The 72,089-nt window shown below is 38.8% G+C and overlaps 2 long non-coding RNA genes across 2 annotated transcripts; one reads left to right on the forward strand and one right to left on the reverse strand.

Annotated features, from left to right (window-relative positions):
• The first annotated feature begins 14,771 nt into the window (after positions 1 to 14,771).
• On the forward strand, positions 14,772 to 17,817 carry LOC144990096 (uncharacterized). The gene is made up of 2 exons (XR_013654042.1): positions 14,772 to 16,798; positions 17,540 to 17,817. It is a non-coding gene; the product is annotated as an uncharacterized LOC144990096 (long non-coding RNA).
• A 3-nt stretch (positions 17,818 to 17,820) lies between these two features.
• Positions 17,821 to 20,669, reverse strand: LOC144990105 (uncharacterized). The gene is made up of 2 exons (XR_013654052.1): positions 18,263 to 20,669; positions 17,821 to 18,184 (listed from the first exon to the last, which is right to left on the reverse strand). It is a non-coding gene; the product is annotated as an uncharacterized LOC144990105 (long non-coding RNA).
• Positions 20,670 to 72,089: the final 51,420 nt, after the last annotated feature.

Below are 72,089 nucleotides of genomic sequence, written 5' to 3' on the forward strand. Positions count from 1 at the left end.
TCTGTAAAAAGTGTAGCGCCACCTGCTGGCAAGAGGAAATAACATGTTTTACTTGGAGCATCACTACTCCGAGTAGGATGAGCCGACACACCTGAAAATGACATCCACCTGTTGAAAAGCCATTGAAGTTTACTCTGACAAAAAAACATAACTTTCAATGCGGGGGTGTGGTCGTGACAGAGCGGCAAAGTTGGGCATCTCGCTATGCACACAAAAGTTGCTCTCACGTGCACATTCCTTGTCCAATCTCACTGAAATTCAATGGATATGATGAAGCTTCTATTCTGAACCCATGGATATGACAATCTTGGACGAGCTCTATAGCGCCACCTAGTTATTGCATTGGGCACATTCTGCCCTGTATTTTCTCTTTGCTTTGTCCGATGTGCATGAAATTAAAACTGGAGATACTCAGAAGGGTCCTCTCTCATCATGTAAAGTTTCATGGGTGTACACCTGACGGTGCCTGCGTAACAGGAAGTGGTCGATTATGTGCACCCAAATAATAGAAATTTATTATAAATCAGCCGTTTGTCTCAGGAAGCTGAGATTTCAGAATTAGATGCCTTTAATAACCTCCAGCTTTGATATGTAACACTATAGGGTCTACGAGAAACTTCATCACTTGATTTTTTTAATGAAATTTTGGACTGAACAAAGATTTTTAGCATAAATTCTGTTTAGGTTATCAGCACCAAGAATTCAACTTTCATAGGCATTTATGTGCTACTGCTTCCTAAAAAAATTCAGAATGATTGAAGTTACAGGTGAACTTTTATTCAACATTTCATCCAAAAAGGTCCGAAAACGTCTTTTTAGGCAAAACTACAAACACCTATTTTTTTTCATAACTTAATCATCATATATCAACACCATTTATTTTTTTAAATGTAGGGATCTGTGTTTGCTGCCTTCCATATTTTTTTCAGAAGTCCAGGTGAAACAGATGATTTTAAAAAAATCCTGATTCATCCCAAAACCTGTGCTTTTTCCGTCTGGACTCCAAACAAGTGTGTTTTAAAATTACTTATGCTTCAAATATCCACACCAAGTTTCACACGCATATAGCTGAACATGTCTAAATGCTTATTGAATATTCTTTACAGATATAAAATGAACTGGTCAACTGTAGGATGTCATTTCCTCTTACATGCTTCAGTCTTTTCCTCATGCTGCAGCTTGTTCCTCAGCCTGCTCTGTTGCTGGAGTCAAATTTCACCCCCCCCCCCCACACACACACCAGCTGCCTGTTTATATGCTAACTAACCCAGAAGTGAGGTGACAATAGTTTAGACACAAGAGGGAGGGCAGACTGCTTTTTCATTTGTTTTGTATGTCTTTCATAGATTTTTATGAATAATCATTGCTTTTCTAGTCATGTAAAATGCAATTAACTTAATATTTTATCTTTTTTTTTTTTACAAACAAAACATATGAATGTGCTCCAAAACAAAACCCAACTCTCAGTACAGTTCTACAGATGTAACATAAGACTTAGACAGTAAATGTCTCTTTTATCCTTTTTTAATCAATGCTGCAACTTCTTTTCCTTAATATAAATCCAATGAAATTAAACTACAAAACCAAAAAACACAACGTATAGCAAATTTCTCTAAATAAATTATGTGTATATACAATATGTAGCACTTTTAAACAAAATAATAACAAATCCTTCCAATACAAGCACAGAAAAATGGAACACAAAATTTAAAACCCAAATTTGAAATGGCAATTTTAAAAAGATAATTTTTTCAGCCTGCTAAAAGTGCACAATTGTAAAAGCTCTTTTATATAGACAACTGTTTGGTTGCTTAGAGCTCTAAATATAAAAACAATGCATTTATGGACGTGGCACGGATGGCACGGATGTTCAGCAGGGTAAACCCCAGGAAAGCGGCGGGACCTGATGGAGTTCCCGGAAAGGTTCGGCGGGCCTGCGCCGATCAACTCTCCCAGGTCTTCACAAAAATCTTCAACCTGTCGCTAGCTCAGGCTTTCATCCCTGCTTGCCTGAAGTCATCCACTATCATCCCGATACCCAAAAAGTCCTCATCCACAGCCTTCCTCACGGACTTCCGCCCAGTTGCACTCACTGCTGTCATCACAAAGTGTCTGGAGCGGCTGCTCCTGGGACACATCAAAGACTCCCTCCTTCCAATCTTCGTCCCCCACCAGTTTGCTTACAAAGCAAACAGATCAACGGATGATGCCATTTCCATCACCCTCCACACTGCGCTGAGCCACCTGGAACACAGAGACACCTACGCCAGGATGCTCTTTGTGGACTATAGCTCAGCCTTTAACACAATCATTCCTGACATTCTGGTCAACAAACTGTCTGAACTAGGACTCCACCCACTCACCTGCTCGTGGATCAAGGACTTCCTGACAAACAGACCACAGACAGTCAAACTTGACCCCCACCTCTCCTCCACCCGGACGCTGAGCACAGGCTCCACACAGGGATGTGTGCTGAGTCCTCTGCTGTACACACTGTACACAGCAGACTGCAGACCAGCCCACACCAGCAACACCGTGGTGAAGTTTGCAGACGACACTACTGTGGTGGGGCTGATCTCTGGGGACGACGAGACGGCCTACAGAGACGAAGTCCTGAAACTCTCAAGGTGGTGTCAGGCTAATAACCTCATCCTGAACACCACCAAGACCAAGGAGATCATCCTGGACTTCAGAAAAAACAGAACAGATCCACCCCCACTCTACATCGATGGAAACTGTGTGGAGAGGGTCCACAGCTTCACCCTCCTGGGCACCACCATCTCTGCTGACCTCACATGGTCTAACAACACCATGACTGTCATCAGGAAGGCCCAGCAACGCCTGCACTTCCTGAGAAAACTTAGGAGGAACGACGTCAGCCAGGAGCTGCTGGTAACGTTCTACCGCTCAACCATTGAGAGCATTCTGTCCTATGGCATCACAGTGTGGTTTTCCCACTGCACTGAAGCAGAACGGCAGAGTCTCCAGAGAGTGGTAAAGACAGCGCAGAGGATCATCGGCTGCCCCCTCCCCTCACTGAAGGACATTTACCAGTCTCGCTGCATCAGCAGAGTGACTAGCATCACCACTAACTCCACCCATTCTGCTTTCCCTCTGTTTGAACTGCTGCCCTCTGGAAGGAGGTACAGGTCCATCAGAACCAGGACAAACAGACTAAGAAACAGCTTTTTTCCATAGGCAATTATCATACGGAATGCACATACGTCCACCAACCACACCTCACTCTAATTTTACTACAATGCGTGCAATATCCTGACTGTCTAACCGGGTCACTGTGCAATAACTTGATATTTATTAAGCTGTGCTCACAGCAACTCATGTAATTCCTTTCTATTTTATTCACAAATATTTAATATTTAACAGTTTCTGTCCATATTGTTCATTTTTTGTTAAGAGTTGTAAATACAGTATTTCTTTTTCTATTCTATTTTTATTTTTATTTTATGTAACTCCTTCACTCCAAGGCTGCTGCAATTTCATTGTATCCCCATGTACAATGACAATAAACGATTCTGATTCTGATTATATCACTTAGACACAGATGGAGAACCATATCAACTGGATTGGTAACAGCAACAACCACCGACCAAGCCGGCAAGCCCTGGCAGAAAAGATCCCCACAAGAAACACTGCAGGCTGTTCCATAAAAAATATAGTTTTACCATTGCCTTGCAGATCACAGTTGAAGTGGTTTAGTTTTCCTAAAAAAATTCAGAATGATTGAAGTTACAGGTGAACTTTTAGACAACATTTGATCCAAAAAGGTCCGAAAACGTCTTTTTAGGCAAAACTGCAAACACCTATTTTTTTGCATAACTTATCTTTCAAATATCAGCACAAAAAAATTAAAAACGGTAAGGATCTGTGTTTGCTGCCTTCCATATTTTTTTCAGACTTAAAAGTGTAACAGATGATTTATAAAAAATCCTTTTTCATCCAAAAACCTGTGTTAAATCTGTCTAGACTCCAAACAAACATTTTTTTATGGTAACTTATGTTTCAACAATCGACCCCAATTTTCACAGACCTATAGCTGAAGATGTCCCATAGCTCCCTGAATATTTTCATAGATATAAAATGAACTGGTCATTCTAACATCTAGCATTCTAACATCTAACATCTTACATGTCAAAGCCTCTCTCAGCCTGGCTCTGCTGAAGGAGTCGTGTTACAACCCCGCCCCCTCCTGCTGGGACCCCTGCTATGTAAATTAGCAAGCAGTGAACAGAGAGATGAGAAGTAAGAATGGCCATTACTCAGGCATGCATAATCCAAAGACAGCCAGTTAAACACTGAAAGACATATTTTTTCGGTATGTCTTTCATACATCTTTAGTATTAAAAACTCTCCAAGATGAATGTGCCTGACTCCACCTGCAGGTGGATCACAGACTTCCTGACGGACAGACAGCAGTATGTGAGGCTGGGGAAGCTCGTCTCAGATACTCGGACCACAAGCACCCGATCCCCCCAGGGCTGTGTCCTTTCACCCCTGTTACTCTCCCTGTACACAAACAGCTGCACAGCTGGTCACCTGTCTGTCAAACTCCTGAAGTTTGCTGACGACACCACACTCATCGGCCTCATCTCTGACGGAGATGAGTCGGCCTACAGGAGTGAAATAGCCAGGCTGGTGTCATAGTGCAGCGCTAACAACCTGGAGCTTAATGCTCTGAAGACAGTGGAGATGACAGTGGACTTCAGGAAGGCCCCAGCCCCCCTCCCCCCTGTCATCCTCTGTGACTCCCCGGTGACCTCTGTGGAGTCCTTCTTCTTCCTGGGAACCATCATCAGCCAGGACCTCAAGTGGGAGCAGAACATCAGCTCCATCACTAAGAAGGTCCAGCAGAGGATGTACTTCCTGAGGCAGCTGAAGAAGTTTCACCTCCCTGAAAAGATGCTGGTAGACTTTTACACCGCCATCATCGAATCCACCCTCACGTCCTCCATCACAGTCTGGTTCGCTGCGGCCACGGCCAGAGACAAGGCCAAGCTGCAACGCGTCATCCACTCAGCAGAGAAGGTGATCGGCTGCCACCTCCCGTCTCTCCAGGAGCTGCACATCTCCAGGACCTGGAGGCGGGCAGCCAGGATTGTAGCCAACCCCTCTCATCCAGGACATAATCTCTTTCGGCCCCTCCCTTCTGGCAAGAGGCTCCGGTCCATCAGGACCAGGACCTCGCGCCACAAGAACAGCTTCTTCCCCACTGCAGCCAGCCTGCTGAACAGAACCCCAACTCCCCCAGGTGACCCCCCCTCCCCCCCCCCCCCCCCCCGCCCACCAAAGGACTGTCGGTGCCACTTACAGGCCCCACCATCCCAGCCCATCTGTGCTCCCACTTTAATTCACCTTACTCTACTGTATATAGTGTGTTGTTGTTGTTAACTTAATTTTTAACTTATTCTTAATTGCACTATACACCAAGTCAAATTCCTCGTTTTGTAAAGTGCGCTCTACTGAACCTGGCAATAAAACTTTTTCTGATTCCTGATTCTGATTCTGATTCTATTAATCATTGTTTTTTATTCATTCAAAATGCAATTAAATCAATATTTTATCTTTTTTCTTTTCCTTTTTCTTTTTTTTTTATCTCTTATATCCTTTTTTATAATCAATGTTTGAACTTCTTTTCCTTTCTATTGTCATGGTTTCAGTTTGTTGTCTTTTTTTCGCTTTAGTTCTTGTTCTGTCTTGTTTGGTTCTGTTTCCTGTTTTATTTTGAAAGGTTTCCTGTCTTGTCATGTTTCTTGAGTTTTACTTCCTTTGGTCCCCATCTGCCCTAATCGTGTTCACCTGTGTCTTGTCTGCCCTGTCTGTATATAAGTCTTGTCTCTGCCTTCCTCCTGTGCTGGTCCATTAACTTCTGCTCATGTTGATCACGTCTTCTTGTCTGGCGTCCATGTCCCTTGCCATGCCACAGTAAGTTTTTGTTTTTAGTTTTGTCATCCTGCTCTGCAGCGCTTTTTGTTAGTTAAATAAACCCACTTGCCCTGAAACCGTTTGCCTCCCGTCTCTGCGCCTGGGTCCTACCTGCTCTCGAGCCTCCCCCCCACACGACATCTATACATCCAATGAAATTAAACTACAAATCAACAAACACAACTGATAACAAATGTCTCTAAAAAATGATGTGTATATTTGCAGAACCTTAAAAACACCAAACAAATAACAAATGCTTCCCAATTAAAGCACAAAAAATGGAACACAAAATGTAAAACCCAAGTTAGAAATTGCAATTTGAAAAAGATACTTTTTTCAGCAGCTTTTCAAAATCAATCACCAATTCTACTCTTCTGTGGATGAAACAAAGAACTCCAGAACAATGAAGCCATTTCTCTAAGTCTCTCTCACCTTCAGTTTTAAACAAGGTCTGTGAAAATCCACCATACATTGGTCACATGAACTCAGAGACCTGCTAAAAGTGCACAATTGTAAAAGCTCTTTTATATAGACAATGTTTTGTTTGCTTAGAGCTCTAAATATAAAAAAAAATGCTTTTCTATCACCTAGACACAGATGGAGAACCATATCAACTGGATTAATAACAGGGTGGCATGTTTAGACAACATGAAGCTGTCCATCACATTTTTGACCTAAACATGTAAACACATCCTTGGCTCTGCGGTTAGGAAATGGTATTTGGGAATCTCTTTATACCAGGAGCCAGCCTGGCCATTGGAACATCGCCACAGTGCCCATCCAGACTGGGACAGCAACGGGGTCCACTTCAGAGCCGTGAGCTGCTGTGTTTAACTCCAGCTGTCCCAGCAAGGGAGACAACTGCAGCAACATCCACTGACCAAGCTGACAAGCCCTGGCAGAAAAGATCCCCACAAGAAAAACACTGGCTCAGGCAGGCTGGTCAAAAAGAAATAGTTTTGCCATTGTCTTGCAGCTCGCAGATCAAGTGGTTTAGTTTTCCAGTAATGTCAGTCAAGAATGCAAGTTCAGATTCACAATGTTCATATTCACCATATTCAACAGACATCTCCTCCAATAGCACCTTAAAAATCCTGTGCTGTTTTGCTTTGCAGCTGAGGTTGTTTACGATTTTCAGAATAAGAGTCATTATATGTCCAGAGCCAATCACTTCTGCACATAAGGCCTGCTGGTGAATGACGCAGCAGTAATGCAGACATTTTGGAAAGTCTGGGTCAGCTTTACAGTGAGTGATGAAACCTGTTTGTCTATTGATCATAGCAGGAGTCCCATCTGCAGTCACTGCTACCAGCTTTTCTAATTGTACCTTTTTCTGCACAAAAACTCCTTCACCGTGTTATACATTTCAACTCCTCTTGTAGTTGTCTGTTAGGGCAGATGTGTCAGGAGTTCTTCTCTTGTGGAAACCAAAAGCTATGCTGTACTGTTGCCGTCCACAGACTCATCACACTGGACGTTAACCACCTGCACTTTGCAAGATCCCGGTCCAGCTAATTGGCCAAGTTATCAGACATAGCTGACACTCATCTAGACATTGTAGTGGAAATTGAATGAGTTCTATTGTTCTCATCCTTAGGGACAGTGATAGCAATTATCATCATTGCTTGAATTTTTTTCATGCTATATGCAAAAGTCTTTGTCCCTTAAGGCAACAGATTACAGCCCCCCCCCCCCCCCCCCCCCCCCAGGCTGCTGTCGTATTAACAATAGCTTGGAGCTCCAGAATGGACAAGAAAAAACGACGAGAATGGCTCGAGCAGGGCGTTGCTCACGGGGCGGTCGCTCGTGCCATGCGGTCGCACGTGCTCGGGCCCGCTAAATGCTACTTGTAGCTTTAATTATGCTTGTAATTATGTCATTATCAAATATTAATTTAGTAACCAATGGAAAAACACCTCAAAATGATTGGATTCTCAACTTTTAAGCCCTGAGATTTGTTTAAATAAAAAAAGGGGAAATTTCAATCATACATTTTAAATCATTGCAAAAGAAATCCCGCTTAAGGAATTATTTTCCAAGTAGATGCAGATACTTGAATACCTTCAAAAAAAAAAAAAAAAAGAGTTTCATCAATGATTTGTGATCTTCACTGGTGTCCATGGATTACATGAAATCTTTCCACCTTTATCCACCTTTGTCATGGTAGGGAGAACACGTCAATGTAAGGGTGGGGTCATCTAAGATAGCACAAGGGTTAAACTTTAAAGAATTGTCAGTCGTGGAAAGAGGCATCCTCAGTGAAGAAAGCCATTTTAGTCGTGATGTTCAAAAGCCCTTAACCCCATCGTTATTGGCATGGTCGAGTCTTTTAGACCCACTATGTTTCACTATGTTTCCATAACACCAGAGGTTGTGGAACTGAGAGGAGCTTAAATCAGTAGATAGAAAACATTTCTTTACCATTTTAATCACTTAAGTTTTCTTAATCTTATCTTTCACACACTAAAAGAAGTTTGTTATTCTTTTTTTTAAAGGGCCTGGTGTACAAAACATGTTGTGATGTTGAGAAAAATGTGTTGCTAGTGATTAATATCTACTGATAAGTTCAGACATTTCATCTCTCTGAACTTGTCGGCAGCGTTGTGCTGAAATTATACAGTTAGTTTGATGTGACAGACTTTTTTCTCGACCTCCTACCACTTTGATCTTGCTGGCAGTTAATTAGCATGACACACAAGGATAAGAAAAGTTTTTACACGAAGATCTGCTGAAATGCTTTAGGTTTTTTTTGTGTTTTTTTTTTTGTATTATCCGCCTCGCTTGGTCTTTAGAGTGATTTTTTTTCTCTGTTTGTTTTATGACCACATTGTGAGATATAGATCCCATTAATTCTAGACTTGCCATGGCTTTTGAGATAGGCACTCATTTGTGTTTATAATAAATAAATATTTATATATTTTCTCTGTTTGCCTTTGTAGTTCATTATTTTTCATTTACAAGATGGCAATAACAGGGAAATTGAGTGTGGCCTGAAATACCATTTCATTTTTCTATTTCATAAAAGGAGTGAAAAGCGGAAAAAAAAGAGCTGGAAAGTTCATTAGCCAATACTGCTAAGATTACTGCCAGTACAATGAACATTTTGAATTTGGACAATGGCTGACAACGTTATGTTGTTTTTCAAAACGTTTTCTCCATTTGGAGAACTTCTGAACTAAAATGTCTGTAAAGTTGGCGTCCAAATCAGTAGCAATAGAGTTTAACTTTGGTATACATAACTTGGCCAATCATTGTCAATAGTACAACTTTTACACACAAAAAATACAAGTACTTTGACTTGCGTTCGAGGTGGATCTTAATAGACCAAATCACAGATATGACTGCACATGTCCAATTTTATTGGATAGCAAACATGGTGACCGCTAAGCCAAAATGTAGTAATTGTAACAAAGGCAAAATTACAGGGGCACATGCGGAAACATAGTTTACCCATTTCTGGATTGATTAATAAAATCAGGGCACTTCCCTATGCGACTGATGTGATGTGAATACCTCTTATCTCGACCAAGGAAGATGAAGAGAAATGGAGGTAAGGCTACAAAGCATTTGACACATCTGTAACTGAATTTGAGAATTTACACTTATAAGTCAAGATTTTTACTAGATCAGAGTTAACTGTTTCAATAGTCACTTTATCCTCTGGGTATGCCCATTCTTGTGCTGTTTGTATCTCTGTATTTCTTCTTTTGCTGCTGAAAATAAGAGAATTTCCCCATTGTGGGATGAATAAAGTTTCTTAACTTTTCTTATCTTACTAGGCCTACATGATACAATACTTCAATTCATTAGAGAACTCTACTATTAGTAGAATACTAAAATTTGTCACATCCTTGATTTGTTTTATTCATTAAAGGCATACAGTATTCCTCTAGTTAACAAATAAGCACTACTGCATTGATGAAAAACAACTACCTGCAACTCTCGAAGAGTCAGTGAGGCAGCTTTGACCGCCCGCCATGATTATAGACACATCCATCTGATACGGAATAGTATTCTTTTTCAGTGTGTCCAGATTGGGCGGTCTTGATTCTGACTCTGGTCAAAAATTGCCTTGGGCAGGATTGGCGGTTTTTAGTTCCTTATTGAAATACGTTTCGTGTCTTCAGGTGATCATCGTGCTCACCATCATGAGCAGCCACTAATAAAATATCTATGTGTCAACTAATCTGTCCCGATCCAATCCAATCCAGATGTATGATTTTGATCATTTTAATTGTTTTATTCTCAAAATCTCTACTTTTTGCACAATTAAGAAAAAAAATCTGTATTTTCTAAAAAAAAAAAAAATCAATTACAACTTTTAAGTCGTAGATTTACGAGAAAGAAAGTCATAACTGTTAAATTACAAGATTTTGAGTTGTAAATATACTAGAAAAAACCTAGTATATTTGTGCCAAGTGCAGAGTTTTTTCTCGTAAACTTACGAGAAATAAAGTCATAGATTAACGAGGAAAAAGCACAGGTTTTCCATTTATCGGAGCCCAGCTTGAATATGAAATATGTGGAGCCTTTTGTGAAGCTTTATTTCCGGATAGGTTTATAAAACAAAGAGATTCTGAACCTTTTGGCGACTCAAGATCAGATTATTTTCAGTGGAGTCGGCTTTCCGGGGTTCGGTGTCAGTAAAGCGGACTTTCATATGTAAAATAAGGAGCTCAGAGACACGTTTGGGTGTAGAAGAACGCTGCAGCCTTTATTTTCCTTTTCATTTACATAACCTGAAGTTCATTTGTCTCATTACGTCATGAACCTTTCATCCGAACACCAATACGGAAGTAAACAGAGTTGCATACGCCCCCTCCTCCAAATGAAATGTCCCGTTTCAACATAAAACAATAAAGAGGAATGAAAATAGTCTGTTACATTAGCATTAGAATGTTGAAAATGCCAAAAAAGTGCTCCTCAGACGGAAGCATCACACAAACGTAGAGATCTTGCCTTTGGTGGAGGAAGAAGGGATTCAAGTGGACGGCTTCAGGGATACCGACGGCTTCATCAAGGGGCTGCAGAGATCCTGCAAACAACCCATCAATAAATAAAACATTAATAAATCGTAAATCAAACAAATAAACTTCCAAAGATTTAGAACGCTATCAATAAACATTCAGCTTACCTGTTCAACTGAGTTTAGTCGATTTACTCTGCTGCGTGGCGTTCACATGCTGTTCTGTATGCTCACTTCGACTTTAATCTCGTAAATTTACGAGTTTTTTTCTTGTAAATTTACTAGATTTTTTATTGTAAATGTACGACTTAAAAGTTGTAATTTCACTTTTTTTTCATTTTCGTGGTGGCCCTAAAATTCTGTCGTGTAATATAGTTAAATTGTTAGTAGTTTTTTTTTATAGTTATATATTTCTCACAGACTATATCACTGAACAGTCTTTTATTTACTACTAATCATTGTTTTGGTGCTATTCAATTGCAAATATTGGCAAAAAACGTTCACCTAAATGGACACTTCAATTATTCTTCGCCCATTTTTTAAGAAATCTTTGTCTGTTTTGGTATTTAAAACACAATGATGGCCCCAAAAAGAATCTTTGGCTTCTACAATTGTGTCCCGCCCATTTCTGAAGCCTTTACCTTTGACCTCTCCCAGATTTTAACAATCAATGTATGTGAACTGGTCTCTTCTACCCTCAGTTTAAAGAGATGTGAAAGATTTATTCTAGATAAAAGGTGGAGAAAAGTGAAGGTGCTACAATTAACCCTTCAAATAAAGAAGAAGTTCTGGCTAACTTCACTATTTAGCTCAATCTCTGTTTTTACCTGCCTACAGTCAGACAAACCTGTCAGTGAATTAATGACTAGGAAATCTTTAAGGGAGCTGCTGGTGCGATTACTGAAAGCCATGGTGACGCAGGCGCGTCCCTGAAAAATCTACCACTTACACACAACATGGGCAAACACAAGACCCAATCATCACAGTTTCAACAAAAGACATATGCACAGCCCCAACAGCCAGTTTAGAAACTCTTTAAAAATCTAAACTCTGTTCTTTGTTTTTTTTCTGTTTTGGAAATAAGACACATTGTCTGTGATAGAATTGGAAAATGATCCCCCTCCAGGTGGCTTTGAGTTAGTAAAATAAACTCCTTTGTGTTAAAAAAAAAACAAAAAAAAAGACAACTGGACCATTTAACCAATTTTTTGACTACCAGACTGAAGATTAAAGGAGATGGATTATTTTACTCATAAAACCAAGAGACCCAAAAACTAACTGAAATAAAACAGTGGAGTGAAATACTTTCTTTAAAACAATTGTGAGACTCAAGTATCTAGACTTGAGTATCTAGACTTGAGTATCTAGACTTGCACTACTTTGTTTGACATAATTATGCTTGAAAGATTGCCAAGTTAGCAAACAGGTTCTTTACAAAAAAAAATCAATTTTTTATGTATTCATCCATTTTAATTTAATTCAGTTTTATTTATATAGCTAAATATTACATATCAGTTTTCTCGATGGGCTTCACTGTAAAATAATATATGAAATTAGTTATGAAAAAAACAACAGCTGATTGCTAAACTAAGGTAAACAGACTTAACTAAACTGGGCTTCCGTACCCTCAGACCCCTCTTTTGGGTAAGAAAAACTACAAAAAAAATAAAATTAAAATAAAAACAGATTCCGGGGGGGAAATAAAAGAAGACAGCTCAGGGATGTCTACATGAAAGAGTGATCTTCTCCCAGGACGGACAGGGGATGTACCAGGACAAGACAAAGACATTAAACTTTTCTAGTTTTATTAGTTTTGAACGGTCTGAATGTGCATTTTGTTTGCGCAAGAGTTTTGAACACGGAAGCCCAAAAAGCATATATACATGCAGACCTTCCGTTAAAAGTGGTCGCTTGAACATACGTTACCGAGTGCGGTGATCATGTAGCAGTAGATTTTTTGATCAGCTAACACCTGTTGCAATGTAAAGATCCTGTAATCAGAAATTCGTCAACTCATGGTTTATAGCCCAACCTCAAGTCCGATAGGACAGCAGTTCCCACACAGCCATTTGTGATGGGGGAGAGTTATCGCTAACACACTCAAAAAATATAGGTGTAAGCAGTTTGCAAATCTGCTAAAACAAAATGGCATACAACCCCACTTTGTTGGCTTGTCCTTCATGTATTCTTTGAAGCCACCATCCTCTCAGTGACACAAACATTCCCGTGTCCCTGAAAGCAAGCTTGGCAGGGAGGCACCATGTGACAGTATAGAGGGTTGACTCAGTCATATTCCACATTCTTTTTTGTTTTTCTCCTCATCGTTTTTGGAAGGTGTTGTTTCTTTTCTCTCTTTGCCTACAAGCACTTCTTCCTCCTCTCGCTCTTTCACCAATGGTAGTCCAGTTTAACATCCCCACCATCTAAGACAATGATAACGGTGGCCAGCATCCATTTGGTCCAAAAGTGCTGTTCATGATATACACGACTAATTTGTCTCTAGTATTAAGTCGGAAGCCTTGTCTGACACAACCTCCCATATTTAGCCAGACTTGGTACTGACGCACAAAAGCACTAGATTGTCACGTCAAAGTGTAATGAGTTTGCAAAAATAAATAAATGAGTAAGATGAAAGTTCTTTTTCTGAAAGCCAGAACATTGAGAAATTAAACCCCAATCGTAGAACTGTTTAATTTTTTCTAGAGCTGCATAGCAAGAAACTACTTTTCCTTTTCACCTAGGCAGTTTGGATACACTTATCAGCCTTTCACACATGCAATCTGCCATCACTGTATCGCCGCTAATCCAGTTACCACTGCTCATTATCCCCCGTCTGCCGATACACGTTGATTGAAATATGATAGTCATCTAAGATTGAATTAGCAACAAGGTCACAGCGGTAACCTTTCAACAAATTAGTACAGGAAGCCTTTGAATATCACAGGCACGTTAACCCAGCTAGTAATATAATTGCATGTGTGATGCCTGGCAGTGAAGAGAACACAAAGATTCTCCTGTTTTTTCCCCAACATCACAGACACAACTTGAGATGATTCATTCAAATATAAAGGTGTGTTCGTGGATAATTGCTAATGGGGACATGGGCTGGTATGTGGCCTTATCGTAAGCAGGCGCTTCACTCCAATATCTGTTCCTTTATCAAATTAAAACTCTATGGCAGATGTTCTTTAAGGATGGAGTCACAATCTGTGTCTATAATCAGAGACAAAAAAGACAGAATATATGTCATTAGCTAACAGTTTTCCTTTGGATTTGCCTTGATTTTGAAGGAATGCTGCAATTGAACTTAAATTTCAAAACAGAACACAGCCGATTAATAAATAGTCTTCTTAAAATGTTCAGATTTATTAGGTTTTTACTTTGTCAAATGGGTGTCATCATATTTGGCATTTAAAGCAAAAACAAGTAGTGCACTGCATTTCCCTGCACCATATAGTCTGTAGGGGTCAGCAGGACTCGCAGGCCACCTCCAGGCCTCGAATGCTGCATTCCTGCATGTCTTCCAACATACCTTGCTCTGGAATGTTCTAAATGGCTGGACACACCTTAACCAGGTGATCAGTCATGAGTAGGGCTTGGATATTTGGAAATCATGCAACCCTTAGGCCTGGAGTCGCACAGTTGGGTTGAGGTGAGGGAATTCAGCTTGAAGTTTGGTGAAGTTCGTGTTAGCATGCTATAACTCAGGAGGGTAGGAGAAAGCAAATCATCCTAAGTTAAAATGGGGGCTAAATATTAATGCTACTTTAATACCAGGGGTGTCAAACTCCAGGCCTTAAGTGCCAGTGTTCTAGATGTCTTCCAACCAACCTCCCATTGAAGCTCCTTATTAGTTAAACACACCTGAACCAGGTAATCAGCTGCAGGATTTCTGGAAACCCAGCAGGAGGCCAGTCCTCCAGGCCTGCAGTTTGACATTCCTATTTTAAACACACTGTTTGTTACATATTAAAAACAAAAAAACAAGTTAAATGCACCTTCTTTTCTTAATATATTGACCTGGTGTTCCAGACTGCTACGACGCTGTTTGTACGTTTTTTCCCCCCATTATACACATATACAAGACAGATTTTGTACGTTTTTTAAAACTACTGTGCATTCGACAATGTTAGGACAACAGCCGTTGTTTTGTCAGGCTTGTTTGTGCCAGTGCAACACTATGGTGTAATAAAATAGAGAAGTGTCTTGTGATGCCTTGGCAGCAGAACAACAAAAGGCAAATTAAAGCTAATTAACATCTGTTTCCGTCTCTTCAGTGTGATTTAGGCAGTCAGGTTTCCTTTAGACCAACCGCACTTGCAGGCACTCCGAGGAGTCAGGAAGGAAGAAGCGTGTGAGGTTAATGCATCACACGCCGTCACACACAGACAAGCCCAAATTAAGAGTGTGCACGCAGGCCGCACAAAGCAAATTCTGCTCAGAGTGTAAAAAAAAAAAAAATACGTGTCGCAAAAATACAAGCAGAAACAGAGATCCACATTTACGCACACACGCATGCTAAAAAAAGGTATTCTTTTCTTTGTTCCACAGTTACAGTGTCTGCTGTGTGGGCTCAAAGAGAGCAGCTCCTGCATGCACATCAATTTATGTCTCTGCTCAAAAAATTCTAAACTTAACCTTATCAAATAAGAGATGTTCGGCTGCTGAATGAGAACTGGCTCGAATGAATAATTCCTATTCATACAAAAAGATAAAACGCTGCTGTTTTTGTATCCTTGATGATACGTGAGGAACAACAGCCTTTATAGTTTGCATTTAAACATGAAAAAAGCAGTGTCCTCAAGACAGGAAACCATTGAAAATCATTTAACCTGAAGAAAAGCCTGGTTTTAGTAAAGCTTAGTAGGCCAAGTATAGATTCAAGGAGTCCTTTACTGATGGGATGGTTTTGTGAGATCATTCTTATTCACGGTCTTTTGGAAACATCATAGACCAGGTCCAGGTTCGGATATAAGGTGTGAGGAAGGGGGTCATTGTCCCGCCAAAAACTGTTTTAGCCGCCCCGCAAATGTGGTGGCCCACAAAAATCCACAATTAACTAAAAGAAAAAAAGAATTACAAAAAGCCCACAATAACAAACAAAAAACCCAAAAAAATAACAAACAGTAAAATAAAGTAGGAATGGATGCACAGACAGATGAACAAATAGACATTAATAGGAAAAAAAAGGATAAATGCAGCACTTATAAAGCACAAACAAAGGCTTTTGCCCATCTCAAGCCAGGTAAATACAGAAAATAGTATCAGAAGGAGCATCAATGAAAGGAGAAGATAGCTATATGGATAGATAAACTGATATGATAGCATGGGTTTATGAGCATATTCGATATGCACCCCATAGTGGAGCTGGCTAAACGTGGGCCTGGCCAGGCCCATATGTGGAGCCTCTGTCACAAGAACAGGCAGACAGCTGGATCTAAATGCAGCAGGTTTATAAGCTCAGCTGAACATCCACGTATGGTGTCAAAATAGAGCCTAAAGTATTGCGCATCAAAACAGTAAAACCGCGCATCAAAACCCCAAATCTGCGAATCAAAATGCATAAATTGAGACCAAAACCCACAATTTGCAACCAAAAGCCTTTCCGCAAAGCACAATCCTATTTCTCAGCTGCCAATTTGTTTCCTCGCCATTCTGAAATCCTGTTTTTGAGTTGCAGTTTTATTTTGAAATTGTCTTTTTGAGTTGCGCTTTTATTTTTTGAGTCGCGCTTTTATTTTTTGCGGTTTTGATTCTAAAACCTGTCGACACGTAAAAACAGCGACATGTCAGTCAAGGGGAGGGGAGGCGGGACATCCCTGATATCCAGAAGCTCATTGGCTGCCGAATAAGACCGAGTCTTACGTCAACAGACCAGTTTAGAATGTGCCGGTAAGTTTTTCATGTTTTTCAAATCTTTTACTATATGAAACGATCAAACTTGTACTTTATTTAACCAGAGGACGCCAGCACAGTCAGATGAGAAGCTCCACCAGTAGCTGCTAGTGAAAAAAGATATTAGAAAGTTAGATGTTGCATGAAAAACTATCACCATTGTTCTCCTGTGTTAGCATGCTAGCTAGCTCAATGCTAGCGGGGTTTCCAGCTCTTCTCATGACTTTTATGGATTGAACAAAATCCATTTTTTACCACAGTGTCAGGATCAGTCATGTCAACCTGGGAATAATTGCCCGTGGATTGTCACTATGGTTAATCAAATAGTTTTTTAAGAAGTACATTCATGTATATATAAGGTTTTTCAATATTTCCTTAGGGATTACACAGATGGATTGAACAACAAAGCAACATATTGCTGCAAGAAAGTGACACCTTTCCTAGTTTGGGATCAAGTTAATCCCTATTTAAAATAAATAAATAAAAGAAAGACAATTAAGAAACACAATTTTTATTTGAGGTACCAGAGCAAACTTCCCACAGGTGGGATCAATAAAGTTTTTCTGATTCTGAACTGTATTCCAAAATAATTTTATTCTCAACCTTAAAGATTGCAGGTTAACACAGGAAGTTACCCTTCACAATATGCAGCTACTGAGTATCAATTAAGGTGTGTGTGTATATACATATTATATTATATATTTTAACTTTCTTAAATACATTTTTCTTTGTGTGCAGGATGCTGTGGACATTGGACGATGACAGACTAACTTAAACCAGGCAGAGCAGGAAACTGTTGGAGTTGTTGTTCCCTCTGTGGCTGTCCTCTCTCCTCTCAGACCTGTTCAACCCTTGTGGGACATCAGAAAACCATGGCCAAGACATTAACATTTATGTACTGATCTATGCATGTCTTCACAGCAGGATGTAACAAAAACTAACAATGTGAACAGATCTCATCTGCCTTACAAAATACTGCACCCCTTAAGAAAATAAATGGCTAATAATCAACACTAGTATTTTGTAAAGCTTCATTTTTTAATGTTTGACCATTGAATGTGTTTTGTACAAAAGACTGATGGTTTTGCAAAGATCTTTGAAACACAGAGTCAAGTGCATTAGATTCTGTGAAATTCTGAACCACAATTCAGAGAAATTAAAATAACTGTTTTTAAAACTCCTTAAAAGACTTGAGGTGGAAAAGTCACTGTTTTCGTACAGGCACTAAGAAATGGGAAGCAGACAGTGTGCCTGGGCATGTTGTCAATGCAATCATGGTCAAAATGGACAACTATTTTAAAGGCTTCTCTCATCTCTCAGGAGATGTATGTGAGCCTGCTGGACAGCCTTTGCATCACACTGGGACGTCTTTGGGGCCTGCATCTGGAAAGAAACAAAAACAGCAAAGTTAATTAACCAAAAAAAGAAGAGAAAAATTAAGATTAAAATTGTTTTCATTACCTTAAAGAAATTGTAGACATCCACGTCGTAGCTGCCTCAGTATTCCTCCCTTTTTTGTTATGGCATGCATAACAATGGCCCTTATAGAAAACAGACATACAGCAATAGTCAATTTTAAAACCACCACCCAATTAAATATACTAATAATTCTATTGATGTCTAATACTGGAATAATTTTAAGTGGAATAAAGCACGTTTTTGCTGGTCTCCTACAATTTACTCTGCTCTGATTCACTCGAATACCGGACTTCTGCCAGTCTGCATAGTGCAGACGCATACATTTTGAATAATATGGCACAGCAATATTGTTTCTCTGTTCAATAATTCCCTCTGTCTGTAAACCCTGAAAAATATTGAGAAACCTTATAGGTTATAACATATTTGATTAACCATAGTGACAATCCACTGGCAATTATTCCCAGGTTTACATGACCGATCCTGACACTGTGGTAAAAAATGGACTTTGTTTAATCCATAAAAGTCATGAGAAGAGCTGGAAACCCCGCTAGCATTGAGCTAGATAGCATGCTAACACAGGAGAACTATGGTGATAGTTTTTCATGCAACATCTAACTTTCTAACATCTTTTTTCTCTAGCAGCTACTGGTGGAGCTTCTCATCTGACTGTGCTGGCGTCCTCTGGTTAAATAAAGTACAAGTTTGATCTTTTAATATGGTAAAAGATATGAAAAAACATGAGAAACTTACCGGCACATTCTAAACTGGTCTGTTGACGTAAGACTCGGTCTTATTCGGCAGCCAATGAGCTTCTGGATATCAGGGATGTCCCGCCTCCCCTCCCCTTGACTGACATGACACTGTTTTTACGCGTCGACAGGTTTTAGAATCAAAACCGCAAAAAATAAAAGCGCAACTCAAAAAATAAAAGCGCAACTCAAAAAGACAATTTCAAAATAAAACTGTAACTCAAAAACAGGATTTCAGAATGGCGAGGAAACAAATTGGCAGCTGAGAAATAGGATTGTGCTTTGCGGAAAGGCTTTTGGTTGCAAATTGTGGGTTTTGGTTCTCAATTTATGCATTTTGATTCGCAGATTTGGGGTTTTGACGCGCGGTTTTACTGTTTTGATGCGCAATACTTTAGGCTCTATTTTGACACCATATCCACACAGCTAAATCAGGGTCAGGCAGGCAGGGGTCAATAACAGGCCTGAGAACATCCGAGGAGAGACGGGGTAGTCAAAATCCAGGCGAGAGCCAGGGCAGGCGGCAGGCAAACCGAGGCAGAAACAGGGTCAGGAAACAGAAGATCAGATCCAAATACAACACTTGGTAATGAAGGCGATACTTCGCACTGTTTGCAGCTCAGAAACCGGGAACACCTTTCTTTTTTATGTTATTTTTTTAATGTTATAATCAAAATATATTTAAAAAAATAAAAAATGGTGTTCTTGGTTTGGAACAAGCACCTTGATGCTAGCGTGATTCTGTGAGGTTACCGGTATTCGATACATCCACCCTCTGAGAGTTTGCCGGCTTATCAGCAAGGCAGACAATACCAGCCCATGTGCAGTGTGATCTATCATTTTGGACCAGGGACTGTATTACAAGGCCTGAGATTGTGGACTAGATGGGCCTCTCAAGGAGAAGGGCTTGCCAGAAGCTTGCAAACGATGAAAAGCTGTAAAGCCGGGCAGCGGAAATGAAAAGCGGCCGAGTCCTCTTGTATATATCTTTTTTTTTTAAATCTCTGTTGTCTAGCCCTCTCTTTTTCAGTCGTGCACTCTCTGCCATTGAGGGGAAAAAACAGCCCGGCTGAAGAGGCCATGTAGACGGGTAGAGTGGACAAAATGAGCCAGGAGAGATTTCAGATAAGAATAAAAAAAAAAGCACACGAAATATAATAGAAGCCAGTGTATGTGATGATAGGCGTCCATCTAATTAAAGGTCCTCCCACGATAAAAGATAGGTTTCTAGCCTGTGTTATTTTGTTGGTTGGACAATTGCTGAAACGAAATCATCTTCTTCAGATGAAGATGTCGCCCGTGACTCAACAATACAGATGATTAAATGGGTTAAGAGATGCAGTTTGTGCCTCTAAATGATAAATGTATGAAAATAAAGACACTACAGTCTTAGTAAAAAATTAAATCTTACAGTCAATGGCTGTGACAGCCACCATGTGAGCCCCGAGCATTTGCATTGAATTATTGCCACGGTTGATTCCGCATAACCCTAACCGCTTCGTTCAGCTCAGGTTCAGGCGCTCTGATGTGAAGTGACAGGGAGACTCTGCTGTAACCACGGCGCGCAAATCAGACGTCAAAAAATTACACCTCAAAATAAAAAAATAAAATAAACTAGGAGTGTTTCATGAAAGTCAAAATAAAAGGCATCCTATGCTAAGTAGTTCAGTATTGTACTGAATTACTTAGTACTGTCAGCAGCTGTATCTGCGTTTAAATATTTAAAGGCTGCTTAACTGTAAAAACAATATCACCCCACTTGGAATGCAACTTTACCTGGTGTTATTACAGAAAACAGATGGGATCGAGGCCCGACGTGGGACCGGGCTGGATCGATGGGCGCTGCTCTTTGTGGTGAGGCAGTCTAGTGATGGAAAATTGACTTAGATGGATATGAGCAGAGGTAAAGTTTGACTGGGATTCCTTAATTTACTTACTGGAATCAGTTTGTTCCTTTGAGGATCCTGTAAAGTCTTACCCCTCTGTTCTGAAATTATGCATTTACCTGATCTGAGAGCGTTTGTGAAGGTATGTTGAAAGGGATTTTTGTTTGCAGTACCGAATACATCAGTTGTCCATACGGGTCTTACCTTCAACTCTTTCTGAACCCATTTAGCTCAAGAAAATCTGAGATAAAATGTTTTTAGAGTTTACTTAACATTAGCACTTGTAGATTCTGACCTTTTTTTTTGTTGAAACAATGACCACGGTCCTCAAGATGTCATCTTGAGGACCTAATCGGAAACCAGGATCGCCTTATCCAGCTAACACCTGTGTCACATGCAGCTGTATGGGGGGATTGACCCATACAGGTGTTTTCGGTTGTCTAGGCTCATGGAAGGTCGCAAAGAGAAACCGCTGCTTCTTTAAGGGGGCGCAGGTGTGTCTTGTTATTCCATTGAGACTTGCGAAGCCACCTTAAGAAACGTGATTAAAATGGAACATACCAGTGTTGTGGAGGTTTGATATTTTCTTTTTTTTTTCCGGCTTTTTCATTTTATTCCCTTTCGGGGTCACAGGGCTGCTGGAGCCTATCCCGGCCACTTGTGGGCAAAAGCAGGGGGGGCATCCTCGACAGGTCGCCAGTGTGTCGCAGGGTAGAGTGTCCACAATCACACACTCTCACATTCACAACTAGAGACAATTTAGATCAACCAATTATCCTATGAAGCATGTTTTTAGACGGTGGGAGGAAGCCGGAGTGCCCGGAGAAAACCCGCTCATGCACGGGAGAACATGCAAACTCCACACAGAAAGGTCCTCTATTGATGTTCTGGTTCAGGTCCCCTCCCAGTTGGGACTTGAACCGGGGGCCTTCCTGCTGTGAGACAAGAGCGCAAATCACTGCGCCACCATGCAGCCTGTTTGATTTATACACTTGTGACCTACAGATGATGCTGTTGTACAGGGTAGGTACCAAAACTGTTCGGCCTGCAATAAGTGTTTGGGGGCCTGAGACCAATGATGAGGTCACACTATGGTAACCCCACTTAGACAAACTACGTAGCATCGTTCGTTTCCCTCATAAGCTGTGTCTGACATTAGAGAGATTTTGCCACAACCCACATTGTAAAAACATCTGTGGATGTTAGAATGAACTGGACTCGTAGCTTCATGTTTGCAGGCAGGGGAGGGTGCTTTGTTACAGTTTAACAAAGTAGGCTTTCAGACCGCTGCAGCTTTGTTTGTTTATAGCGGAACTTGCAAATTCTTCTTCTACAGCCGTCCCGTCCAGACCAATCACCATCTTACACGACATCGGACCAACATACAGCCAAATCAAATAGTGTGACGTCATCATTAGTTGCACACCCCCGAACACTTGTTGCAGGCCGAACAGTTTTTGTACCTCAAACGGTGCCCTTACGGCCATTAGTAAGGTGTAAACCCATTATGTAAAATCAAAGTGAAAGAACAGTATAAATAGTATTCTACTGTTTTCCTATTGCAATGTATCATACTGTAAAACTGAAATGCAAACGTGGAAAAAAATCTTACAGTATTCTGCTGTTATTATGTCTTACAGTGCCGTGCTGTGAATTGCAATGCGATATGGAAAAGCAACGATCATGTGAATTACAGGGACCTACTGTAAAAAAACTGGGCATTATGGGAAAATAAACAAGTACACAATTTTATTTAAAAATTGGCTGCTCAAGAACGCCTCCCAGCCAGTTTACGTCAGCTTGCCAGCTACAAACTCAATTTTGTTAGCTTTTGTCCCTCTGGCAACATTCAGAATGCATTATGGGCGTTAAAGTTTTAAATTGTTGGTGTTGCACCGTAAGTTAGCGGTTCATGTCCGGCATACAAGCTTGTATGTATCAATGAAATAAATCAGGGTCAAAAGGCTTATCACATGATATCACTAAGGATGTCAAAGACTGCTTTTGTATTGTACCTCCTGACCTTTTTACTGCTTGGAGTCCTGCAGTAAGTGGGACATAGATAAGCTCAATTATCTGTGCCTACTGGCGTGATTACGGTAAAAGTTGCTATCACCTTGGTGGACATTATACATGGTTAAAAAAAACAGTAAGGAGCTGTATAACAAAAAAATAATCAACTGTAATTTTACAGTGATGCATTGTAGTTAAAGAATACCGTACCTTATTGTAATTATTTTATAACAAACTACGCTCTGGTTGTCTACTTTCCTCATTTTTCACTGTCAGGCTTGACACTAGGATCAGAATGGGCGGCTTGTTTAAGTGTTTATAAACGTTCACCTGCAGCATGCCCATTGGGAAAAAATGGGAAAGAACATTTTTGCTCTACGGACTTACTGAGTGATCTACGATCTTGATATATTCTGCAGGCGCACAAGTTTTCCCATTTTATGATGCAGGCCTAATCAGGCAGCAATAAAAGGACACAAAACCGGTAGTACACTACAAGTTTTAAGGTATGGCAGCTCCAGTTAGACCAGAATCCGTCTGGAACCTTAAACGTGTACACGTCTATTCTGTTTTGTTTTTGTTCATTTTAAAACCTAAAGTCACTAAAAGTATTTTTTTAGTATCATATTTCATAATAACTGCACTTCCAAGAAACAGTTGAGTTCTATTGGACTAGTAATATCTTTTTATTGGGCTTTTATTGTTAGACATTAAAAACGGAAGCTGAAACATCAAATGTCTGTCATTTCAACTTAGTATTGGATTCCCAAACGTGGTACAGTTAAGAACTTAGAGCTGCAGTGTTTTGATGGGTTCACTAAAGGATGTTAATATCTGTCAAACTAATCTGAAAAGTGCTTTGGCAAATATAGTCAACTGTCGCTCCATTCCTCTTGTCCAATTGAAACGGCTAAAAAAAGACATAAAACTGTGTTTTGACGGTTTGAGGGTAGACCAAATCTATGAGAACTGATCAATGGGCATGTATGATAACACTTAACATGTTTCACTAAAAGGTGGATCAAGATTTGTTCAGACTCAAAAACAGGTTGAAGCACACGTGATGGGGAAAAGAAAAAAAAACTGTCAACACATTAAAACACATTTTCTTTTTAATAAGTATTTCTAGAAAAGCAAACCTGATAAAAACACAATTCTCTTTGTTGATTAGAGACAATTCTTTTCTCTGCCTGATTTGCTACAGTTTTAGCCAGCCGGTAAAGAAACTTTATTTTGAAAGACTGGAAATATCTCGACTTGAAGCTGATGAAATTCCTGTCTCCTTGCATGCTGCCTATGTGGAATAAACTGGGCTTGTTTAGTAGGAGGTGCCCTCTTCCAATTTAGCTTGACTGCACTGCAGCATGACCTTTTCACCTTCCCATGTTACAGTTTCTGCTGCCAAGTTTAGAAACACAAGAGAAGAAGTCTTTAACTAGCCCTGCTCCGAAGGGGCCTCTCTCAGTTTCATCTTCTCAAACACCCAAACATGTAGAACTGATCAAAGGGTTTGTCCTAATTACTACGTGTAGGGGTTAGCATCTAGAACCATTTTTGAATGCCTTCTATGTAGTAAAATTTTATAAAATAAAAAATCCTATTTTACAACAAAAAGTAAATGCACTATTTTTTTAATCCAATAAATATACTATTTCTGATTATCCGTTATTTCTTCAATAACGCTTTTAAATATTGTCAATAATAGATTTGTTTCTACAACATTTATTTTCATAATTTCCGTTTTTGTTGTTAAAACAGTATAAATTGTGGGTTTAAATGCATTTATATCGATTTGTATTCATAACTGTTGCCTTGGAACAAGGGGATAAAAATACCGAGTCCCTACCTTCCGGTCCCATATTTGAAGCAGACCTGGAAGCTAGTCTTTGGTAGAAAAATGTGTTTTTATGTTGATGTTTTTGCCACATTTTTTGTGTCTGTCTCTAAAAGTAAATATTGATGGTTTCATGAAGACAATGTTCATCAATAGACCAAGACCTTATTATATACAACTAAAGACAACTTGACGAATCAGACATGTCACAAACTGGTTTGGAACTATCTAAACCTGGTTTGTCAACCATGTTATAAACACCAGCTTGGCTAGATTTGATGTCACTGAATACTTTTTTTTTTTTTTTTTAAACGTGCAAGCAGGCAAACCACACAGGTTTTGATTGTTTTATTATAAGCCACAGTAGTCCTGGATGGCAAGGAGGAGACTGTTTTTCTTTTTTTCTGCGCCTTTTAGCAAAAAGGTCACCCCGACCACACACTAAAAAAAGCACCAACATTTGTGTACAGCTATCGCCAGTGAAAGTTATTTTTTTGGAATGGTAAACAGCCTCTCAAACAATAGAAAAAAATAAATAAATAAATAAAAGATAATGTCCCAGATAGAAAAACCCTTACAAAAAAAAAAAAAACAATGAGGCCAAAACCTCTCCTAGTGGTCACCATGAGTCAAAACTCACTATTATAACCAAAATACATGTATTCGGGTTATGTACGCTTTCAAATATCATGGGACGGCCACAGGACCTACAGCTTGGTGGACATCTTATGTCAAAATATGAAAATAGGGGATTTTCACATTTTCACACAATATGGGGAAAAAAAATAAAAACTTGAAGTCGAGCAATCTTCATAATCTTTCACACACATGCCACTGGGTTAGGTCTACAACCACAACTGAGGTTTCATTGGCCTTTGACGTCGTCTCCTAACTTCTCCAGCATCATTGGGAAAAATGATGGAATTAAAAGTTATAGATTTTGAAAAGCTTTAGCGCGACAAGCTTGCAAACGTGGCATTGCCTGTCACTCGCATATTTTTTACCAGAATGCTGTGAAAATTGAACACATGAATCGTTGACTCAAGCTGAACAAAGCGATAGGACATACAATTAGGAATGTCGGTTAACAAAAACACCTCCATTGCCAGGGAAATCCAAAAGTTTACTTTTGCAGACTCTTCTAAAAATTACATCGACCTGTTCATCACCCATAGGGGACCAAAGAGTTTAATGGTTGCTATGGAGATAAAACCAATATAAAAGCCATCATTTTAAAAAAAGAAAAAAATGTTTTCACATGTAGAGGAGGAGAGTGAAGGGCCTAAAATGTTGCCACCTGCAACTCAAGGGAAAGCAAGTCAAATGTTAACTTTGAGAGAGCATGTGACAAAGATGAGTGTCACATCTACATTATTTGTAGTACAAAAAAAGCAATGATTAAAGAGGTGCTGTTCTCATGCGCCTGCAACATAAACCTAAGAATTTTCTGAAAGGCGTAGTAGAATTTCCCCTTCTGTTGGCCTGCTTTTTCAAAGCGATCAGTTGAAACAGGGAAAGAGAAAATGACTGTTTTTTCCTTCTGTCTAACTCTATGGAACAACTGCAACATGGATGCCACCCCCTCTACGCCCAGGAATTTAAACTAGACCCCGCTGATTATCATCACACAATCTTACGGCTGAAGACAGCAATTGCTGCCACCCACAGTGGCAGCCTGTCACGGCGCGCTCAGAACTGTGAGGCTTTGAATTCAGCCATCTGGTACAAGTCTGGCGACAAGTTCAGTGCTTTGTCTCCGTTATCCACCGTCGATGTCAGCAGACAAAAGGGAAACTGTCAAACGGCTGAGTTCAGGTTACGCGCTCCCTCCAAAGTCATGAGAAAAAGGCACTCTCTCCTGGAAAGTTTGGTTAAACCTCAAGTGGAACTAAAAAGTATTGTCTCCCCTCTCCGGCCATTTTAGAATCACCAAGGATGTTTTTTTTTTTAAGAAGACGTTTTCACAATTACCTGTTATGTCTACAAAAAGGACTATCTTGAAACTTATTTACAAACAAATATACACAAAAAAACCCCAGAAAGTATCGGTGAAACTGTTTCAAAAAGCAGAGGATTTTTTTAACCAATTTCTAATTTACCAGACTTCAAATGGTCATAAAATGAAGGTAACCATTGCTGTAGCATTGTTTTTACTTCCTGTTAGACCAGTAATGTAGTTCATAAGCAACAATGTCAACTCATTTCAAATAACTTTAAATTTGATCCAAAGCCTAAATGGTCATTTCTGTCTACTTTTGTCTACCTTAAAAAATGCAGTCAACATGGCACAATATGGTAGATGATAATAATAAAGATAGACATGCCTGATAGGGTTCAGGCAGAAGACGAAAGATAAAATAAAAAAAAAAAAAATCAATAGATACGTTTTCAGCATGCTTTCATTTTTGTATGACCACCTATTGTTATTGTTATTATTGTTTGTTTTATGCTCACTGATAAATGATATCTCAGTATTTTGGCAATTTGATTGTAAGAAAAGAAAAAAAATTCACACCAAAAATTGATAAATCTATCTTTCTTTTTAACTTAACCTGAAAATGTAATGTATAATGTTGCAAACAGCAAAGTTAATTGCAACCTTTTACCAATTAAAAGCATTTAAAACCTAAGAAATCCCTCGTTGCCTTTCCAAAAACCTTTTTTTTCCACACATGATCACATCACAAACATGCAACTAAACAACTTTGAACTCAAAATGCAGCCAGTGTTTCAGCTTTTTTTTCTTTACATCTATTGATATTTACAGCAAGTGTCATATGGTGATGGAACTTTTTTCACCCGATGGCACAAAGGGCGATTCCACACTTTGTTGCTTGCCAGCGTTGGTTGTGTTCAGTGACTTCCAGAAACAAAAATGCATCAGGTTTACGTTATGTACAGGAAAAGTCACTAAAAGTAAAAGTACAGGAAAAATAATAATGCAATGAGTCTATAACAAAACGAACAAAACTCTAGGGAATACATCGCAGTTTTTTTTTTTTATTTAGTTGTTTTATTTTTATGTATTTTCTTCTGTTGCCCCCCCCCCCAAAAAAAAAAAACAAAAAAAAAAACTTTACTTTAAAACTTTACTCAAGATTGTAGTAATAAAAACAGTATGTAAAAGAAAAAAGGAAGGGAGATAAACCAAGTAATATCAAGCTTTAAGATTTGGCATATTATCCAAACCAAAAAAATAAATAAAACAAGAGGAGAAACAGCTATTAAGCAACTCAGTCTTTATTTACTCATTTAATTTTTACCTGTAAAAAAGTTCTTCGTCAATTGTAGCACATTGTCCTCGCTCCAATGTTTGACAACTCCAACATCCCTAAATTAAATTAGAATATCATTAACCTTATAACCGCATGACGACTCTGGTGGAATTAATGAGTTCATACCAGGAGTCCCTCAGACTTTATTGGAGTGGTCGGGGAATGCCCCAAAAATTTCACACCTCTTTAGGTCTACTTGGTTTACTTCACACTGCACTATTGAGAGTGGATCTAATTAATGGTGTACATGGTAGTTTTAGAAGCTGTTCATTTGGTGCGTATGAAACAGGAACTGCAGCAAATGGGTTAATCCTTTGTTAACCCTACATTTTGTGAGTATTTTCCACTCAAATTCACAGCATTTTTTGGTTAAGTTCACTCCATGGTCTTCTGAAAAGTTTGAAAGCAATCATACTGTAGTGAATCACATCATGGTTCACTTGCAAAAGACCCTCATTTTTAGAAGGACCATAATTAGAGCTAGAGTTCAGTTCAAACAAGGTGAATTACTCAAGGTAAACTCTTGGTTTGATGACCCTGGTGGGCAAAGGGCCTTGGCCATTTTATGAGCTAAACTAAGTTCAGTTTTTGTGTTTGAGACACATTTTGAACTGTCTGGGGAAATCTGTCGACCTCTTCTCTTACCGAGAGGGAGACCACTATTGTGCCACAACTGGATTTTGGAAAATCTGTGTATAAAGGTCAATCATTTTACAGGCAACCTTGGGTGACCTGAGACAAGCCCCTTTATTATGGAATATATATAGTATGTATATATGCCAGTAAGGGAGGCTTTCACTAGGAAAAACCATCCTCAGTAATATATTCATTAAAAGTTAAAATTTCCACCTCGTTCTTACATCACACTGTCATTAAACATTAATTGTGGCTACATGCAGTATGTCAGTCTGTGCAATGAAGGTCAAACATCCAACTGCCTCATAAGTCAGGTTTGAGTGCCTGAATTTCATTTGAATGAATCTTTTACTGTTGCTTTTGACTGACTGCTGAAGACGACCCAACCACAGGAAATTCACCACATTGTAGAGACGTCTTTTATTTTTATAGAGTTGTAATGCAAAGGCAAAAGCTTGAGTGAAACCTGCTCAAGATACTTGGACCACCTTTAATTAGAATTGTAGGTTTAAAATAACTAACGGTTACATTTATTTGATTATCTCAGCGATGCATAACAACACTTTTAGCCATACTTGAAGATCCTAAAAGAGGTTGTGGTTGAGATGCAACGCTTTGTTCTGCAGATGACCATTTGACCTTTTACCCCAGTAGACCAAGGCATCTTTGAACATACAGACAAAAAAATGCGTAGTTAAAAAAGTCCCATAAGTTTGTAAGTGAAATTGACAAGTATTCACACCCTTCATAAGTATGAAATAAAACCAGCTTTATTTAAATATTAAACAAAATAACCAGTAAAAAAGTTTCCTTAAAATTGATAATGTAATTAAGAGCAAAATACAAAAAATAAATAATAATAATAATAGCCCCCTTAATGCCTAAACCTAAATTGGTCGTTTTACCTCATTGGCATCAAAATTTTATTTTTTGCATGTCCTCTCCACAATGTTTAATTGCTCATCAACAGATTTAGCCAAACTATTACTTTATTTGCTTAGAGCTAGACTTACTTTTCCACTTTTGTATTGCTGCAAACAAAGTTTGCCTAAGGTTAACATCTTTGGTTATTTGTTCGCTAGCTTTTTAGCAAATAATGTGGCAATTGTTTTAAAGTGAAATATTTTTCTTGAGTTTATAAGAAATATATTTTTGTTTACCTATTACTTGAAAGCTCTTGTCAAAGTTTTTGAAATTATTTTCAATCTACCTTTGTGTCTTTGTTCTCAAACGCCATGGATCCCTAGTTCAGTCACTTTCAGACAGCTGGATCGTGAACTCTGACCTTCACAGATTCAACTTCAAACTGCATTTCTGTTTAGGTTCAAATCACTCTCTTTAGTGACCAGGATAATGTGGAGTTACTGGTCCACTTTTGGTTATGGAAGATCATCAGTGGGTTTCCACCTTTGGAGAAATTGGCCCTCCCCGATGGTTTCCCTGAGTTTGTAAAAAACAGCGTGATTATTCATGTTATTCAACTACTTAAGGAAGGTGCATGGTGTGCTGCTGCGTAGGATCCCACAGCATGATCATTCCTAGGTGCACGATTGGAAACCTAAATGGAGTTTTTTCAAAAAAGATGAATAACTATTTTTGATTTTTTTACGCCCGATGGGGCAGAATTAATCTTGGGGTATCTATACATTACTGTATTATAGCTGTAAACCCCATATAAATACTTGCGTATTTATCAATCATGAAAGTCGAAGAAATTTGCAAAAATGAATGCAAGAAAGAGGTTTAAATACTTTTAAATACTTACATTAGTTGCTGAACCACTAAAAAACAGGACTGGTAAGCACCTCTACAGGCTTGTAGTGTTTTAATTATGTATGAAGTCTTCTAACAATTCCTTTAAACGTTACTTTTTATGTTTTTATTGCTTCCCATCAGTGTACACTCAAAAAGCCACGCCTCTTTACTTCCAGCAACACATGGAAGACTCATGCACTCATTCAACCCCAATGTCTTCAACAATCCTGCATTAATCCTCCAGTACAGCCGAGCTGAGGCCAAATGAAACCATCGACTCCCCTGATTGATGCAAACGATTAAACTCCAATCATCATTTACTTCAATGTCATCTTAAGCCAACATCACTTACCATCAAAGGAAAATATCTTAACTAATAGCTGTGATGGAGCGCACATTTGCTGCTAATCTCTCATTATTTAAAAAAGAAAAAAAAAGAATATTAACACTAAATTTAACCATTTGACTGACTGAGTTTTGTCATTGATGCTCAGCAATTAAAAGTGTTGCATGGATCCTGCCAGATGTGTAATTGATAGCATGACTCAACGCTACTTTTAGGTTTAGGATATACTTTTTGATTCAGCAAAGGTTTTGATATGACTTTTCTGGTTTTGTTTACTTCCATTGTGTCAAACTGCTTCCAGTAAAAACATGTTGGAGAAGCAAAGGTCGCAGCAAAGACAACCTATACTTTACGACCTGAAAGGGTTGAAACCAAAAGGGTTGGCATCACCAAATTTCATATGTGCAGCATCTAAAAAAACGAGCCGAAAATCACCTTTTTTCCCACAATCCTCGTGGCTCGGGTATCTGGAGATATGATGTTTCAGTATAAAGTGATCATCTTTGAGGACGACATTTCCTCCTGTTGGTACTTCCATTCTCCTTTTTTTTCCTCAAATTAAATAATGAGATATTTCTCCACCATCTGTAACCACACAGCTTATTAAAAAGAGGTTCAAAGCAAGCCAGCGCTCCTCTGATAATTTAGACTTAATGACGAGTTACCTTTCAAGCTTTTTTCAGTTATTTTTTTTTTACAAGTTGAAATTTTGTCTTAAGCCTCTTCATTATAAGCTCAGAATAATGACAGAGATTTTTACTTGCCTACAAAAAAAGTAGAAGAAAAAGAAAAAGGAAGAAGAGAAGTTTATTGAAATGGACAGTTTAACCTTTGGTTAGGAAATGCTATCTGACAGCAAAACGGAGAAAAAAGTGGACTGTCGTCACCTCCTCAAGGTGAGAGCAGAGGAAGTGTGTATATGAAGGCTGTTGATTGCCATTAAAGTTCATCAAATGGTCTATTCTTATATAAGAAGAACTCTGAAGCCTTTTGTTCAGCAGGAGAGGAGACAGGTTTAACCTAGTCTGTGAAGTTGCCAGCAAACATTTTTTAAATGGCATAAAAAAGCACAAGAAGCTTCAGAAATCTTTGGGCACACGTGGAAGTTTTGATCGTTGGAAACATTTATTGTCTTTATCCTTTATTTGATTTACTGTACCAACAAACTGGTGCGTGCCCGGCCAGAATTAAACAATACGAGTGGCCACAAGTATCGGTAGTATCAATACCAAGGTGAAGTGTATACTAAGTGTTTATTTATTGCATACAGTACTGTACAAGCACTGAGTTCAAGCACGTTGTCTAACTGTCTGCAGCGTTGCCAGATTAGCTAAAAAAATGTATTCTATAATCACAACATTTCAAGGAAAAAGTATCAGTATCAATATCAGAAATACTAGCCCTGTAATTACTTGGTAACGGACCCAAATTTGCAGGACCACCCACCCCGATCATATGACACCAAGTCTTTCATACATTGGAAAAGAGCAAAATTCACCACATTTTCACAGCTTCTTCCAACTGTAGCTACTTGGGATAGTATCAGGTAGCGACTGTCTAGTGTGAGCACACCATATGCTAAACGTGCGTTCAAGTATGCACACTCAGTGCTTTGTTTACATTATTTTTAATGTCTGTTGCATCAGAATTGTTTGGAGTTGACGTAGAAATATCCATCAAAAATTTTTGTTTGAAATTCTACCAACAGATGAGCAATGCACTATACTTTGCAGAGACACTCAAAAATCTTAAACATTTATAAACAATTTCAAACTTCAACAAATACAGTTTTGGCAAAAATGTAAAAAAAAAAGAATAAAAATTGTATTGGCCATGTTTTCAACACCCCGGCCCAGATTAGGGCTACGCCTTGTTTATTCACTTCCTGATAGCGATTTTATGGTAAATAATTATCAAATAATTATTTTACTATGCAGAAATACAGTACAAAGAGCCATTCCATTGCAGATAGGTGATTGGTGTAGTAAATGCCTTCACTGAAAAAAAACTCATTCGTGTTTACAAGTCCCCCTTTTTTTTAACGAAAAATAAAACCGATTTTAAGCTCATGTCCCAAAAAACAGAAGTTCCAGTTTTCCTACAAAAAAAGACTGTTCTTTTAGGATGACCTTTTTCAAATCTTTTTGTTGAGGATTTCCATTTCTCTGCTTACCTGACCCCTCAGCTGCCCATCAACTCTAAATGCACCAGTTCAGGGTCCAGCCACAATAAATGACAAGCACTTCCTCCATTGCAGTTTACAGTGTGTCCTAGGCACCTTTTAGTTAAGGGTCTTCTTTCTCTTTCGGCTTTTCCCATCAGGGGTCGCCACAGCGAATCATCCTTTTCCACCTCACTCTATCATGAACATCTTCTACCCTAACGTTAGCCAACTTCATGTCCTCTGTTAAGACATCCATGTATCTCCTCTTTGGCCGTCCTCTTGCCCTCCGGCCAGGCAGCTCCATCTCCAACATCCTTCTACCAATATATCCACTATCCCTCCTCTGAACATGTCCAAACCATCTCAGTCTGGCTTCTCTGACTTTGTCGCTAACACAGGCAACGTGAGCCGTCCCTCTGATGTACTCGTTTTAGTTAAGGGTACTGTTGGAAATTAGCAAACAGAAAGTGGCCGACAAATACTTTTTCTGCTCATGATAGCTTCGCTAGCTTCAGATTTGCCCAATTTTTCTACACAACCACCACCTTTACTTAAAAATCAGTAGATTTTGAGGAAACATCTGAAAATGTATTTCTTTTCCCTGAGCCACTGTGGTGTTTCCAACTCAAAATCTAATTGGTTGAAGCAATTTTTCATTCACTTCCTGATAAAACTAATTGAACAGGCCTCAAAGAAGCCTTTTTTTTTTTTTTTTTTTTACTTTGACCCTTTCAGGCAACAGGTGTGATTAGATAAATGCGTTGGTCTGACAATAGTACTAGTATTAGTAGCGCTAACCTTGTCACCACCAGGAACAATGAGTGTCTTGCCCAAGGACACTACAACAAATGGATGCTCCAAGAACGGAATTTTCCCAAAATCCTAAAATTTCCAAATCTGCAAAGAGTACAGGACTAATCACATCAGATTCCAACAGTAGAGACATCCAAATTCTTCCTGTGACTTAGGAAGCGATTCCAAGTTGCATACAATTTTAGTATTTATAGCTCCTTTTCTCCAAAAGCAAATGGTGTAAAAGGTCATTGCCCCATTTCTCTTCCATTTGAGAAGAACCACAATTTTAACGTTTTTTTGAAACATCTGTTAGAAATGATGCAAAAAAAATGCTCCTACAATCCCATCTCTTCATTAGCAGAGCAATCCCCTTTATGTAAGCTACTGTACACATGTGATCCAAAAACCCAGTGTCACAACAACAAGTTTCAGGTACGTTTATAGAGTTTAAAAGACTATCAAAAATGCTTCACCTCAGGAGGCTTTCTCGTGGGATTTTGTTCTGAAATGTGAGGCCTTTGAAGTTATTTATGACTCGCTCAACCTACTTTTGAAATGACATTCACATTTCTGCTCTCCTTCCCCTGTTTTCTTCTTTTTTCTTTTTTTTCTTCAAGCCAGAAATAATCTCTCTTGACACAACCTTTGGTCTGCTTTATTTCATTTTACAGCAGCGATGGGTGTAAAAATCAACCCATGACCGACATAAAAGCAGTGCTGGAGACACCATACAGATCGTGGTCTGCACTGGAGCGGAGAGGAGCTGACTACAGAGAGACAAGCATTGTGCAAAAGTCAACATAGCTCTTTAATATTCAGTCTGGGTCGAATAGACAAACAGGATTAGTTTTACATTTGCCACAATACTCATGTGAACGACACAGTGAAGCAAAGTAATAATACTTATGACTGCCAGGAAGAACTCCTGCTTTGGTTCATTTAAACATGTGACAGCTGCTGCCATTAGGTGTTTATTGGTACTCAATGATGTTGTTGAAACAGTCAGTCAACTCAACATATGTGCTTCCTTTTTCAGTACAGTTACAATTTTTCCCAATAAGTTAGCAACCTACTGATAGTGCTATAAATTGATGGACACCCTTTATTTTCCTTTTTATATATATTAATCTATAATTAAAAATGTGAAAAATCTACTGGTGTGTATTTTAATAATTGCTTGCATCTTTTTTTTTGTTTTCGCTGTAGGCAGTAACTCCAAATCAGATTTCACAACCTACTTTTTTTAATTATAAAGAGATAGATGGATTACTAATGACAATGTAATAATTTATCAAATCAAACCAAGCTATATATATAAAATATAAAAAATGTGTGGACGACAAGAAAGCCTGAAAATGCAAAGCGGAGGACGTTTGCTTTCGTAAAGTCTGTTCATCTCTGATAATGCAGACTTCGAAAGCCAATATCCCACTTATAACATGGTCACAAAAGAAAAGAAAAACACTTAATCCATTTTTTGCACTTTGTTCTTGTTATTTCTTTTAGGTTCAAATTTTTCATAAACGGCACCAAGCTCGACTGCAGCGGCAAAGGATGCAGATCGTCACGATGGGTTAAAGAATGCATTATTTCAGGGCGAAAGTTCACCTCTTATTGTCTGTTTTTGTCCAGATGATGAAGCTAAAGTTTGTTTCAAAGAAGCCAGCGCAGTGATATGGAACATCTAAGCTATGTGACCGGAACTTCTTTTTTTAGGTGTGCATCATCACTTTTTAATTCCCATGCAGCAACCTATCAGAATCGAGTATTTACCCGGACCATGGTATAAGTCTAGATATGTTATGTTTAATGTTAAGGTAATATATTTATAATGATTCTTTCAGTATGTGACTTATGTTATATAATATTATAGGATATAATATAGTGTATAAAAAAGTATATCAATCAATAAATTGCAACACACTTTGGTATACCCAACAATATATTGGATAGTATATTATTATTTTTGAAAATGGAAACACTTATTTTAATAAACTGAAAAATATATTATTTCCATGTGTGGAGTATATTGTCAATACAATGCTGCTCAATTTATATCGAGAAATAAATTGTTTCAAAATGTAAAATATTGTGAAACTCAAATGTCCATTTTGCTATCTAGCATTTATTTTGAGCTTTACCTGGACCATCTCATTTTAAAACACCAACAACGACTTTTATGATGGATAAAAAATGTTATTACCATTTAATTAAAAACAACAACATTACACCTTCACTGTTTGTGTTCAGTTGTTGGAGGCTTTGTTTGTTCTGCACCTTTATTAATCACATTTCATTTCAATTGTCCATCACCAGCTGGGCTTGGATTTTGGTTAATTACGCTTTGTTTTCATGTTTGTTTGCATCACATTTAATATATAATAATAATGAAACTAAATTGTACATTTATTTATTTTATTATTTTTTTATGAAAGGTGTTTATAATTACCAGAATACTCCCCACAAACATTCATGGTCCATCGTTACAAAGCAGCAGCCACTATCAAAAGATTTCCTAAAAAGAAACAAAAGCATTTGTTTGCTAGACAGCTTAATTCGTGGTTGTATTTATTACAGTAAGCCTTCTAGAATCTTTAGTAGTCAAAGAGTCCCAGACCCAACATACCATCACCACCTCATTTGTCTGTTTTTTTTTTCATTTCTTTTATCCATTTTTGCCCCACAACGCCCCAAAAATGACCTTCGTGTAAAAACTAGCATGATAAAAGGCCGCTAACTAACCTCTTAACATTGAAGCCTTCACCTTCTCAGAAATACCGCAACTCTTCAACTGAAACTCAAGCCGAACTTCTTTTTCATATCTCATCAGTGTCTCATTTGATGCTTTATCATGTTGTGTGTGAGGGTTGGGTGGACATTTTATGCGTATTATAATTGTTCTTTTTTTGACTTGCTTATGGTTTTTAAAATTTGTGGAGCACTTTGAGCTACTTTACTTTAATGTACAAATAAAGTTTGATTTGATTTATTCTTACAATATACCTGATAACCTGGATCAGGTGTGTTTAGCCAATAAGAAACTGCAATGGATACGAGCCCTCAAAGCCTGGAGTTTGGCGCCTACGCAAGTAGCGTAATTCTACCTGATTCTGATGCAGAAAAAAAGTAGCTTTGCACCCATGCTTGTGAAAAGTGCTTTAAATCAGTTTATATTGATTGCATAAAACACTTCACCACTGTACAGGATGGGAATCCGTTCAAAGCTGCTTTTCTCAACTTCAGAAATGATTGGAATTTTTAAATGATTTAAATCAGTTGAAGATTTATGGAAACTGAAATTGAAAGAAGGTCAACGCGGAAAACTACAGCCCTGGTGGTAAAGCGTTGAAGTTTATTCTCGTAATTGTGCGTCAAACAAGTAATTGTGTCAGAAAAGTTCCTAAACTGAAATCAGAGTCTAAACTTCAGCTCATTTTTGCAAATATTTTGCCAAATTTTGTGAGTTGATCGTTTAATGTAATGTATTTTCTTCTCTGTCAAATAATATTTTACTTACAAATTTATTTTCATATGTATGGTTCAGTGGACTTTAAGGTGCATTAAACGGACAAAAAATGGCGGAAAAGTTTGACAGTCAGTCCGACTTCATTAACCAAGTTTATAGTAATTCTAAAACTCGCTTGTGACATGCTAGCGTATCCATCACTCCTCACCTTGTTTGCAACATAGACTAAAACCACTAAAACTAACGTTACTGTGACTACACAAACTCCCAACCTTGTTAGTAATGCATGATGAAAACATATTCTATCGCATGTTCGCCTATTCACAATAACACCCAACCATTAAACACTATTAAAGTTAATCCATATATAAGGCGCTCTGGATTATAGAAAGCGCTGTTTTTTTTCTAACAAAATTAAGGCTTTTAATGCTGAAAATACAACAATTTAATCTAGACATTAAGTGATAAAAAGATTTCTTTGTCATTGGACAGAACAAGCAGGGTTTTCCTGCCTTTAAAGGGTAAAAGAGCTGAGGCTAATACATCATGTGAGCCCAGAAAGGACGGACAAGAAAATGGAAGGAAACTTGTCATTCTGGTTCTAATGACTCTTTGATAGATCATCAGGGTTTCTGTGGACAGACAGCTTTAAATCTAACAAGATGTTCACTCATTGTACCCTCAGTGGCTGTGCTAGGGGCAGCAGCTAATGTCTCTCACAGACCATGTCTAGACGGGGCAGTGATGTTGTTGCCGTCCCTCTGATGGCTTTTGGTGTGCCAGTCAAGGCGAATCAGCCCAAAAGAGCCCCATTCTGAGGCTTAAAGGGGATTTTTTACAGTAGATCCACTCTTCTTTCAGCTCCTTAGCTATTGCTGAGTCGCAGTGTGCTGCAACGTGCTGCAAGGAGGTGCGATAGAGCCCCTCACGGAAAAAGAAAACAGAACCGTCACCTCACTTCACCTCCTCCCCCCAACGAAAGTGCCTTCCTCTCCTACCTCTGTCATCCATTCTCCCCACATGAACCGATTTCATCTGCTTTTCCTTCACCTCTGCTCCCGTCATAACTAAATATTTCTCCTCCTCATTCATCAACTGTCCCATGGACTCGCCCCAAGTCTGCCTTTCCTGTTTGCTTCTTCCAGTCCATGTGGGCTTGGCAGCAGGAAGAAACCCTGCCTGGAATCTATCACCTGGATCTATTTTCAAAGCATTCCCAGCAGTCTTTTAATTATCATTATGCTATTTTTATCAAAAATCCAAAAACTAGAAATGACCCCAAATTAGAAATTCCATCTAGAATCCAAATTACACAGCGCTAACCCACCCCCACTTCCCATCATACACCTGTATACATGCTCCCCTGCTAGCTTCACGAAAATCAATGACAGTCCAGGGGATTGTGTTATTTTCTCAATAATCTGACATTATCCACTGAAATGTCAAACGTGTGCCAATGTTACTCCATTGAATCTAAGTCCCGTCATGCTACCCTTTTTATTAGTAAGATGAAAATTTTTTAAAAAATCCGGTGCCTTTGTTTGATATTAAACCAGTTTGGACACTTAAGGTCGAATTTAATGAAGAACCGGATCAAACCTTTGAATGTTTCCCCTTTTGGGCACTTCTTCCCTTTCAATATCCACATGTCCTTGAATGTTCGTCAATGGAGTCTAGCCATGCTGTTGATTAGATCTCTCTCATCACTTCAGTGGTAGAACAGTCTGCCTTTTCCTGCCTAGAAGCTGTTTCACTTCTTCCTAGGAAAAGGCCTCACCTAAACCCACAAACCTTACATGAAATAAAAAATGCGTGTGACGCACGCAAATTCCCACATTTTCCCTTGATGGCTCTGAGATACAAATATATCTGAGCTCGAAGCTCTGTTTTTTGTTTTTTTTTTTCCCCTCTTGCAGCTTAAGCTGGCTGGCAGTCAGCCCGCACATATTAACACTTGCAAACTCACTCAAATGCAGACAGCCACATGCAGGCACAAGCACACATACTGGCTTCCAAAGAGCTGCAGGAAGGCAGAGACCGATCACATCATGCAAATCGCTGTCGCTTGTTGGGACGTGCGAGGCATCAGAACAGACATGAAAAGAGGGGAGCGAGGAGCCAAGAAAGGCGCAAAGGGTAGAGCGCAAGCAAAGGCACAGGACGAGAGCGACCTTGTTTTTCCAGAGGCTTTCTCGCTCTTGACCCCCCCCCCCGGTCGCTCTTCACGCTTGCTCGGCCGCGGCAACGAGGTGTGTGACATGCTGTCGGACATGGCAAAGGTCAAGACGATAAGCATATGGCATTCGGGATAATAAAACAACAAATATGTATGTCGGCCTGTGTTTACTCACATCAAGCCTCTCCCAACTCTCGGTTGGTCACCGGTTACAGGTGGCTGGCAAGGTGACACAGCCTCTTGTTGTCAGAGCGCCGGCTGGACACATGCCCTAGCCCCAGCGAAAAGCTGTTTTCCCTGTTAAGCAAGCCTACGTCTGTTCCAAAAGTTGCTGCTACATCACTGGAGTCATCCTCTATCTTGTTTTCGGCAGTTGCTCTCTTCATCCACAGACACCTGTGATGGTGAACAAAGATAAAAGAACACAACAACAGTTTATTTTTCATCCATCCAACCATTTGAACATTTTTAGCGAAAAAGAAAAAGATTTGGCAATATAGAAAACATCAAAAGGATTTTTTTTTTTATGGCTCGTCAGAAAGGACTAAAAATATTATTTCTTGATCTCTTGTCTCCAAACAAAGCTAAGATGTGTTGCGGTTTCAAAGCAAATTATCCAGAAACAAAAAACTGGGTACAGTTTGGATGTAGCCCCGTATCTTTTATCTTCTACGTAGGATATGTACTGTATATATCAACACATACTTATCATAATTATAATCCAAAGTTAAAACTTCAAGTGGATAGCATAGAAGTTGACTTTCTGTGCTAAAAACCCGATGAAATTCAAAAGTGTGTCCGTATTGGTACTACAAATTACTTAAGATCCTGAAGATGTTAATTTTTGGTCGTCAAATCAAATCAATTTTACTTTTCCAAAGGACATTTTTCTTGGACTCACATTGCTGGTGGCTGCAATTTCCGTCTGTGCACACAACTCAGTACTAGCATGACAGCAAACAAAAACACAGGTGGACATAAACCAAACAAGGTATTAGACGTGCTGTTCCAGGGTTACACACCTCTGTATCGTTGAGTAATACTTTACTTGTTGACACAGTGATTCCGTTTAAGACAAAGGTTGTAAAGGATGGGATGTATATATGTCAACAGTGAACCCAATTTTTCTTTCACATTCCACAAAAATGTGGCTGTGAAGATCTTTTTGAAACCACTACCTCACAGAGAACAGCTTTGTAAAAGAAACCTAGAATGGAGATGAATTAACCAACAAGCAGCTTCGCACTTAAAGACCCGTTTGAACTGGCCAGGAGCCTGCTGAAAAAATACCAATTCAAGCCACAAGCACCGTTGCATGGCCCGCAGTTGCTACCCAGCCTCGCCCCCTTTTGACCCGCCCTCACTTTCTAAGTGGCTGCTATACATACATTACTCTCACCCTCAGAGCTACAAGTGACAATTCATAAAAAGAAAAGAAAATGACAGTTTTTGTGTTGGTTTTATTTCCATAGCAACCATTTTTGTTTTGTTTGCCGAGGGATGACAAACAGATCTACACTTTTGGATTTTCCTTGCCAGAGTTTTTTTGGTAACCACGCCCACATTGCTTATATGTTCACATGGTGTGTCATGTTTTTTCGTTCCGCTTGAGCCAAGGATTTAGATATTACATTTTACAATATTGTGAAGAACACGGCAGCGTCACTTTTGCGAGCTTGCCTCGTCAGGATGGCGGCTCCATGTCAAAGTGGGGAGGGCCTTTTTTATTTATTAAGTATTTTAAGAGCATAGTTTGTTTCTCAGATTTTAAATAATTAGTTTGTTCCGAAGCTGCGGGATATTATGAGAATTTTCAATGTGCGCCGTCATTGCTGAATATTGCAGTGACAACATAACTGGTTTGTGTTGCTTTAATGTCCTTCTGCTTTGGTGTTCCCTGCCAGGATAGACTCTGGAGAGAGAAGAGTTTCAGCAGATTGGGGAGGGGGGTTACATTTTTAAATAAAAATGTAATCACAATGAATTATTTAGATGACATAAGCCCCATCCAGTACCACTAAAATGCTTTTTGGAGGAGGCAAAAAGTAGTTTGACGTCATGCAGGATGATGTGGATTTTGTTTAGCAGATTTTTTTAAGGCGAAGCTTGATTTTTTCTTTTCATAAGTTATTAGGGTGGAAAATCAAGTTTAATAAGTATATTTTGACACACCGACTTGTCAGAGGATTTCTGGATTGGAGTATAATTATAGACAAATAGATGGTCATAAACCTTTTCAGCAAAAATAAAATTGAAATAAAAAAAAAGAAGTTTTTTTCCAAATGTGTTCGACTGCAGCCTCATTTGACAGTTCAGATCAGACTTTTTTGTTTTACCCTTTTTTTTTACTGATGCATGTGATTGGACATGTGCTTTAGCACTTCACTAATAATAATAATAATAATAATAATAATAATAATAATAATAATAAGATAAGATATTCCTTTATTAGTCCCACGATGGGGAAATTAACTTGTTGCGGCCGCAGTACAGGTAGAATAAACACACATATATTTCCAAAAATTGCACAGAATGGCCATGTCATCAGTTAATAAAAAAGGTGTACAATTAAATATAAACAAAAAAACTATGCTTTTTAAAGCAATTGCCAAAGTTTCAAACTCCAGTTGAGGTAGAACTTACAAATCAAATGTATGCATTTCTCTCTTGTTTACCTATTTTGCTGCAGAAAAGCTACAAATGTCTTTAAAAAAAAGAAAAGAAAATCATGTATTGAACTGAAAGTGAGCTTCCCAATAAACAATAATAATGAGGAATAACACTGACCACCACCACCCATTAGTATAGCTTTCATTCAAAATTTAATATGAAGGTATTAGAAAGTTTGGTTTAAAACACGCATAAGAGTTTTGATACAATGATGAAACCCCTTGGAACAAATCTTTGGAACTCTTAGTGGAGCCCAGCCTGGTATATTAGACATGTTTGACACTGTTTTGACCTTGTATTTGCTTTGTTTGAGGATTCATGCAATTCTATTTTGTCCTTTACTTTTTTATCTTTTGTCATGAAACATAAAAACAGTTTAATCTCAATTTTTGTGATTTTTCAGATTAAAAGACTACACAATTTACAGCTCAGAATTCAGTTTTTTGGACAGTTTCAGGGTCGTTGCGAAATTATTTTATAATTTAACCAAAAGCTTATCTGTGAAAAAGAGAATCTGGGGTTGTACTACAAAGATTGATGTTAAAAAAAAAAAAAAAAACTGACCTTCAGAACACACCTCCATATCTTTCACTTGCTCCACCTACGGACGAGAAACTTCAATCATCCAAGGATATTCCTGAGACCTCATTTGTCATTTGGATAATAACCACGGCAAACAGGAAGAGGCTTAATTCTGATCCTTGATGGAGTCAATCAGACAATCAGACACCGATTAGAACATCTCTGTGGTCACCTAGAAGACTCTGAATAATCTAAAGAACGATCCAGAAATGGGTGGGACAAAGTAAAATACTTTCTTCCGTGAGTCCACTCATTGGTCAACCTATCTAAATATTAACAAAGCAAAAAAATCTTTCAAATAAATTGTGATATAGTTTCTTTTTAGTTCCTCTTTTTGATTATCTAGACAAAAAAAAGCTTCCTTTGAAACCAGCTGAAAGTGGTTTCTTGAGGAACTGCAACATGTGGTATTTTTAAGCTTGCTTCAAATTTAGGAGCAGACGGTGGGGGTTCGGTGGGGGTTCGGTTCCACCTTAGCAGTGTATCTTTAACCTTTAACACTAGAGATCACTAAGATCTATTTGGGTTGATTGTTTTTTACTGACTACAATGCACTGGGAGCCACAAAGTCTCACTTCACTTGTTCAAATAAGAGACTCGTTGCTCACATTTCGGCATATCCCCCTCAGGGGTCGCCACAGTGAATCAGCTTTCACTGATTCACACAGGTGGTTTGGCATAGATTTCCTGACAAAACCCTGTATTTTATCTGGGCTGGGGACCGGCACAAGGAGACCCAGACTTGGGCTCCTTTATGGCTACATAGTTATTTTTATTTATGTTACTGTTACTATTATGATAAATATAAATCAAAACTTTTTTATCATAAATAACAAACTATAAAGAGAAAATAGCCCTTTTTTAAATATAAAAAAGTGTATAACTTTGGAGAGGCTCACATCCCATATTTTAAAGTAAAGACATCCTGCACCACATTGGGCCATCTCAATGCACCTAATGTAGTAGTATGTAATGTGATGTCAAGAGTTTATACAGTTTATTTTACCATTTGTGGTGTATCTCTGCCAGAACTTCATTAATTTAGCTAAAATTCAATGCAGGGCTATTCAAGGTTAGAAAGTTGAACTTTGAAGGTTGAACTTTGACCGATAGGGGACTCAGAAGTGTTGACGGTTTGAAAATTAATTATGAACAAAAAAAAAATTGAAGACGGTTTTTGCCCATGCGGAATTCTGCGGCACTAAGTCTTTCATATATCGGAATAGAGCTGTGAAAAAAAAAACCTGGAACAAGATTTGCACCACTTCGACATTTTGCATCAACCTTTTTCCAACTGTAGGTGGCAGATGTGCTAGTAAACTGTACAAAAAGAAGAAGAAGCCCCTCCCTGTTTGTCCAGTCAACACCATGGGCTAAATGCACGTTCAGGAACTCATGTTTAGCTCATTCTTAAATGTGCGTCAAGAATTGGGTGTGTACGTAGTTTAAAGTTACAACCCCGACTCAGAAGCATCTTTCTGCAAAATGTTTTCATATAATTCCATAACACAGTAGAAGTAGACATAAACATAACTTGAATGAACTTGTTAAATAATTAGATCTGAAAGTCAAAAATTCATATTTGACCCAGTAGCTTTTATAAAAGTCTAAACTAACGCATTCAGTGCGGTTTTGCAGCTTAGTAGGTGATCAAATGTTTATCTTTTTCTGAGGTTTTACAGTCGAAACATGCCGCAGTATTTGTGGTGGATACAAGCCCAGGGGTTCAACCGTTGGCCCCAAGGCTTGTTGTATACAAGTTGTGTCTGGACATTTTTCCAAGGTCCCATGGGCGCCGGCTGAACAGAATTTCCTTCAGGTGTGCACATACCTTACAATGTGACAAGAATTCAACACCAATTTCAAATCCGCCAACATCCCACCCCCACAACCAGGCGGAATCTTAAAGGGAAGCCTGCTAAATATTAATCTGCCTCTCGTCTTATCGTTTGAGCGGCACGTGTGTTGGGTTTGGCAGGGTGCTGGTAGCAGCGTGGATCAGCCCACGGGGGAGGCAGTGAGACTGAGGAACACTTCTCATCACAGGACCCCACCAGATGCAAGAGTTGTTCACCCATCAAGCATGAAATTTTGTCTGCAGGGAGATGATTTATAAATTTACTCTTACTGCTAGAGGAAAAGAAGGAAACATAGTGAAAAGGCGCCAAGGGTGATAAGCATGTAGAGATTTTTTTTTTTTTTTTGCTGCCAAGAAATTCCTGAGCATTCTCCAAAGTTCGGTGGAATCATCTGGGTGGTGAAAAACAAAAACATTGGAAACGAAAGACATTCCAAATCAGCAAGATTAATGGCAGTGGTTTTTTGGTTGATGTTTCCAGCCTTGTTAGAAGAGATGGCACAGAGGTAGGCGCTCTTTGCATTGTGGATTGGTAGAAATCACTTTTTCAACAAGCCCTTTGTTTCAAAACACAATAGTATGTCTGATTGTTATCACCTTTGGGAAGACTGGAAACGGGTCAAGTTTGAACCTTGACAAGTGTTGCTTTTCCATGTTCCAGCAATAGTAGCTGTTGCAGTAATAACTAATCATTGGCACACCAATGTATCATTTGGAACAGTTTCTTCATTTAGGGGGTATCCAGACTGGAAGAATTGTTTAATCCGGACCGAGTTTGCTTAATATGGTCCTTGCAGCTGATCTTTATTTAGACTGATGTCAAGCAGACATTCTTGCTTCAAACCAAAGCTTGTGAAACAAAACCATGCGACTAAAGATCTCTTCACTTATTGGCCAGGAATTGCAAGGGTGGGCAAAGCAACTAGCTACAGAAATTATGTAATTCCTGTGCTTTGCAGTCTGTGTCTGAATGGTTAATTCAAACTCTATTTTTCTCTGACCAATTTTAAACGTCTGTATCCACATCAGGTACAACACTTTTTACTGCTACTTTGGTCCTGTGGTTGGCAAATAGACTGCTAAGAAGGTACACTGATATGTGTTAATGATATACATATAGAAAACGGTGAGGAGCAATGTGTATTGCGTTAAACATTGTTTTAATGAGCCTACGTTCATCTGATCACATTTCAATGAGTTGCTATGTCTCATTGTTATGGTGTTATGGGAATACTTTAGGAGAATTCTGTTAAAGAACTCTAAGGTAGTTTTTAGGATGACGTCACAGCAGCGCCGGGTGTGTGCCACGAAACCAGACACGAAAGCATGAATTTAGCATTTTCAGCCGTTTTAAACAAACGTTCTAACAAAAAAACAGTTTGGCTCTTTATTCCTACTCTTTTTGCCTCATGTGATGACTAGCTGAGGTGACCAATTATGTTCAGTTGTTCCGCTCTGAGGACGAGTTGTATTCAGACTGGGAAATCTCAAGCAAACCAAACCTCAGATTGGAAACTAAGCGACACCACCTCAAAAGATGGGTGCGATTTTACTTCCTGGTCCCGGACCAGGATCCGCTTGGGTGTGTTCAGACTAAAAAAGTATTTTGGATTATTGGGGGAAACGAACTCTGGTACACTTTGAGTGAACCAAATAAGTCCACTCTAAACACATACACCCTAAGTCGTGGAGTTCACTTGAAAATATTTTCATGCTCAAATAAAGCCTCAGAAAGTAACTGACCCTCTTAACCAAGAACTACTGTCAATATATTATGGGAAATACTGCAAATACTGTAAAGTATTCATCCTTTCATCCATCTTCAGAAGGGTTGCTGGAGCCAACCATTCTGTTGCATGGCCATATTCACATGCACATCTGGGGATAATTCAAAGATACAGATCAATGCGTGTTTTTGGAAAACCCACATGTGAACAAGGAGAACTTGCAAACTCCACAGATATCGCTGTAAGGCAAGAGTGTTAAACAATATGCCATAGTGCAGCCCTACTGTAATTAAGTCTGTTTATGAAGGTATTTCAGTCCAATATTATCACGAATGAAAGAAAAACGATTATGCCCTCTAGAGATGGATTTGGGAGTAATTTACTGGTTATTTTGATGTCAGAATTGTTCAAAATGCTCTGGGATTTAGTACATTTCCTCTGTTCATCACACAAATTGTCAAAGTGCAAAAACAGGCCCCTAGAAATAAGTATAACAGTTTTAAAAAGAAAAAAAAACTCCAAATAAATGATTCAAATAGCACAAAAACAAGTTTAATAATAAGTTAGAAAATTGATCCTAACAAGAATTCCTATTTTGGGAAAAAATCTCGTCACCAAGATAATTTCTTAAACGAAGAAAATAAGTTTTTTGCTGTGCAGGGCGTCCTGAAATTTGACTAGTGTGGTACCATTATACAACAATACTTTCATTCATGGTTTGAAATACTCTACCTCAAGTAAAAAAAAAAAAGCATCATGACTTTAACTTCCAAACTATAGTCTTTTACTTGTTTGGCACATGGATCAGGGCTTAACTTATACATTCATACATGTACTGTGGCAGTATGATAAATCTAAATACCCACAATCCATTTATATATTTCTAGACTGAACCTACATTGTATTAAATATATCTTCAGATGAGCTGACAAAGGAACCGACAGGGAACGAAAGCGTGATACCACTTTTGAAACTTCCTTAAAAAATAAATTCCTTTGATTGCAGATTCTTAAATGAGCCTCGAACTTGAAAATAAGAAATTATAATGGTTGACAATTTTGAAGTTGTAAATTGCAAACTGTTTTCTTTTCATCATCCCGAAACATAAGGTTTCTTTTTTCTGTCATAGAAATGGCTACAGTACTAGAAACTTTGTACCTTTTCTTGTCCTAGTCAAAAATTACTTGAGTTTCTCGTTCTTTGTTCCAGACGTAAAAGCGTACAGGTTTTGTAAGATCTTTTAATTTTTTTCTCCAATCAGCTTCCTCCTACTAACCTTGTCTTCTGCATCCTCTCCTCTCACACCAGCTCCCTTCATGTCTTCACTCACTGCATCCATTAACCTCCTCTTTGTCTTCCTCTAGATTTCCTGCCTGGCTGCTCTAGACTCAGGCTTCTTTTACCAATACATTCACTGTCTTTCCTCAGGACATGTCTGAACTGCAACCTCCAGCTCTGAATCCTGTCTTTTTCTCAGATCCTCTGTCTCTAGGCCGAACAAGATGGCTGGTTTCACCACAGTTTTCTACACTTTTCCTTTCATTTGATCGGAAACTCTTCTATCACACCCGACACTTTGGTCCACACATTCCAACCTGCCTGCATTTCCTTCTTCACTTCTTTTACACACTCTCTATGACTCTGGACTGTTGACCCTTGATACTTTTAATCCTCCACCTTCTTTATCTCTTTTCCCTGTAACCTCACTCTTCCACTTGGGTCCCTCTCATTCACACACATGTACATCTTGTCCATATTGTTGCTGCTAACCTTCATTCCTCTCCTTTCAAGGACAAACCTCCACCTCTTTAGCTTCTCCTCCATCCGTTCCCTGTTCTTGCCGCAATTCGAAATATCATCTGCAAACATCATGGATCATGGTGATTCCTGTCTAACGCCATCCGTCAGGCTGTCAATAACCATTGCAAACAGGAAGGGGCTCAGAGGTGATCCCTGGTGCAATCCCACCTCCACCTTGAACTCTGTCAGCCCTACAGCACACCTCACCACTGTCTTACAGCCGTCATACGTGTCCCACACTGCTCTAACATACTTCTCTGTCACTTCAGACTTCGTTATACAATACCAAAGTTCCTCCCTTTCAACACTTCAGTTCCAGAACATGAAGAATCATCTTCAAATCATCATTTTATATGAACATAATCCAAATAAGTTACTTAAAATGCCGTTTCTTCTTGTGAAATGTGCATTTCATGGTAATTTCTTTCATTTATCTCTTAGGCCCTGTAATGAACTAGACAGAAAAAAAAAAAAAAAAGATGTGAAAATACGAAATGGATTGAACCTACAGGAGAAGTCAGGACAATATTTCCTCCTCCTTTGTCTGCAAATTCTATTTATTATTATGGCCTAATTAGGCAGGCGCCCACAAACCAAACTTGCAACGCTGATATGAAAGTCATTAAGAAGCTTGGGTCCATTTCTCAGAAAGAGACATGGAAAAATGATGATTGCCATCCCTCACATGCTGCTGATATTTGACATCATTTGCTTGATGAATAATTCTAAATTGATTGGTGGAATGAAATTAAACAATGCATTTATTGAAAGCGACTGGGGCGATTTTTTGGTTTCGTACCTGAGGAAGGTGAAGAATAGGCATTTTTTTTCTTTTCGGATGCGTTTCATTCCTCTCCAATAGGATTCAAAGAATAAATTGGGATACATATTTTTCCTTTTTTTAAGTTGACCTTTTAACCAGTTATCTCTTCAATTGCTAACAACATTTCACATCTTTAGAGTAAACACCCTTCCTTTAGCATAAACAGCAGGTAGAAGCAGATTGCGACTGACATGCATGTTTCAAGTTGCAGGTGTCATCCATTTCTCCTTTGGTTTTTCTAATTCACTCCTGTGTCACTACAAATCACAGCAAGCGTCATTCTGCTGCATTTTCCCCCCTTTGAATGAGAAGATTTGCTGCCTCTCCTTTGTTGTAATTGACCTTGTAAAAGCTGAATCCGACAACACAAAGACTCAACTTAGACATTTAAACTAACTTTATTTCTTTTTCTGTGAATTTTAATATAATACACTGAACACTTATGGTAATAATGTCTTTTGTGTGATGTCAAGCTGTGTTTATTACAAACTGTGACCGTTTCTTGACCCACAGTGATTGCACTTAATGCTTAAATCACATTCAATTGACTTTTTTTAAAGTCTTGTGCAGCTTCTTTGTCATTCGTGTTCCTTTTTCCTTTATGTTTATGTAAGATCTATTTATACCAGTTCACAGCCTAGTGATTGGAATATCTTTCTTTCATAAGAGTATTTTCACATGTAGGGTGTGTTGACTTCGATTTGTAACCATTTCAAGTCAAATCCTACTACCCAGCATGCCAAAATGATGGAAGAAACAGCGTTATGGCTATAACAACCATTGCGAACAATACAAAAAAACACTGGAACACTAAAGCCTAAAGTTGGGGTTGTGTAGACTCGCGTTCAAGTGGCCATGATTTTAAATGAAAAGTCTATGCAAACACGCATAGACCAGTATTTCAGATGTGCATTGCTACGCAAGTCCGTTCCTGGGCTCTACATATACAAATCGGGTGTTGTTGAACGCACGCTAAAAAGAAATTCAACCGTTCTTTTCTTCTTTTTCATGCTTAATCGCAGCAGCCACTGGGACCAATCAGGTACTTGGATTTGAAAGTGACAATTATGTAATGTTCTTTTCTAAACACCGAGGTACCAACATTTGTAAACATGATCACGAAGGACAAATTAATAACTGCTTTTTGCGCCCGGACGGAATAATAAGACACCAAGACAAACATTTATAGCAGTGGTGCCCATACATTTTAGCATGCAAGCTACTTTTGGGACGACGTGCACCAAAAGATCTAAAGATCGATAGATATCTATAGTATTTTCAGTCTAAATTATGTGTTCATGTGCTAATAATTCAAAAACGTCTTAGTAAAAGTACACAAATCTTTGTGAGGAGAAAGCTTCTGTAGTAATACTTAGTTCGAACAGTAAGCAGTGACAATCACGTTTCATGCTCTGCTGTAAACCATGTAATATGAGGAAGCATGACGTGTCCAGAGCGTGGCTGACCTAACCAGGACTGAGCAAACAGCGGCCCCTAGCCTGTGGACAGCGCTCGAGGAGTGCATGCTTCAGGACAACCCCCAGGTGGGAACCCCAGAGCCGGCAGCTAGTGCCGTGGCAGGACGGCTGGGTCAGAAGGGGCGTCTCTGTCTCGCTTGCAAGCAATGGCCCTGGCCTCAACAAACACTCTTGTGAGCCCGGGAGGTCCTCCACCAGGAACTGGGCACACCACTGTGTCGCAGCGACTTTGCAATGGCAGAAAGAATGTGCACTAAGTGTATTTAAACATGCATGTGCAGTTACGTATGTATCGGTGGATGTTCCATTGGCCGTTCTGCATGTCCATCAAGTGACGTATTTCACTGTGAGGATGAGGTGCTGATGGATTTATATATACATATATATTTTTTTTTTGGTTATTTATCCTTGACGGCCCGTGAGCTGCTCACATATCCTACGTAATGACATAATTTATTGGAATGGAGCTTTAAAAACAAAAAGCCTGGAGCATGATTTGCAGGATTTCCACCACTGTGACGTTTCACCACAAGTTTCATTCCACTGTAGGTGGTGGACAAGCGCTATGAAACAATAAAAAAAGAAAAGCTCAGCCAATGAGCTTGTATGAACAATGCCACCAAAACTATAAAACTTGAACGGAGGCTAACAAACATGACTCAACATTTTCATGGATCCTCAACTTTCCATGGATGTTTCCAGATATACGACAGCAAAACAGCAGATAAATGTGACATCTATCAACCCTAAATGCCATCTTACCTTTGATGTTTTAACATAAAAAAGTATAGTCCAAGTAACAAAAAAAAAAAAAAGATCCTCCTCCTCCTCCTTGAGTGTTGGATGTTATCAAGCTGCAGCTCTCTGATTGAAACCAGCTGTGTTTCAGCTCAAACTGGTTGCAGTTCTGGTTCAGTGCAGCTTGTGGCCTTTTGGGTTTCCATCACCTCTTCTGAGTTCTCATTGGTTGACAGACTTGTCATTCTTCAAGATATAGATTTGCTGGGAGAACAGCTGATTTTAGTTTGGCAGTCTCCTTGAACTTGTAAGCAAAAAGTCTGACCAAAAAGCTCTAGCATAAAATAAACTGGGAAATTAGCTGTACTTTGATAAGTTTACAGAAATTACGATGATTTATTAAAGGCTGGCATCTCAAAAAACGGAGATGTTTAAATTCACAGTAACTAAATGGCATACTCCTAAAACTGACAGTTCACTTGTATTTAAACGGCGTTGGGTATAAAAAATGTACTTTATTCATTAAAGTGGATTTAGGAAGATGACAAAGAGATTTTCATGGGATGGTATTTTTTTTTTTAACCTTTTTAAAGTTTACATTAAAAAAAAAAATTGTGGAACATTTAGGAAGACAGGGCAAATTATTTGAAACGTCAACTAAACATGAGCTTTTTAGAATCTCTTTTAATAGTCAGTAGATGGTCGCATCTTATGTTCTTGCTCCCATTTTTTTGTCATTATGTTATTTTACAGCCTGCAACAATTTCTGCGATTCATTTTCTCAGTTTTAAATATTCTTTTATGTCTTTTTTTTATTGTAAAGCACTTTTGGCACCCGGATGGGTTTTATTTTATACATGTAACATTTTATGACAATGTGCTCAGTTAAATATATTCACTCGTTTTAGAGGAAATGCTCAAGAAGAAGAGGTTGACTCCTCCACCCATCTCGTATCGTACAATACTCGGGCTTCAGTGTCTTGCCCAAGTTGGCCCACATCACCTCTGATGGGAGGTTGGCACCAGTGTTCAGCAGAGGAGCCGCCATCATTTTGTGAATGGGTGAATGGGACTGTGACTGTGAAGCGCTTTGGTCCTTCGAAGAAGGCAGAAATGCGCTATATGAGTATGCACCATTTACCATTTAAGGACACTTGGAAATATAGGCTGGCAAAGGTGGGAATCGAACCTGCAATCTTCTATTTAAAGACACACTCTGTTGAAGAAAATTGTGTTTTTATCATATGTTCTCATGATGGAGGACACATATTAAGAAAATTTTGATTAAAATTGCATTTCTGTAGACCCATTACATCTTTTTTATGCCTCACTTGCTGTTTTGATTCGACACACTCCTGTTCTTTGTACAATGTCACGAGAGGATGCTGCCAGGTTGCAAGTGGGCGGAAAATGACAGCCTAGGGCTTAAAAAAAACGGACATAACAGAAAAAGATCGACAAATGATGAGTATTTGGTAATCGCAGAGCAAATCCAGGGATTTTTAAATAAACTGGGTTTCTAAAACGTACTTCCGTCCTGGCTAAGTAACTAGAGAGTATTAGTAGATGGAGATCTGAATTATCTTTCTCTTCACAAATGTTCTGCTTTTTTTGTCTTTTGCTTTCTTTTCTTCTTAAAATCCAAAACACAAAAAATATGGATGTAGGTTAGTGAGATCTTTTGGAGGTTTAGTTTTTCTCCTACATTTTATCCTCATCTGGTGTTTAGCTAAAGACGTAACCCTTGTGCTATCCTAGGCACTTTAACATTGGGATTTGGGTCATCTAGACCCACTAGACAGTGCTCTGAACCTTTTTTCTTCAATGATTTGTGATCTTCACTGGTGTCCATGGATTACATGAAATCTTTCCACCTTTATCCACCTTTATCATGGTAGGGAGGACACGTCAATGTAAGGGTGGGGTCATCTAAGATAGCACAAGGGTTAAATGGGTAGCCATACTTTCTTGGCTTAACAGCTAACCGTAAATGGCAGTTTTGGCTGGTGGGGCACTGATTCTTTCAGAGTCTCATTTATAAGCGTACCAACCCAATATATTTGCTAACTACTAATAGTGTTTCATATCTCAAACAGCCTTCTTTCTTTAGACATAACAGACCAAGTAAGATCACGGCGGATGCTTTCTCTCACTCATGCTACTCACTCTAGGCTTGGAAACGCTTGTTCGAATGACCACTTTGAATAAAAGATGATGGAAATGCAAATATATGGGTGTTTCGGGCTTCTACGTTCAAAACTTTCGTGTTCACACATTGTTAGTTTCTAAGTCTGTTTTCGGGCTCTACGTACAAAACGAGCCACCATCGATTAGGCGAAATGAGTTAAAACAGTTTAACTTTGACCACTCAGGAGATCAGATTTGGAAGCGAGTAGTGTCCTTTTCAAAATGCCAAACATTTGAAAGTTGATCATGGAGGAGAAATTATTAATTGCCATTTGTGTCCGGCCTGAATTTTAAGACACCAAGTCTTCCATACGTTGCAGTAGAGCTGTGAATGGAAAACCTCGAGCAAGATTCTCAAAATTTGCTCCACTTTGACATTCCTCTTCCAACTGTGAGGACATCCGCTAGTATTAAGTAGCGACCAAACCAGACCCATGATCGTAAGATTGCAGGTTCGATTCTTCCCTTGCACACACTTGTGTCGAAGTGTCCCTGGGCAAGACACTGAACCCCACCTTGCCTCTGATGGGAGGTTGGCGCCAGTGTTCAGCAGAGGAGCCGCCATCATTTTGTAAATGGGTGAATGAGACTGTGACTGTGAAGCGCTTTGGGCCTTCGAAGAAGGTAGAAATGCGCTATATGAGTATGCACCATTTACCATTTAAGGACACTTTGAAATATAGGCCGGCAAAGGCGGGAATCGAACCTGCAATCTTCTATTTAAAGACACACTGTGTTGAAGAAAATTGTGTTTTTATCACATGTTCTCATGATGGAGGACACATATTATGAAAATTTTGATTAAAATTGCATTTCTAAGTATATACAAATTGTTGAAAATCAGGAGCAAACAAAATTACTGTTTGAAAAAGATATTTATGACAGAAAATATGCTGGGTGGGCCACAGGCTCCCTGCTCTGCTCCATTGTGATAGATTCACATTTGTATGTCTGTTTTCAGTGTGTTACCTGGAATCTGGATCTAAACTGTACGGCAGCTCCAATATTGCTCACCATTTTTGTTGCGTTGCTAATTTTCGCTTGGAGTTGTGAGAGGCTTTAAGATAGAGGGAGAGCGTATAAACAGAAAATCGACGGTAAGTAGGGTGGCCTTACTCTCCGCTTAACCTTGAACTTAGAGGTGAATTTCTAATGAACTCCTGTCGATCCGCAGAAACTATGTCTTACACAGTTTTTTTTTTTTGGTCTAAAAACAGCACAACTGTAACTAAAAGACCAATGGGAATGCTTTGAAAAATAGATCAAAAGATGATGGGTCTATGGTTTTTATATCTTCAATTTGACCTGTAAAAAAAATGATGTGCAGACAACCAACCAGTTCATCCCTGAGTGGAAAATTTTACCCGACTCCTAGCTTACTGATTTCATTTTCTGTTTTGAAAAAGCCTCAGTTTTTGTTTGTTTTTTCCAACTACCACGCTGCCCTGGAAGCTTTTCCTAGCATTTGTGTTTGAGCCTTCTAACTTCATATTTATTGAGGCCACACATCTATCTAAAGCTTACCCACTGGTTGACAGCTATGCGTACTTGTAGTGATAAACTATAAGTGGCCCACCGACCCTCTCTGATTCAACCTGCTGCTTTCAAAATCCTAAAATAGGGTTTGTTTGACCTTCACGTACCCCTGAAAGCTTTGCTAAGCATCTGTGCTGTTTTTGTTGGGAACAGCTCAACCTTTATTTCTATCTTTTTTTTTTTTTCTATGCACATTCCCACCTGGGAGTTGCCCACCACTACTGATATCTGCTCCAAAAGAAATCCACTGGAGTTGGTGGGAATTAATTGTTCTGTTCAAGGACATTTCAAAGGGAATTGCTGTGTAGAACTGGAGTGTGCTCCTCATTAACTTACCTATCGAGATTCTCCCAACCACTTGGAAAAACACAGACCAAACCATCTGTTTTGCTTTCATTCATTACTACTGGAAGAGAAAAGGCATTATTATAGATCGCTGGTGAAATGAAAATCGTTCAAGACGTTCAAGGTGTCTTACTGCTTTCCATACATGGATTTAATAGAACATAAGGTTTCCTAGCATGCGTCTATGTTTGGACATAGATTTTTACTAGATTATGATATAATTTATTCTGTCACTATTCGTTTAAAATCCACTTTTCCAGCTTTGTCTGATCCCAAAGGAAAGACATCTTTATATTCCAAAGACCTTAAAGTAAAAAAAAAAAAAAAACGGGAAATAAGAACAAAATGAAAATATTCTCTGTAGTTTTAGGGTTTGTAAAATGAAAAGACTGAGAGTTTGATGTCTTAACTAACAGGTCAGGAAAATCTTAAAGACAGAGCTACAGTAGATGTTTTGACTGTTTAAAATGATGACGTGTCACCTATAAAAGACGATATAAACGCATGTAAAAGTGTGATACGCAGATTTTTAACCCTTGTGCTATCTTAGATGACCCCACCCTTACATTGACGTGTTATTCCTACCATGACAAAGATGGATAAAGGTGAAAAGATTTCATGTAATCCATGGACACCAGTGAAGATCAAAAATCATTGAAGAAAAAAGGTTCAGAGTACTGTCTACTGGGTCTAGATAACCCAACTCCCAACGTTAAAGTGCCTAGGATAGCACAAGGGTTACAGACCATTTTTGGGCTCTACATACAAATGGTGCAGCCATTGAATGGCTGTTGAAGGTTAAACAAGGTCGAACTTTGACCAATTAGGAACTCGGATTTGGTAATGACGTTTTGCATTCACAGAAGTTTCGACTGTTTGAAAATTGCTCATGAAGGAGAAATCAATAATTGTGATTTGTGCCCGGCCGGAATTATAAAAATACTTCGTAAATCAGAATAGAGCTGTGAACGAAAAAGCCTGGAGCAAGATTTTCAAGATTTGCACTGTTTGATCATTTGGCACCAACTCTCTTCCAACTGCGGGAGGCGGACATGCGATTAAACGTAGCTAGAAAAAAATGTTAAATATAAGGCAGGGGTAAAAAAAAATTTGTGCTAGGTGATACTTTTTTTTGTAGTAGCCTATTATGATTGAAGTCAACCATTTGGTAAGGGATTTTTTATTGTCTGTATTTGTCATCTTTGCTACCAATTTACCAAGACATATTGTGCTTTTTAAATTTACAACGTTTTGATTTTAGAGGTTTCTGGTATGTCGTCATATAACAGAAAAACTTTTAAGGGACCAAACTGCTCGTTTGCTCATTGTATTCTTATTATTGTGATTCCCTATTCTGCGATTTCTTGTGACTAAACATTTTCCAAACTCTGGTTTTAGCCTGAAATATTTGTTTTTCTATTGCGCTTAAAGTTTTTACAGTCCATCATTGTTTGATTTCTTAAAAAGCCTCTTTAAACATATTTAACAGTGTTTAATCAATAAAGTGAACATTTTATTTTATTACATTGTCCTTTAACAAAATAAGAGTAAACTTTGACAGAGAACCCACACCAGCAAAAAACCACAGTAGCAAGAGAAGTCTAATTTCCAGTCCAAACATCAACTGGTGGAAAAAAAAAGTGTTTCTTAGCATGGAGGTGATACTCTCTCCTTATAAAAATGAATAATGGTGCGTTCCATTGATAACGACAGAGAGTGCACTCAGTGGATTGGATGTGAATTCAATAATTTATGTGCATCGTGTCTCCATTATGTCCAAAGAGGCTGATTTGCATTGAATGTAATGGCATTTGCAAACAGTTTCAATCATTCGTTGAGCGCAGAAGCAGAGCATCATAAAAGTAATGATGTTATTGAATTTGCAGTTTTAATTGACTTGATTTCTGATGTAGCCCTGAGGAAAGTGGTTCTTTCTGGCCTGTGAATGGTAGGATATATATATATATATATATATATTTTATACAGTTCCTACCTTTTCTTCAGAATATTTTAAACATTTCCTAAATTATTACTTTAAAATATCACATGAAAACGAAAGTCTGAAGCTTAAATCCTTTACCAATCTCCTCCAGCCGGAGCCGAAAGGAGCAAATCAAATGCATTTCTGGGAGTTGTGTTGATTGAGCTGAATTTCACCTTACTCGTGTGAAGATCTGAAATAATAAGCCCTTGATCTGGAGTGCTTTACAGATAGCATTCTTTGTTCTCCGTCACTTTTGTCCCTTCATTCAATTTCAAAGGGCTTTTGATTATCTGAAGAGGAACCATGTGTCTCCAGATTTCTTGGCAATTTTCCGGTAATTACGCACGACGGAGGAAAACGCGCAATGACAGTGAGGTCACCCCGGAAATTCTGCGGTTGTGACACTGAAAAACAAACTAAGTGTATCATTATCTTGAGGGATAAAAAAACAGCAGAACGTTGGATCTGAAGTTGGAAACCTCTAATTTGGGGTTTTTAAAAAGAGTCAAAGACGGAGAAAAGTGAAGCAGGAAAAGATGTCGTTGTCTCCAAAGTTCTGCTTTAACTTAACTGTACCAGCTGGGGGTCTGACATCTGCAGAGGGACAGGGGCAGAACCTCTCAGCAGGTGCAGGCGACAAGCACGACACAGTCCTTGCGAAAATGAGGGGGAAAAAAACCTGCCGAAAAGACGTCAAAGCCTGCTTGAACTCATGTTTATGTATACGGCTGTTCAGCAGCTCTTGTTTGACTGACACTCAAAGACGCTCTTAAAGGCAAAAAGGTGATCGAAGCACAACTTTTTCCTTCTATGATCTTCAAAATTTAATGCAAGGATCCGTCAGCCTTTTACATCATCTATAATGCCGCCACCTTGCCTGATAAGAAGGAACGGAGCTGCTTAGCTGAAGAAGAGAACAAAAAATAAAGACGGTAAAAGAGTATCACATCCTTTTTCAACAGTTTACGCCTTGATCATGCAAGCATGACCTGTTTCGTGTTTCCAGCATGCACAACAGTGGGAGAGTACCGGGGTGAATAACTTATCATGCATGTGCATGCTGGTTGTGGGGGAGATAAGGTCCCAGCTGCTACAGAGCCGGATACGGATGTTGCTCATATGCACACCCACGAATCTTTTCCTGTTATTGCCGGCGTCTTCCAATGTCATATGTATTGAGTGTGCGTTTGTGTGTGTGCAAAAAGAAAGTGATACATACATTTTTTGTATTGAGAACATAGTCCTCAAAAGATTGGATTCCACACACACACACACAAAAAAAAAAGATATTCTCACTCATCCTGAGTCACATCGTTTTTGGAAATTCTGCACTAAAGCCCCTGCCTTCTGCAGTTCCCCCTAAAAGACTACTAGAGGCACTTTGAAATTCATCATTCATTTCTTTTTCTAAAAGTTAGATTTTACACCAATGGAATATGCAAGTTATGTTTCTAACATCTTCAGACAAGCATTTCGCATTACATTTGATGCATTTTGCATTACATTGATACACATTGAAAGAGGTGACGTATGCAAATTTGACAAATGAATTGCGTTCGGTGAGAACGCAGCATAACGCAAGGGGTTTGTGGATTTGCTCAGAAGCATTGCAATTTTCTCCAAAAAATGCAACTTATACACTGGAGCAATTTGAGCGATATAAAGGTTTTTCTTTTTTACTCTGCATTTTTTTGGCTCCTGTGGTCAATGCAACTTCTACTCCAGAAAATGCTGTACTCGACGTAATCGAATAATCTATTTATATTCCTACAATTCACCCAAACCGATCTTTTTAAGGCAAGTTGTTAAACAAATCTACCTATAATGTCATAAAATTGTTTCAGAACTAATTAAACCATTTAAATTGATATTTGGAATAAAACATTGTGGGTTTATTTTACTATAAATTGGCAATGACCAGGTACATCAAAGCGGACAACATACACGGGACGAAACAAAAAATGATCAATCCATCAATCCAGTCCAATGGAAACACTTTGAATTTAACAAAAACATGCGACCTAACAGCGTGTTAGAATCTTCTACAAATATTCCAATTGGATTATTTTAAGTGGAAACAACAACAGTAGACTGAACTTTAGGGAAACTGCAACGTGAATGGATTTGTCTATGTTGTCATGTCTATGTTGAACTCTGCAGAGGACCTCTGATTTGCAGATTGCAGATACGGTTCCCACCTCGCCCACCCATGTGTCGAAGTGTTCTTGGGCAAGGCATTGAACCCTGCAATGCTCCTGGTGGTTCCAGGTTGATGCCAGTGTTTGGCATCACTGTTTGAATGGGACTGTAAAGTGTTTTGAGTCTTCTAAGCAGGTTTATAAGCCGTTTACCATGCTCTTTACTAGCACACTTTATTTTGCTGATGCATGTTTGGAACACTCATTTATTTGTGCATTTTTTCCAGAAACATCTTCACCAAAATCTATAAAACAATTCAAAATGGGAACTTGCCTTTGTTCAAGGCACCCCTTCATTGGAGCATTTGGTCCACGCCAGCGTTCATCTGCTTTGTTTGTTATTTGGAAGGGCTCTAAACTCTGGTCTGCTTGTAAACAAGAGATTTGATCGACATGCAAATGAACTCTTTTTGGAAACCTTTGGCAGTTTGTACCGCCACAACATCCTACAGCCTAACCCCTATTTGTAAGGAGAGGGATGTAAACCATAAAAGTACCAGAAAGCATAGATACATTTTTTTTACTTTGAATGCGGATGGAAGCAAAATAATCAGCAACCCCATCAACTTTTCTTAACAAACAGAATAGACAATCACATATAGGAGAAAAGACAGAGCTCAGAAAACCACCTTTCATTATACTGTTAAGCAAAAAAAAGGTGCTCTATTTGGGCATAAGTGCCTGGAATTACCTCACCCCCTTTACCATGCAGAGGAGCAGGTAAGAGACCGTAAGGTAATTACAACAAACTCTCTTTAGGGATCAAAGCACAGCAAAACTGCAGTTAGATGCTAAGTTAAAAAAAAGAAGCAAAATATTGTATTAACACAGCAGGACGCTACTATGTCTAAAGCTTCTCAAGCCATTTTTTCTGCTTTATTTTTACTCTTCACGATTTCAACTTATCTGCAGTTTATATTTTAAAGAGGTCTCTGATGTTGACCCCATTGAGAATTTAGGATTTTCCATAATTCTACAGACTAACTGATGGGTTTTTGCCAAGTTTTTGCAGATTTGCTATTAGATCTTGATGTTTTTCCTATGATTTGTTGGTAACAAAATTCAAGTTAGATCCACTTTGTTTCAAATACTTTTTGTTTTTGATCATCTGATCACTTTTTTTTTAAATTGCATTTTCATGTTGCCTGCTTTCAAGTAGTAGGGGTGTGGCCTTCCAGCAAGGTCGCACCTGATTGGCAAAAAAGTGGTTGCCATAGAAATGTTGACTCAGACAAACCTGGACCAATCAGTGCTAACTGACAATTTCTAGTTCTACCACAGCGTGAATAAACAGCAACTTAATTTTGCCTTACTTAGTACTTTACGGCCAACAATTTTTCTCAGACAGACGTGAACATTTTCATTTTTCTATTTCAAAGTTCAAATCGTCATGGTAAAATAAGTCACATTTTATAAATTAAACTCAAAGATTTCAATACATTTGCAGCAGAGTTGCAAAGTTTCAGTACAGGTGAAACGGCACGGAACAGATTGACTGACGGTGCTCTACAGCCAATCGGGAGGCACGGTACAAAAAAAGGCAGACAAAATTGCACATAAAGAACTTGCAAAAACACAGACTGCAAAAAGTGAACCCCATTATAGCAAAGAACTATTGTATCTGGAATGGACGACCTCCTTTAAAAGGAGATGTTTCATCTCAAAGGACCAACTCTCCTTTAAATGTATTGCTTAAATAATTAAATAAAAGAATGCAGCCACTAATAAGCTGTATTTTATAAAGTGACAATGCCAGACACCTATATGAGTGCAGTAAAATCCCCCAAAAGCTGAGATTATGCATCAAAACGAGCCATGATAATAAAGGTGTGTATTTGCTTTGTAGTCTTTTTCTATTCAGAAACTTTTAAAAGAAGGAGCTGTAAAAGAAAAAACAATCTACTCTTGTTTTATATACATCTTTTCTGTTTTTTAAAGTCACAGCAGGTGGAGTGACGCATTTTTAGCATTGCATTTAATGACTGTACATGATAAGGTCAGAAGCTGCAGTGCGCCTTGTAGCAAACACAGCACAACAGCTGAGACGTGATGTCTGTGGAAGCACTTAGACTTCAGCGTTTATGCTTTCATAACCAAATATTCAGTGAGCCAATAACATACAAGGTTAACATTACCCTCTACAGATAAGAAAGTGGCAAATATGAATGCTGAGCTCCACAGAGAGGCCAGATCTGAACTTCCTATGCTACAAATGTTTGTGTTTATGCTGCAGATAATTAACTATTGATTACAGCCTCTGAGGTTCTCTGACCAATAACAAGTGGATGAATCTGAAAATCTGCAACATCATACGTCTTTTTGATGGGAACTGCGGCTCTTTTGCTGTATTCCATAGAGGTCTACAGGTCAATTGATCAGCTAAGTGTTTTCCATGCATCTACCGAGGTTGCACTGACCCCGTCTGACCCCTGAGACAACATCTCCACAACCTCACCCTCTACACCTTGGCTACAGTATTTTTAATACAGTTCGAACGAGCCGCTCATCTCTGAAAAACTTTCCTCACTTCAAATGGCTTTAAGGCGGTGATGGACAGCACTTATCTCAGATGGGGCCACGGCCATTTAAAAGTCAATATCAAGGAGACAGATTGGCAATTTGAGAAAGAGAAGTAACACGGTAAGTAGTCAGAGGAGAAGTATTGATGGAGACGTGCCATAATGTCTCATCATGTACGCAAGAAGAATCAGAGTTAAAAAAAAAAAAATTGGCATTTTTAAACAATAAAATGAATTGACTATAATAATTTTATTATCTCAGATATACGTCCCAGATAGGATACATTTTTGATACCTACTTTTAAAGATGACTAAAATAAAGTGCTAGTCGTGGTAAATGAAATGTGAAGGAATTATGACTTGGACTAATTAGTGGGTTCTTCAAAGGCTTAATTAGCCTTGGGAGGAGAGTCATTCATGATACAACCAAATGCATTGACAGACGACCAAACCATGTCTCTACCTGACCACTTGGTAAACTTTTCTATTTTGAGAAAACCAAGATTTACAATTTTGAAAAGTGAAAAGACCATGAACAGAAACACAGATCATGCATAGCAAAAATGTATCACATAGGGTTCGCCACTGAGGAAAGAACCATTCATTTTCAAAAGCCTGAAAGAGGGACATACCTATTCTTTAACTGACAGGAGGCCAATGTGAAAATAGTTTTTATGTGTTAAAGATTTTTTTTTAAACGAAAAAAGGCTTAAATCATCATTTTGGATACCAGCAAAAAAAGAAAAATGACAGATATAAAGATAAAAAAAAAAGTTTATTTTGCAATCTTAAAATCTTCTGTTTGGACAAGAGAATTATACTTGGCAAAAATTAGCCCATAACTGCACATCCACATTGGAATATAATAATATCATGTCACCTCAAAATACACGATAAACCTAAATAAAAAAAAAAAAAGACTCGGAGGAGCCTAAATTGGAGCCATGTGGAACACCAACGTTCTAGAGGTAATGTAACTAAAATAATATGTTATCAGCTGGAATTTATACTTCAACCCAATAAAAAAGGCCAGTCCAGGAGAACCAGGATATTAGGTCAATAAAAAAATTCCAAATGGATTGTTTCATTGTTAACGGGTGATTTTAAACCAGATTAAAGCTTTTCAGGTGGCATGGTTGTTAGAGTTATTACAGCTCAAAAACATGTTTTACAGGTTGATTGGGAGGAGGGGGGGTTGTCTTTCTTCATCTGCCTGCCCGGCATAGCAGACATGATCGCTCCAGCCCCATGGGCCCTGTGACAGGCTGGCGACCTGTCCAGGGAGTATCCCGCCTTCGCCCAACAGTAGCCGAGACAGTCTCCAACAAGCCCACGGCCCAAGCAGGTTGAGAAAATAAGCTTTGCTTTTAACCTGCTGGGTTTGGAATGAACAAATTCCAACATTTTTTGTCATAAGTCTTTAAAAAATAAAAACTTTGCATCACCTTCACTTGAAAAGGAAAAGAAAAGGATTTTGCTGCAGTACTGCTGTGAGGTCAATAAACAACTCACGGGTTTAATTTAAACTCCAAACTGCAACACAGTGATGCTCAGTGATCCATCAAGTCAACCTTACTTAAAGACCTGTGTGCACCATTGTTTATCACAACTTGGTGTTCAATAGCCTGAGTAGAGACTGTTTTTTTCTCTTGTGGGTGCTGCTACTCCAAGGACTACAAAATCTATTGCGATCAAGTTTACCCAATAATAATATTTTCTTGTTTTTTTTGCTTTTGAGAATTTAACATGAAAAATTCACGTTTTACAAATGAAAATTGGCCTTAAAGCAATGATAAGGGGATATTACAAAAAAGTGCCCAATGTTTCGTTTGATTTGTGGCTCTATTTGGCTCCTGAGTGGTCAAGTAATAGAAGGATTTAGAAAATAATGACCAGGACTCACAAAGCACAAACAATTTGTTTTCACCCTTCAATACTGGACAACGGCAGGTTCTCTTATTATGTTTTCCCTGCTGTGATACAAATTGCCCATCGAATCAAGTCGAATTTTGATGCATTTGAAGATCTTACTGTAAAATAAGAAAGAGAAAAAAACAGATTTAAACCTTAAAAAATGGAAAAAGGTTACAAATGACAAACGTTCTGTATCACTGTTTCAGTTTCCCCTTCATTTGTTGTTCATTTGTTGAGGTCACATGTATTTAATTGTTCTGTTATTGAAGTGAAAATGTTTGATTCCTACCAATTTCAATAATATGTTATATCTTCGTCTACTTTTGCTACTATACTATGCTGTGCTGAAATTTAGCCTAAAAGGCTATCATTCTATGTATTTTTCATTTTTGAATGTTATGTTATACATGCTGTCCCTATCTGATAAAAAATAAATAAATAAACTAGTGAGCCAATTGTGCACAAAGGTCATCGGTTTGCCAGACTTACACGTGCAGAATTTAAACAATTTTCTTTTTATTAGAGAAAAACTAAACTTAAAAAAGTTTAATTCATGAAATGTCCTTCGTTAGGAAGCTTTTTTTTCTTTCCCAGAACCTAAGTTACCTGTCAAGTCTAGTTACAGCTATGCTAATTATCAGGAACAGCCAAAACACTTCTAACGTTGCTTCATGTAGAAAATCTATTTCATACAGCTACAACAACCATATCTCAAAATTATTTCATCTTCTCAAAATGTATAATCCGGTTAAGATGGAATTGATTTTCCATAACACACAACACCTAAATCTGACAAAATGTTTTGGTGCAAGTCTGTTACACTATGCAGCTTGATGGATTGTTGGAGCATTATGGGTACTGAGTGTTACGCACTGTGCTTCAACACAAACTGAAGTAGTGAGAGTCTTGTATTGTTTTTTATGTGTTACAACTGAACAATGTTGAGAGTTATTGTCAATAGAGTTTCATCTGTTGATTAGGTTTAGTATTGCAGAGAAAAGATGTAAAGTCGAATAAAAAACATACAATTCTCTAGAAAACGTGCGTGACCAATCGCCCATCTCACCTGGGACTTCTGGGTAGTGTAGCCAAATTACGTTATACGAGTGTTATGTTTTGCTCAATCTGCCTAATAATCTGGTTCGTTAAACCAGCAGTGGTTTTACCTGTCACTCAAAATAGACTTCACCATCTCTGACACAAACTCAGTAAACATTTTAGACAGAAACCTCTGGAACTACCACTGGAATCAACAATAATCTATGTGCAGTTTATAAAAGTTAGAGGGACGATGCATTCAACATTAGAATAATGTAGATTAGGTTTGGTTCAATTTCTCCTTTGTAAGAGTAAAAACATACATTCTGAAAGCGTTCATATATTTATCCTTATTTGTCAGGATACACTTGTCTAGCCACTCTGAACAGTGGATTAAAACTGGTTCCTTATACCGACTCTAGTTTTCTTATTTGTCTTGACATTACTTTTTTAAGGCTATAGAATTTTAAAGCATAGAATTTGTCAAAATAGTTTAAGTATCAATAAGCCAAGAGTCGATATCTGTTAAATTATTTATAACCTTCATATCTGCATGCTTGCATAACAAACGAGTGGAAGTAAGAAAAAAAAAACATGGAAGAGTATTAAGTATACATCCAGAGTATGATCTATGATTACACACTTGATCTAAACATCAATGACACACCCTGAGGCGAGGAAGGGAAAGCACTTTAAGACATCATGGTGGTCTTTTTCCGAAGGGCTTCATGGTTTTTCTACTACTCTAACAAATGTTGGACATATTGAGACACAATTGTCAATTGGGTTGATCAAAGTCATAGTAAGAAATTTCTCATTGTATTCAGTTTGAGAAATTTTTAAACAAAAGGAGCATATTCGTTCATTCCAAGAACAATTTTATGAATTTAGGGATCCACCTTCTATTATTTGGAAAATGGTCAACAAAGGCCAAGGTCAAAACCAAATTCGTTCCGTACCCTTTTGGCTCCTCACTTTTAGGGGCAATTTGAGCTGTAGTGGTGTCCGAAAGCGTTTTTCTTTTTAAGGAGAGGCCATAGCAACATAGGGTTTGGTATCCCTCTGCCAGCAGGGTGATTCATGTTGCGCTTGTGGCGTTAAGCGCGTGGGTGTGCTCTGAAGCACAGAAGTTTACACTTAAATGTCTTGACTTTTTAAAGTCAACATAGTGGCAATACATTCATTCATCTTCTTAACCGTTTATTCCCTTTCAGGGTCACGGGGTTGCCGGAGCCTATCCCGGCCACTTGGGCGGTAGGTTTTGCGCATGTAGTCATATATTTTTAATTAAAAAGTGATCATCAATTTACATTTATTTCAAAGGAATGCAACATTTTATTTAACAAAACAATACCAACAGTTAAACACAGTAGTGGTGGTGTCATGGATAGTTTGTTATAAATACGGATTGTGTTTTACCATGTCAAATTGTGCTAAAAATCAATGACATTCCTAGATATGACAATAGGGAACAATTTTTCTTTCCCTTCCCTCAGTATAAATGTTTTATCGACTATATTTGCATGGTATAACGTTTGTTTCATAATTTGCATGAAATGCTTGAAAGGAACCAACCACTGATCCCAACTGTCAGTGGTGTATTTTCTTTTGGATGCCAAAGGCAAATGGTTCTGTACAACCAAAGCGGGTGGATTTAAAGGTGGAAAAAAAAAGGAAATAAATAACAAGCACATCCATCATACCCGTCAGCTTTCAGGTCCATCGGGTAAAGTGAGTGTAACCAGTATTTCTAAGACAGACCAATAACAAAAAAAGACACCGGCATAGAAATCTATTTTTTTCCCTTTGATGGAAATTAACATCTCGTCCAATAAAGTGTGGGTTTGTTGATGCGTGTATGACAGTAGATGAGTATTGAATGTTTTTTATTATTATTATTTCTTTCCCAATTAAATGACTGCAGAGCAAAAGTTGAGCAGTTTGGATTTGCACCCCCAACAGTTCCCCCACTGTTTTAGCCAGCAGGCCTCGACCACCCTTGGAGATTAATCAAATTCACTGAATGTTTGATTTGCATTTCATTAAAGATTCGGTGGGGAAATTAATGGGGAGGCACTTTGTTCTGAAAGGACAGACTTTGTTAAATTTAAAGCACATCCTTGCAAGTGTTTTGTCTGAGTTTGGCCACGTCCGTCAGAAGCTAATTTAATCATCGCCAACTCGGCTTTGGGTTTTTGGCAGCTGGAATCCCCCCCCCCCCCCTTTTTTTTTTTTAAGGAATACAGAAGAATTGGTAATGAATCATGATTCATTTTTGACTCTTGTTTTGTGTAGTAGCTGGCTAATTTCCAAGTAAGTCTTGGCAGATCCACAGTTTTTTTTTTCTTTGCTTTTTTATTTTTACAGATGACTGAGAAGAAAACGAGTTACATCAGCTTCCATATTTTCATCCAGCTGTTGCTGCATATCACCGTACTTCCTGCGCATGAATAAGTTACCAAAATGTCAGGGTGTGTAAAAACAATCGAGCTTATTTTTCAAAGAATGCATCCATAATTAACCAGCTTATTACGGCAGTGTTTTCACACTTTCCACCTAAATGCTTTTATCAGCTGCACACACGCATACATCCAAACAGCTGCCTGTTGTGATGGGAGCTGTGTGCACAGATGGGTGAATCCTGATCTCTCTTTACTGTCCAAACGCATCCTGTGTTTCAACGGCTACGCAAACTCCGGAACAACTGGGTCACATCAAATCTGTGACATCTGTGTCCTTTTGGATTGTTGCCCCAGATTACTAAAATAGTCACTTTCAGGGAAACACCGACTTAAAAGTGCTGTTTTATTCTGTTGTTGTACTGCCTGCGGGGTCTTTAAGGCAGAATGACAAGTTTGCATGTTAATGCAAGAAGCATTACTTTCAAGGCTGCAGTATCAATAAAGCCTTATTTAGTTTGTAAGTCTATTTAATCAAAACGAATAGTTTCTAAATTAACCTCATTCAGGAATTGTCTTGTCTATAAGGTTGCTAAAGAAGCTAGAATAATCCTTCCTTCCTTTGTTTGGGTTTGGTTTCATATAACAGCACTTTTTGCCAAGCATAACATTTAGAGCCCGTTTGGAGCCAGGTGCCACCTTGGCCAAGGAAAACAAAGACCTACATGGATCTAGTCGTCTACGAGTGGACGCATATATGTCCGTCATCATGAGAAAAACGCCACAAGAACATGTTTAAAATACAATTTTCTTCATCATAAAGTAGTGTATTTTGTCTTGTTTGTGCATTGGGTCTATGTTTCATGTTAGTTTGATTTTTGGTTTGGGTTCTGTGGCACCTTTTGGATGGATCCTGCACCCTTCAGTGGTTTACCATGAGTCAGTCTCAGCTGCTTGGTTGTAGTAGTTTCTGTATTTAGGGATATTCAAATTTTTCTTATGTTGGTAACTTGTGATTGTGTGTTCTCAGAGTCCTGTTCTTTATTTTTCTTCAGCTTAGCACAGGTGGTTTTGCTGAAATTTTAAGCCGGATGCCCTTGCTGACACAGCTCTGTATTTTATATGGCCTGGGAAACGGCACAGAGAGGCCCAGAATTGAGGCTACATGAGTCCAAGGATCCAAACTGGATGAAGCTCATCACGCCCCATGGGAACCAACCCCTTATTCCCTATGTGCCAGTCTTGCACTTAGGCAACCACCCTTGCATTGTCCATGTGTTTCTGAGTTATTCCAAAACTATGTGGTGATTTTTGTTACTATTAAACCTTCTTGGACCAGTCATACTTTGTTTCTTTTTTTTCTTGGGTTAGAAAAAGGACTCAAATATCTATGTATTTGGTCAAATTTAGAGTTTTTGCCAGAGTTGTACACATCGTGATGGTCTTTTACTAGAGAATTCCACAATGGGCACCTCTTTGGTAAAAATCTAATATTTTACAAATATTTTCATGGGGCTGTTCATATTTTTTGTTATGACTTAAAAACGTGCAGCATCTCAGGAGCCTTGACCTATTCAAAGTCAAAACAAATAAAACAACCACTGAGTATAAAGACAACTCTAATAAATCAATCCAGATACAAATCAACATGTAACTCTAAGCTACTGGCTTCCTGACTTATTTCTAAGTGGTACATTTGGGAGCGCTTCAACTATCTTTTGCTACCAAACTGCATTAGCCTAATCTTAATCACTCACTGATGTAGCCTTTTTATCCTAGGCTTTCAGAAGATCGCCGTCATCGCTGTCAGTATAAACAACAGGAATCAACACCAAAGACATGCCAGGATTAAAAACACTGATCCAGATCATATCAGCGGGATGCCTATTGATAATCAATGTTCATGAACCTGCAGCGTTGTAAACCAATATAAATTTGCATAAAGGGGATTGATTTTATGGAGCTGCCTTCTGGACAGTAGATGTTTTCACTAGGCACACATGTTCCTCCGGCATTTTCTTCCACAACTAGGGGTGGGGGGGAAACACGAGTCACAAATACATTGAAAAAAGAAGTGAGAATTAAAACCTGGGCAGCGTTGGGAAGGACAAGTATCAACTGTGACTGAAACAGACAGTAACATACAAACACTCTCCAGTCCTGGCAATATATATTTTTGCTCTGAAATGAATTTGCTTTGACAGAAGCCAGCTTTGTTTTACTGACATCTGAAGCGCAACACAAACTCATCCAATATGTGGTAACACAATGGCCAGATTTAAGTCAAACCTGTAAATCTGGGGAACATAGCAGAAGATTTCAAGTCCAGATGTATATATTTTCACCTAAACAAGTGCAGAATCCATTCTTTGTAGATGTATTGGATGAGATAGGTAAAGGTTTATGGTAACTTATGAACAACCTAAAATAAACACAAGTGAAACATTTTTTCATAATGGCATGGTTTAAGTTTTTTGCAACAATGTTGCTGAAATTATCCAAAGTTTGAAGTCCATCTATGAACAGAACATGTGTCATGTAAGTACATACCAATGGGCATTGTTAATACTGGCATATAAAGCTGGGGTTCCTTTAATTTGAAATATCTTTCGATTACTAAAAAAAAAAAAAAAGTCCAGATTTTCTTTAAATCAACGTAAAATTACAATTCCCAGAGCCTCACGATTGGTATCAGAATTGGTATAATTGAAAATGTCCTCTCTATATACTGAAGTAACTTGAGAAATATTTAGGCTTCGAACTATTCTCTAAATTAGACACATTTTCATTGCTGGTTGTAAATCAGGAGGTAAACGTTAAGGGTTTTTTCTCTTGCAAATGTATCTTCTTTTTTTTTTTTTTTTGAGACTGTGTTTGGTGGCCAGACACAAGTAAACAAAACCCCCCAAACTACGACAGAAATATGTTTCTTAAATAGAAACCTCATGTCATGCTTTTTGTCCTCCCGGCTATTGGCAAATACATAGACCACATTCAACAGAATTCATTAAAAATTCCAAATTGGTACTCATTTGTGATGATAAGTCAACTTCCAGTCTAGTCCAAACTACTGCGTAATAAAGGATGATAATGTAAGTTCATGGATTTTTGCTAACCAGTTTTCCCCCAATGTAGTTTCTTATGAGAAGAGCACACATTTTAATGACTATAGATTTTCTGAGTCGAGCCTGTCAGGCCTATACTGTTCATTAACATATTGTATATGTGGGAGCACTTATGCCACAGATTGAAAATACACTAACAAAGTAAAATATCACCTCAAAAAGCCATTTCTCATGGCCTAATATATTTTATGTAAACAAGCGCTGCAAAACTTTATTGATCTGAGGAAGAAATTACCATAGATTGGTGAGGCAGTCACTGTTGGGGCCCGAGTCAGAACGACATGGTGCAGGACTTTCATGCAATCAAGCCATTGGCTTCAGGCAAGTAAAGAAGCAACCATGGCCATAAGGAATTACTAACCCGCCTGGTCCTCTCGGGGCGGCCGGGCTTATGGGTGTCCTGTCGGCTGCGGGAGGGGTCGGGCATGCGGCGCTGGGGGTCGGCCGGCTGGGGGGGGGGTTGCTGCTTGGCGGCGGGGGTAGGGAGGGTAACCAGATGATTGTGAGTATGTGTGTGTGAGTGCATGGGTAGGACCGACCTGGGGGCTGGCTCGCTGGGACCCTCTGGGGCTTTCCCTCCCCATCACAGAGAGGGGAGGGCACTGAGAGGGTTGGGGAGGGGGGGTCAGATATTATGGCGGGGGGGGGTGGTAGTGCGTAGGGTTTTAGGGGGGTGGCTGTGGCTGTGGGTGCGTGGCGATTCCTGGGTTGCTAAGGTCGCGGGCCTGGGCTGGCTTGCGGGGACGGGGCGCCGGTCGGGTGGTGGCCGGCTCTTGGGTTCCGGGGGCCCTGGCTTCGTCCCTGGCCTTTGTCTCGGTGTCCGGCGCCCGGTGGCCCCCATGGCTGCCGCCTGGTACGGCTAAGCGCTCCTGTCTTGTGGCCTGGGGGCCGGACACTGGGTTCGCTTGTGCCTCTGGGCATTGGGGGGGCCCCTGTAGGGGGGCCCTCTCTGTGCCTGGCTGGTGGGGTGGGCGGTCCCCTCCTCCTCCCCTCCTGGGCTGCCTGGGTCCGGATGCTGGGGGGGCTTCTGGCCTGGGGGGCTCTCCTCCCCTCTCCTGGTCTGGCTGGTCTGGCTGGGTAGGATCTGGCTCCCTTTATGAACACACGGTTCACGTCGGCAGCATGCATGTATCTCCACCCCCACGTGCACGTGCACACTCCACACTGCTCCCTGTCTGCTTCATCCCTCCTCCTTACCTACAGTGTATTGATGGACAGTTTTTTTTTCTCGCTCATCTTAGTGTCAGATTTTCACCTTTGATGTAACATTCGTCTTTCCAGCAGATCTGGTATAATTGTTACAGCTTAAATTAATAACTTAGTCAAATCAGTGCTTGTATCCCCCACCTTTTCACCTTTCTTCCTTTTACTCTCTTCCACCCTCCCCTCACATTCTTCCCCTCTCCCTCCCCACACACACTAAATGTAACAAATAAATAAAAAATAATACGACAAAAAGGGGTTTATACAAATCTACACTCTAGTTTCTTGAAGCTATATAACCTCTTTTTGTGATAGTAAAACCTGTCCAACACAAAAAGCCTTCAGCTCTAATCTGTTTGCTCAGCTGTTGGACAGAACAAGTTAAAAAAAAAAAAAAAAAAAAAAAAAAAAAAAAAAAAAAAGAAAAAAAAAAAAAAAACTCTCAGACTATTGGTAAATATTGCGCCATTCCTGGTGTGAAAGCTTGAGTGTCCAAGTGTTTTGTGCTGCACTTGTGGAGTAATAAAATATGAACGTGATATCTAAGATAAAGACTCTAGTGGAGCTTTTTTTAAACACCATCTAATGGCTGTATTGCACCACAGCAGGATCCCCATCAGAAAAAAAAATACCCACTCCCCCACCGCCTC

Source organism: Oryzias latipes, chromosome 2 (genome assembly GCF_053564925.1).
Source record: "Oryzias latipes strain Hd-rR chromosome 2, Olatipes_Hd-rR_3.1".
In the NCBI taxonomy this organism is placed as follows: Eukaryota; Metazoa; Chordata; class Actinopteri; order Beloniformes; family Adrianichthyidae; genus Oryzias; species Oryzias latipes.